Source organism: Leiobunum rupestre, chromosome 2 (genome assembly GCF_980474605.1).
Source record: "Leiobunum rupestre chromosome 2, qqLeiRupe1.1.hap1, whole genome shotgun sequence".
NCBI lineage: Eukaryota > Metazoa > Arthropoda > Arachnida > Opiliones > Sclerosomatidae > Leiobunum > Leiobunum rupestre.
In genome coordinates this window covers 67,850,942-67,923,030 of record NC_143385.1, presented here as the reverse complement: position 1 = coordinate 67,923,030, position 72,089 = coordinate 67,850,942, and the positions used below count along the sequence as shown (strand labels likewise).

Here is a 72,089-nt window from a genome sequence, read left to right as displayed (position 1 = left end):
GCTAACATCTCTCAGTGCGCCACCGCCCTTATGGGTTACAAGACAAACTAATTTAGGGCCTAGGTTTTACTCACGGTCCTTTAACCAATTATTTTTTATATTATTTAAATTCTTTTTTAATGCTTATGCCGCCGCCGAAACTAAATTGTCGGCGCGCCGCCACCGATAACTCTAAAAATCGTTTACGCCGCTGGTTATTTTTTCCTCGGCGAAATGAATTAATTATTAAGTGTTGCTGAAATATGAATGAATGAATCATATTTTATAATGTAATATAACGCTGTTAAATATATGCTAAATAAGCAATGCTTTTCATGAAGTACAATATATTTCTAAAGTTACAATTCAAAACGTTAAATAAGCAAAAAGCTACTGCTATTAATTATATGAAATTTCAAAATATCGGTTTCAATTCAAAATGTGCAAATAGTAACATAGATGTTTGAAATAGTAATAAACAGGTTCTAAATAAAAATATAAAAATAATAACTTGTTATAAATCAAAAGGTGAAATAATACAATAAAAGCTAGAAATCCAAAGGTGAAATAATAATATACAAGCTAGAAATCAAAAGGTGAAATAATAAGATTTCGGTTAATTTTAAAAATAAATTTTGACGTGCTGAGTTCTTCTTGTGTGGGGGGCGGTTGCTCCTAGTTGGTACATTGACACACGCCAGTGGCCGTGTTGCATAAAAGAATCATTTCCCGAGCGTTGAGCTGCGCAACCTTGATTATCCGGACAGAGACAACTACATTGATTATTATCACATATGACGCCATTTTCTTCGATACAATAATCTGAACCTTTACAATCGTCACTTTTATTGCAATCTAACGAGAGTAAGAAATTGGATGTAGTGGCTTAATTTAGACCGCCCGCAAGGCCCCTCCAAGTAACGCATTACTCACTGGGATCACATTTTTTTTAGTAGGTTATTAGCGGTTACTCGAAATACTAAGATAGAAAAATACGGGCATGAGTCAAGTCATTAGCGACTGTTAAATTTGACTAAGTAAACTTGAATTAGCTAGGTCAATGCATTGTCGAAGACCAGCGATCTAAAGAGGACCTTTAAAGTTCAATATCCCGAAACCAATGAGACAAATTTTGTTGTTTCTAGGATAAATTTTTAAAATCGTTTCACATTTAAACTTTTAGACCAAAATAAAATTCCCATCATTTAATGTACGCTCACCTAAAAATATTGAAAGGCGCATCCATTTACTTTCGCAGTAATAAATGATTAAATAATAGCAAATCATTTGCCAGAATTTATTTGTGGTAAATGACCATGTGTAAAATATTCAGATAGATTTTAATAAAGCAATTTTTATTTTCGACTCATAGCCGTACTTACTAAACCTGTGATTTAGTTAATATTTATCATCTTTAACTTCTTCAGAATCTTTTTTAGAAAGAATCATCGAAGACAAAGACGCTAGAAATGTGAATTTCAATGTACGCGTTCCCGATGAAATTTTGGTGTAAAAGGCAAATAAGAGTGGGCCTAAAATAAAATTACTGATATTAGTTATCGGTTTAATCTTCCGTTTAATCCACAATTGAGTACTCTCGGCATCCTTCTAACTATCCTCCCACTATTCGGCAGCCTTCTAACAAGCCTCACACCACTCGGCCGCCTTTTAACGAGCTCGACAACACTCGACCGCCTTCTAACAAGGCTCAAACTACTCGGAGGCCTACGGACTAGCCTCAAACCATTTAGCCACCTTATGCCTAGCCCCACGCCATTAATCCGCCTTCGGCCTAGCCCCACATCACTGGTCTGCCTTCTGACAAGCCCCCCCTCACTGGGGAGCCTTCTTACTAGACTCACACCACTCAGCCAGTTTCTAACTAGCCCCACACCACTCAGACGCTTTCTAACTAGCCCCACACCACTCAGCCACCTTCTGACTAGCCCTACACCCCTTCGGCCACCTTCTAAATAGCATCACACCTCTCGGCTGCCTTCTAACTATCTCGACAACACTCGAACGCCTTCTAACTAGGCTCACACTACTCATCTTACTTCTGACTCACCCCACACCACTCAGTCACCTTCTGACTAGCCCCACACCATTTAGCCGCGTTATAAATAGCCCCACCCCATTAAGCCTCCTTCAAACTAGCCCCACATCACTCGGCTGCCTTCTGACTCTACCTACACGACTCAGCCACCTTCTGACTAGCCCCACACGATTAGGCCGCCTTCGAAGTAGCCCCACATAAATCGGCTGCCTTCTGACTCACCCCACACCACTCGCTCACCTTCTAACTAACCCCACACCACTCGGACACCTTCCCCACACAACTCAGCTGCTTTCTAACTAGCCTCACACCACTCGTCTACCTTCTAACTAGCCCCACACCATTTGGCCACCTTTTAATTAGCCCCACATGACTTGGCCAAATTCTGACTAGCCCCACACGATAAGGCCGCCTTCGAACTAGCCCCAAATAAATCGGCCGCCTTCTGAATCACCCCACACCACTCGGTCACCTTCTAACTAGCCCCACACCACTCGGCCGCTTTCTGACTAAACCCGCATAACAAAGTCACTTTATAATTAACCCCACACCACTCGGCTGCCTTCTAACTAACACCACACCCTTCAGCCGCTTTCTCAATAGCCTCAGACCACTCAGCCGCTTGCTAACCCGCCTCAGACCACTCAGCCGTCTTCTAACTCGCCGCACGCCACTCGGCCACCTTCTAAGAAGCCCCACACCATTCGGCCACCATCTCTATTGCCCCACACCATTCGATCGCATTCGAACTAGTCACACACAATTCGGCCTCCTTCTGACTAGCCCTACACCACTCGGCCGCCTTCTAAATAGCCCCACACCATTAGGCCACCTTTGAACTAGCCCCCCATGACTCGGCCACCTTCTGACTCACCCCACACCACTCGGCCACCTTCCCCACACAACTCAGCTGCTTTCTAACTAGCCCCACACAACTCGGCCGCTTTCTAACTACACCCGCACCACAAAGTCACTTTATAATTAGCCACACACCACTCGGCCGCCTTCTAACTAACACCACACTCTTCAGCCACTTTCTGACTCACCCCACACCACTAGGCAGCCTTCTAACTAGCCCCACACCATTTGGCTGATTTCTAACTAACCCCAGACCACTCAGCCACTTTCTAACTAGTCTTAGACCACTCGGCCGCTTTCTAACTAGCCCCACACCACTCGTCCACCTTCTAAATGGCCTCACACCACACGGTCACCTTCTAACTAGCCCCACACCACTCGTCTACCTTCTAACTAGCCCCACACCATTTGGCTGATTTCTAACTAACCCCAGACCACTCAGCCACTTTCTAACTAGTCTTAGACCACTCGGCCGCTTTCTAACTAGCCCCACACCACTCGTCCACCTTCTAAATGGCCTCACACCACACGGTCACCTTCTAACTAGCCCCACACCACTCGTCTACCTTCTAAATAGCCTCACACCACTCGGCTGCTTTCTAACTAGCCCCACTGCACAAGGTCGCTTTCTAACTAGCCACACACCACTCGTCCACCTTCTAAATGGCCTCACACCACACGGTCACCTTCTAACTAGCCCCACACCACTCGTCTACCTTCTAAATAGCCTCACACCACTCGGCTGCTTTCTAACTAGCCCCGCTGCACAAGGTCGCTTTCTAACTAGCCCCACACCACTCGTCCACCTTCTAAATAGCCCCACACCATTAGGCCACCTTTGAACTAGCCCCCCATGACTCGGCCACCTTCTGACTCACCCCACACCACTCGGCCACCTTCCCCACACAACTCAGCTGCTTTCTAACTAGCCCCACACAACTCGGCCGCTTTCTAACTACACCCGCACCACAAAGTCACTTTATAATTAGCCACACACCACTCGGCCGCCTTCTAACTAACACCACACTCTTCAGCCACTTTCTGACTCACCCCACACCACTAGGCAGCCTTCTAACTAGCCCCACACCATTTGGCTGATTTCTAACTAACCCCAGACCACTCAGCCACTTTCTAACTAGTCTTAGACCACTCGGCCGCTTTCTAACTAGCCCCACACCACTCGTCCACCTTCTAAATGGCCTCACACCACACGGTCACCTTCTAACTAGCCCCACACCACTCGTCTACCTTCTAAATAGCCTCACACCACTCGGCTGCTTTCTAACTAGCCCCGCTGCACAAGGTCGCTTTCTTACTAGCCTCACACCACTCGTCCACCTTCTAAATGGCCTCACACCACACGGTCACCTTCTAACTAGCCCCACACCACTCGTCTACCTTCTAAATAGCCTCACACCACTCGGCTGCTTTCTAACTAGCCCCGCTGCACAAGGTCGCTTTCTTACTAGCCTCACACCACTCGTCCACCTTCTAAATGGCCTCACACCACACGGTCACCTTCTAACTAGCCCCACACCACTCGTCTACCTTCTAAATAGCCTCACACCACTCGGCTGCTTTCTAACTAGCCCCGCTGCACAAGGTCGCTTTCTTACTAGCCTCACACCACTCGTCCACCTTCTAAATGGCCTCACACCACACGGTCACCTTCTAACTAGCCCCACACCACTCGTCTACCTTCTAAATGGCCTCACACCACACGGTCACCTTCTAACTAGCCCCACACCACTCGTCTACCTTCTAAATAGCCTCACACCACTCGGCTGCTTTCTAACTAGCCCCGCTGCACAAGGTCGCTTTCTTACTAGCCTCACACCACTCGTCCACCTTCTAAATGGCCTCACACCACACGGTCACCTTCTAACTAGCCCCACACCACTCGTCTACCTTCTAAATAGCCTCACACCACTCGGCTGCTTTCTAACTAGCCCCGCTGCACAAGGTCGCTTTCTAACTAGCCCCACACCACTCGTCCACCTTCTAAATGGCCTCACACCACACGGTCACCTTCTAACTAGCCCCACACCACTCGTCTACCTTCTAAATAGCCTCACACCACTCGGCTGCTTTCTAACTAGCCCCGCTGCATAAGGTCGCTTTCTTACTAGCCTCACACCACTTGGCTGCCTTCTAATTAGCCCCACACCACTCGGCCACCTTCCTAATAGCCTCGCACTACTCGGCTGCTTTCAAAATAGCCTGAGACCACTCGGCCGCTTTCTAACTAGCCTCAGACCACTCAGCCGCTTTCTAACTAGCCCCACACCACTCGTCCACCTTCTAAATGGCCTCACACCACACGGTCACCTTCTAACTAGCCCCACACCACTCGTCTACCTTCTAAATAGCCTCACACCACTCGGCTGCTTTCTAACTAGCCCCGCTGCACAAGGTCGCTTTCTTACTAGCCTCACACCACTTGGCTGCCTTCTAATTAGCCCCACACCACTCGGCCACCTTCCTAATAGCCTCGCACTACTCGGCTGCTTTCAAAATAGCCTGAGACCACTCGGCCGCTTTCTAACTAGCCTCAGACCACTCAGCCGCTTTCTAACTAGCCTCAGACCACTCATCCACCTTCTAAATGACCTCACACCACATGGTCGCCTTCTAACTAGCCCCACACTACTCGTCCACCTTTTGAAAAGCCCAACACCACTCGGCCACCTTCTGACTATCCCGACTAGCCCCACACCACTCGTCTACCTTCTAAATAGCCACGAGGCCGCTTTCTTACTAGCCCCGCAGCACAAGGTCGCTTGCTTTCTAGCCCCACACCACTCGGTCGCCTTCCCCACACCACTCAGCCGCCTTCTAACTAGCCCAACACCACTCGGCCACCTTCTTAATAGCCTCACACCACTCGGCCGCTTTCTTACTAGCCCCGCAGCACAAGGTCGCTTGCTTTCTAGCCCCACACCACTCGGTCGCCTTCCCCACACCACTCAGCCGCCTTCTAACTAGCCCAACACCACTCGGCCACCTTCTAAATAGCCTCACACCACTTGGCTGATTTCTAATTAGGCTCAGTCCACTCGGCCGCTTTTTAAATAGCCTCATACCACTCGGCCGCTTTCTAACTAGGCTTACACCACACGGTCGCCTTCTTACTAGCCCCACACCACTTAGTCACCTCCTGAATAATTAACGAACAAATCTTGATGTACCTACTAGGTATTCTCAGCCATAAGCACGTTAGCTATTCGGGGCAAATATACCTATATTTATTTTATATTTCTTGGTTTCAGAAACAACTATAATATATTGAAGATTTCTGAGTAGGTTAGCTCCCCATTTGCGTGGTAGGAATAATACATTTGGGACAGCAATTTCTGTTGTTTGCGCATTTTTATGGTCGAATGTTAGCTTCTCAAATATTATTTTTTCTAAATAAAAATTATAACGTTTAAACAACACTATCTTTTTCCAATTTTTATATGTTATTTATGTACTTAAAAGTATTAGCATTTTTGTTAAGTTTATGTCAGAAAGATATGATATAATAATATTATATTAATTGTATTATATTTTATAGTTTTATGTAATAGTGCTTTATTGGATTGACAGATGACATAACATCAAATCATCACCTGCCCTGTGACCGGATAAACTTCATTACGGAATCATGTTATCCAGGGCGTTTAGCTTTGTATTGAAACTCCTCAATGCGCGATAACGTGGTGGATTTATTTACCAAGGAATTATCAACAAATTGGAAATTTCCTTACATCCTTTTAGAAGCACTGACCCAGGACCGATATCCGCTTGGCTGTTTCGAAAGAGGCCACCAACCATCAAAGCCGTGAGAACAATGTAAATTTCCTGGCGCATTTTCTTACCTTGACCTAAGCAAATAGATTTAAAAGAAAATAAGTATAAGAACAATTATTCCTTTATTTTAAGTAGATCTTATATAATAACAAACCGCGAATGCATTTTCCTGTTACAAAAGGTGTAACAGTCCTAGCTACCAATTTGTAAATAGGCACCGGTACGTGATCTAGTGGAAACCAGAGCGATCGGAGATACTATTTTCATATCTCCCAGTTGATAAAAATCAATCATTCATTATAATTCTAATAATTTAAATTATTTAAATAATAATACTTATAATGATACAATGTCGAAAACAATGGTTTTCAAGGAGTCTAATACATACTTAGATAGCAATAAAGGTTTGATTTCACGCGTTGAACGAATAAACATCTTCAGCGACCTTATACATTTCCATTTATCGTCTAAGAAGGGACACAAGTGCTACGGATGTGGACGGACGCGTTTAAAGTGATGCGGGAATTTTTTTTTTTTGACATCCACACATCGGTGTCGACCCAAGGCCTTAGACACCAGCACACAATAATCGATTAATCAGGGCGAGATATGTATAACAGCCACGCCAACGGGGGGATACGTAGGGACAGGGGTGGGGACACCCGTGGCGGAAGTATTCCGACCACCCGTTGGGGGATTGGTGGTCGTCCTCACACGGTCATCCACAAACTCTGCCTCCCGGAAGCCTGGGATTACAGGAGTGAGCCACTACTCCCGGCCGATGCGGGAATTTACTTGTTGCGAAGGATTTCACCACTGCTTCCGTAGCATCGCGCGGCTCACGTATTGGACAGCTCAGTCGTTTATTGGTTTTAATAATACCGGAACACTTTAGAGAATAACCAAAATTCCAACACTGTATTCACGCGTTTGAAAAAAGCCAAATCACTCTATAGTTAGAATATACGGCTTAAGTAATTTTACCTATGTAAATATATTATAGGAAAACGCTCAGCTACGCATTACATAACCGTTATGCCAACCACTATTGTTTACTACCCGTAAACCGCGTATTTGATTAATGAAAAAGACGTTGAAGTTTTATCTTTCATTACTAATATTCAAAAACGATGCGCAGAAACGGTTTTAAAACATTACAGTATTAGTTACATGTATATAGTACACAAAAGAGATCTATTTTATAATAAAGGTTTTACTGATTAGAAGGATAAACTTTCAACGATTGTCAGTACACTATAAACACTTAAATTTTTAAAGTATAATAAATTTCGCGTTCGGTCTTGGGCGAGTACGCCGCCGTTCTCAAACACTTATACAAGTGTGACTATTTTACACGTAATTATTATAAAACTTAGTCCAATTTTGAAATATGTACTAGACACTCATAGACAGTGTACTTTTCCACTTATTAACCATAAAACAAGTTTTAATAAAAATTAATATTTAATCATGAATATATTTCACCAACTTACTTCATAATGGCCGCTCAAAAGGAAAACAGCAATACATTAGATGATATTTGTACATTGGTGTTGTACTTTGTTAAAACTTCAACGTTTTGTTCATTAATGAAATACGCGGTTTACGGGTAGTAACAATTGTGGTTGCCATTACGGTTATGTAGTTTTTAGTGTGTTTTGATATATACATACAGCGTCGGTCACTAGAAGGCGATAGTCAGAAACTACACAATTTTAAAGGTATACGGTAACCTCGTAAATTACGTATGTGTGTAACCCCAAAAAATAAACTTTATTGGAATTAATTTACATTTAAAACTATTTATTATCCATTCAAATACCTGTCCCTTCTTGGCCGCAACGAATTACCCAGGTCTACCTATATATCACCTTCTTTACTCAGCGTAGCTGAGCTTTTTCCTATAATATATGTCCCTTTTTAAGAACTTTACACGCATATATTTCTTGAAATGTTTTATTTGTAATATTTTATAAATTATATAGTTATATTATATATATTATATATAATATATTATACAGTGCCGTATTTCCGCCTAGGCCAACCTAGGCCGTGGCCTAGGGGCCCATCCTTGGAAGGGGCCCTCAAGTGACCGTAATTACTGTATTCGAAGTCATATATCTATAATATCAATCGTAATTTATATTGGAGTAATTCCTAGCTAGAAGATTTGGTTTTAAAATTACCATATTTTCTGCCTGGCAGTTTACGAACGCAGCCTTAAATCGCTATGTCGCATAATTATCGCATATTTAGTCGACGATTGTTAAGAGCTTTTATTTAGTAATATAACCGTATAGCTCAGACTTCTACGCTGAATCAGGGAAATTCAGGCACAGCCTAGTTCCAGGGATAAGAGTAAATGCAGCGCGTGAAAAGGGGGCCCAGACTCCTTATCTGCCTATGGGCCCAGGATCTCTAAGTCCGGCCCTGATATTATATATAATATATGTAAATTATATTTTCGTGGGTTATAAGTGCAATTCAAATTACGAAACACTAAATACGAATTTGTTCCCAATTTGAACTTATAATTATTGTTACAAGAGTATGTATAAAATAGTTTTGATTCTGGTGTAATAAAAAAGATAGTTTAAATGGTATCGCGAAACATTTGATTGAAACGGACTTTAAACACAAAATAGATTGGGAAAATCCAGAACTAGTTTATCTGAAGCCTGACTATTTTAGGCTAAAATTTATAGAAGGCAAGGTTAATAAATAAAAGCACTAAATAAGGTTGCCTATTCCGGCAGTTTTGGAATTCGGGTCGTCTGTGTGACGTCACATGGCTTTAGCGTAGGAACGCAGAAAAGATAATGTAATTATAGTAGTACTATTCTCATTTATAAACCAAATAATAACTAAATTTTATTTTTATTTAAGAAAGAACCTTTATTATAAATCATTTTTATATTATTTTAGGTCATTACAAGGAAAGAAAAAATATATCAGCATGCCTGGAATGAGGTGTGCTATAGCTGTGTGCAAAAACAGCCGCTGTAATACACAATCGAAAGTTATCTATCACAAATTCCCTAAAAATTCTTCAATAATAAATATTTGAAAACAGCGTTGCTACAGAGCTGATTATTTAAATGAGAACACCGCGCGAATATGTTCTGATCATTTTACGGAAGGTGATTATTGTCATGACTTAAAAGCGGAGTTACTTGGAGTATAAAAACAAAAGGTTTTGAAAGAAGGTGCCTTGCCTACAAGAAATATTAAACCATCATCAAAAGAGAATATTCTCAATGAAGAACGTGCAAAACGTATCGCAAAAAGGGATTCAAAGAAAATAGTTAACAACCTTTTAAATTCATCAACACTTGCTATAAATGCAGGAAATGAAGACCCACCACAGGAATCTAGCACTATTTGCACTGAACGATCGCAATACAAAGCTACTTTAGCAAATCTCACATTAAGACAGTTACCAACTCTCAACTATAACAAGTCTAAAACAAGCGAAGTAATCTCACCAACAATAGACGACATAGAAAACTGTAGCAAAACAGTTTTAGAGAAACTTAATTCATCTAGTCACTCATGTGTGCAAAGTTTGTATTCATCAGGTTATTCAAGTTTACTATCAGAGTCGGTTGATGATGCAATATTAACTTTCAGATCCAAATGCAAAGACTATGAAACTCTACTAAAGGAAAAGGACGATTTATTGAAAACTTTAGAAAATGTGAAAAAAGACTTAGAAAATCATTATTCTAATCTGAAATACCATTCAATTATAGTCAAAAAGCAACTAGAGTCAGCTCGAACAGAAGTTACCCAAGGAACCATAATTAACACATCCTTAAAAAAACAGCTGAAGATAACCCAAACCAAAGCAACATCAAAACAAGTTGGTGAGCCAAAATATACCTCTCCTCGGAAGAATTGTTCCTAGTGGTATTAATTTCTCGAGATAACCCTTAAAGATATATATATAATTAAAATAATTGAGACGAAACGACCAATTTTAATTTATTCAGAATATCATAAGTTAAGTAGTTACAACAGTGAGTTAGACGTACTATAACAATGCACAATTGAATTAAACCCTTTTTACAGTACAAGTTTGTCAGTTGAATATAATACAAAGCAAATTTTAATGAAAGAAATAGCTAAAGATGGTATTATAACGACCGTTCGCTTTTTGGTTTATAATTTTAACGGAATAGGGCCGATTTTAATTAAACGATAGTTTATCGAAATTTTGTTAAAAGAATATTCCTCAAGGCCGCGCGATAAATTTACGAGAATAATTTCCCGTCGCCATTACATCGCAAATTTAGTTGTTTCGGGCTTGCCAGAAATGTTATGTTGTGGGCGAGTGATTAGAAATAAAATGGCAACCAGAATTATGCAAAATTATAAATGTTTATTTTTATTCAGAACAGTCTATGGAACGTTCTAGATTTAACTTTCATCAATAACCCAACAATATATATCCCTCCTACGTACATGTAATTGTGCAGAACTGGTACTCAAGTGTCCAAGACTAGATTTGTCTTAGTTCATAGTGATTGAAAAATAAACCAAAACACACTTACACTTAAGTAAATATCATAGATTATACTGAGTAATTTTAACTAAATTCAAACTACCTTACTATAAACTCTTGTCTTAATTAACAGCTGAGAGCTGTACGCTACTAATATCTTCCAATCTACTTAATTAGCCTCACAGGTTGAGTTGATAATTTCAAGGGTATAATTAGGTTATTCCAATTCAAAAAACAAAACAATCAATTTTATCTTACAGCTGACTTGAGTTAGTTCACAATTACTTTAACACTTTCAGTCTTAAACACGCACTGTTCATACACTTAAGTCCATTCGCTCACGTTCCAAACGCGAAACACAATTTAACTCTTTTCTTGACCGAAGACCGAACATACTAATTAAAACCGCAAAGTTACCTCATAACTTTTGACCGACAACAGGACCCCGTCCTGAAGTAATTCGTCTGACCGCCAAGAACTAAGAAAGACTAATCTCTAGATTGACGGCAACGGCTTTATAAACGTTTTTTTCATGTTTTTTATACCCGTCAAGATTTGACTACAGTTCGAAAAGTTGAAGAGATTATATTTTTTACCCGGTTTGATTGATAGTTCTCCACACGGTGGCGCTATATTATTACTTTTATATAGTTTCAGCGGGAGTTTTGAATAATTATCCTTTTTCTAAGCGTTATTAAAAGGTAAAAAACCCGCCTTATCATAATGGTTTCTTTACTTTTTACATTCCTAAAGGAAGTCAATGGCTTGGCGGTAAACTATCTGCATTGTAACGATGCGACCCAAGTTCAATTCCTGAACACGATCAAATAAAGTAAAATACTCAAATAATTTATAAATAGAATATTAATATAATTGATAAATATTTAATTAAATATAAGATTAATATAATTTATTAATATTTAATTAAATATAAGATAAATATAATTTATAAATATTTCATTAAATATAAGATTAATATAATTTATAAATATTTCATTAAATATAAGATTAATATAATTTATAAATATTTCATTAAATATAAGATTAATATAATTTATAAATATTTCATTAAATATAAGATTAATATAATTTATAAATATTTAAAATGATGTAGAATAAATTATAGTACCTAACATTATAACTTTGTAAATGACATTCGCCAAAGCTGTTTTTTAGAAAAAACACCGTAACTTAACAAGCGTTGGTGGCTGAGTGGTTAGAGTAAATCTCTTGCACAAGGCAGACCCGGGTTCGATTCCCGGCCGGCGCTAATAAATCGCAAATTGATACTAAGATGAATACCGTGTACAATTGGTGGAAACCCTGCATTTGGACGTTGAAAGGTAGCATTGCACTCAGCACTCGGTCCGCCCCAAAGTCATGAAGAAGTTGGAGATAAAACGCCCGTACAAACACAACAGACTCGACATCCACAACCGTCATAACACAGACCGACACCATCTCTACACCCACAACCGACATAACACGAACTCAACATACACAACCATCAATACACAAACCCAACAAACTCAACACTCACAACCGTCAGAACACGAACTCAACATTCACCTACGCATAAACATTACAAAAACGTAATACACCAAACCGTCACGACGGTGAGCGAAAAACACCATCCAAACCAAACCGCAAAAAATCCGTTAACGCTCACCGTCACACGGTGGTTTTGCCACTACGAAAAACTGCGAACGCAGAGATTTCCTTTGCACGGATAATGCGAACGCGTTCGCAGGACACACATACGGACAGACAGACGGACAGACACGGTGATTGTATAACCCCTCCTAGGGGACTTTGTCCCCTCGGAGAGGTAATTAGAACTGAAACGAAACGTTTTATTAACTCTTAAAAATGTTTTCACTCCAAATCAAATTGATATTCTACTCGGAATAAAGAAACGTGCGCAATGGAACACGAAGAATTGGCTACCGCATTTACGCTAAGATATTTCAGTAAACACGCATATATTTATCTTCGAAAGACTTTAAAATTCCCTCTTCCTGGCATTTCAACTTTGCAGAAATACGCATCGAAAATTGATCTTTCAGAAGGTACGCTATATGATGTTTTAAGGATGATGAAAGCTGTTGGTGAAAAATTAACTGAAATTGAGAAATTAACCATAATTAATTTGGACGAAGTTAAAATTAAATCCATCTATGAATATGATATTAAGAAGGACAAAGTTGTAGGCCCCCACTCACAGCTGCAAGTTGTTATGGCTCGAGGGTTGTTCGGAAAATGAAAACAGCCTGTTTATTTCCAATTTGATCAAAAAATGACCAAAGACATTTTATTTTCTCTAATAACAGACCTTAACGCTATTGGCTATAGAGTAGTTGCCTGTGTTTGCGATATGGGGGCCTCAAATCAAGGTCTGTGGAAATCACTCGGTGTCTCCCAAAACAGAATATCTATCGAATCGCCTTGCTGTCCTAAAAAATTTTTCTTTTTCTTCGCTGACGTCCCACACCTGTTAAAACTGATTAGGAACTGGCTCTTGGATAACGGATTTCAGTTGTATGATGGACAAATAATTTCCAACGCTCCACTTGATGCGCTCCTGAAAGAGGATTCACACGAGTTAAAAGTAGTTCACAGGTTGACACCATTACATTTGAGTTGTAAAAATACAGAGCGCCAGAACGTTCGTTTAGCGGCAGAATTGCTTTCACACACTACAGCAACGGCTTTAAAACAACTTAGGCTAGGAGGAAATCTAAAAGTGGCTTGCGATACAGCTGACTTCATAGAAACCACCAACAATTGGTTTGATATTATGAACAGTCACATCATTGCTGTTCCATCATTTCCTACAAAATGTGCTAATGGCTTAAAACAACATATAGTTGAACAAAATAAGTGGCTTGAGGAAATGATATTTTTGATGAACAGTATGACTTGTATCGGAAAAACAGCTATGCAAGTATTCCAGAAAGGTGTAATAATGTCAACCAGATCATTGCAATCCCTTTTTATGCACATGGAAAGATAATTTAAAATTGATTTCATTCTGAGTCACCGTTTAAATCAAGATTGCCTTGAAAATTACTTTTCACAGCTGCGAAGTCGAGGTGGATTACTGGATTAGACGACCACCCGACTCCTCTCAACGCAATTTATCGCATGAGGCTAGTGATGTTGGGCAAGAATCCAGAATTAGTTAAGAAAAACACCAATACAAAAGCGCCCGTAACAAACCGTGATGACCAGAACTTTTCCAGCTCTCCGTGTTCTATTGATGAATCTTCTTTTGTAGTTGCAAAAGTTCTTAAGCAACTAGAAGTCAATTTGGAAAGTAACGTTGAGAACAAACACGATGACATTGACAGCTCTTTAGTATTAATTGAAAAGGATTCAGAAAACACGTGTGAAGCCCCTACGGACGTTGAAATTAATTTAACCAAAACCGAAGAGGTTGTATTGGAAGTTGTAAGTGGATGGATAGCAAAAAAGTTCCAAACCAAGTATCCCCAGTTATCTAAGGATAATGCAAATTACGCGGATGACCACACCTATAACATTCCATCCTGGATCAAACACTTGTCGTTCGGAGGCATGATGGAACCATCTGAATCCTTTTTAAAAGACTGCAGACTTATAGAAACAGAATTCAGGAAGTTCCATAAAGACAACATAAACCGAGAAAATCACGTTATTGAGAGCTTAGCAATGAAAATAAGCCACGAACTTACAAGCCTCCCATATGAAGTCATCCACTCTTATATCAAAGTACGAACATTTATACGCATCAAGTATTTGAATGCTCTTCTGGTTCAGAGTCGTATTAAAGAAAAAACAGCTGAGGATACAAAAAGAAAAACTACCAAGAAAGTACAAAATTTTTTAAAATAATTATTTTCGAGTTCTTAACTGATATTTTTTTAAATATAAAACATGATTGAGTTCCTATTTTTAAACTTTATTAAATGTATTTGTGATAAGTGGACAAGTGGCACTAAAAATATTAAGTGAAAAGCTACAGTTGTGATAAATGTGTTACTAGTTTATATTCTGAATATTAACTGTATTAAGGTACAAGTGGTACTTCCCATAATAAAATATTTCTACATTTTATTTATTGTATGACAGTGTTTTGACCTAGGCTTAATTGCTTAAGCTCTTTAAACAAAATATTTTGACATTTAGATTTACTTTCAGTGATTTTTTCTTAATGCTTACTTTACTTTATTAAAATTACTATTACGAGAACCGTTTTATTTCATATTAATTAGGTATAGTTAAGGAAAATAACATAAAATAGGAACTTTTACTATTATACTCAATGGAGCTCTATGGGAGATAGGTCTCCCTCTGACGTCAGAGACTCTGGCACAGCGTCAGCCAATCACCATTTAGTTTGAAAAGTAGAAAAGTAGGCCCCCTTGTATAGAAGGTGTTTTTATCAATAGTAAGGGGGAAGGGGAGTTAAACTTAGAAGATGGGAATGGGGAGGCGAAACTGTGGGGAGTATTAACGAATGTTAAAAAATAATAGTGTCAGTTGTAAAAAAATAAAAAATAAGCATTGTCGGGACGTTTTCTGTATAGGGACTTTTGTCCAGGGCTGGTTGTTTAAGGTGGCCGCTGTAGTGCTTAAGGCGGAGCAGCGGGGTACAAATACATATACTTATGTATAGGGACTTGGCAGTGCTACGTCACAGTTTTTTTTCAATAGTTTTTATCGTGGGGAGAAAAATATTTCCACAATGGCGGCCATGGCCAAAGCTACGGAGTGCCAAGTCCCTATTATTGTAATTAGTATGCCTGACGAAGACCGCTGGGACGGTTGAAAGCTTGCAGCGACTTTTTGTTTTATTAAAAAGTTTTTGTCCATGAGATCTTTTCGTAACTGACTCCAGTTTTAATATTAATACTATTGAACTCCTAATATGCCCAAACTCAAATCTTCCGCTGAGTGTTCAAGTATTTAGCACTTTACAACATTATTCTAGGCTACCTTTTGTTAATTTATCAAAGAAATAAAATGAGATGTAGTTTAGATAAATTAGAATTACTTTTATTTTGTTGATGCACGTACATTCAGGTAGCGACAGCCTGGAGTGGAGCGACGCTACATGCCAAGAAAGTGTAAAACGGTACAATATTCATCATTGGCACCATCTACCGGAGATGCCAATTTACAATATTTTGAACATCGGATTTAAAACATGAAAACATTAAAGTCACTATACAACAAAGTCCTCTAATAATAATAATAAGTTTTGATAAATTTAAAGCCAAAACTATACTTATTTAAAGACCAATATGAATTAACTTAGAATTTAGAATTTCCGAAATCAGTTTCAAAATCTCAAAATCCGAACAAAATTTAAGAAACAAATATAAAGTAAAATTTCAGAAATCATTCTCTAAATCTGGTACTTGTAGTGAAATAAAAATCTTAATACCTCGAAATTATTTTCAAAATCTAGAAATTAATTACTAACCAAATCTCGAAATCGTTTTAAAAATGTAGAAATTACCCATCTCGAAATCACTCTCAAAATCTGGAAATACTTTCAAAATCTCGAAATTACTTTCAAATCTCGAAATTACTTTCAAATCTAGAAATTACTTTCAAATCTAGAAATTTCTTTCAAATTTAGAAATTACTTTCAAATTTAGAAATTACTTTCAAATTTAGAAATTACTTTCAAATTTAGAAATAACTTTCAAATTTAGAAATTACTTTCAAATCTAGAAATTACTTTCAAATCTAGAAATTACTTTCAAATCTAGAAATTACTTTCAAACTATAGAAAGTATATTCAAACCCCAAAACTTGTTTTCAAAATCTCGAAATTGCTTTCAAATGTAGAAATAACCCATCTAGAAATTACTTTAGAAATCTAGAAATCACCTACAAAATTCGGTTATCACCTTCAAATATCTCAAAATCACAATTTTACAAAATCAGTTAGAGATTGCAAATCCCGAACAAAAACAAAATTACCATGTCCGACACCAAGATATATTTATATTCTTTTGCCCAAAAACTTAAAAAATGTATAAAATATTTATCACAAATGATTCATCGTGTAGGTAAATCAATTTTGGATTCTTTTTACAAAGTGAGCGGAGCCAATACTTCCAGTAAACGATCAACGTCCATTTTCTCGACAATCTTCTTGTTTCCCAAATCCTTGGAGCGGGTCAACGCGTTTCGTCGGTCCACGACCATCGCTCCTCGGGTGTCCCATCCGGCCAATTCCACCCAACAAGGATTGGTAATGGTCTCCAGTACCAGTTCGGGATGCACCAGAGCGGCCATAGCCAAGAGGTCAGGGACGTGAACTCCTTGGACGGCATCGTGAGCTCGGATCCGAGGAGAAGCTTCGACGTTTTTCAAAGTGATATTCTTGATTAGTCGAGCCATCTGGGACTCGTGGGACACCCATCGATCGAACCAAGACTATTGCGAAACCATTCTCGTTATTATTCGTAAGCTAGAATGCATTTAGGTACTTAAAAATTGGTAGAACATTAGCAGGATCTTTTAATTGACAGGTCAGAGCACTCTCGGATTTTTTATAGACTCGTTCGTCAGTTTCAGGGTCCGAAAAATCTCACTATGATGTTTTGCGCCATCTATATGGGTATCCCTGAACTAATATTACAGAAATTATTTTAAACAAATAATTTAATAATATCAATAAAATTATTTGGTCTTCTTATCACTGGAGGATTATCTAATACAGCGGTTCCCAATTTCTTTTTGCTATGGAACCCTAAATTATGCAGCTAATACTGGCGGAACCCCAACTCATTTTTCTTACTTATCTTAGAAGAGTGTTGCCACGACCAAAGATGACCGCGCTGCGAATTCTCGGAACCCCTGTGACCCTTCCACGGAACCCCAGGGTTCCGCGGAACACCTTTTGGGAACCGCTTATCTAATAGGTTGAATACGTTTAATCCTAGGGGCCCCCGGTGGTAGTTAATCCTTCACTGGTTCTTAATTATTCACAATAATATCCTAACTATAGTTATGAAATATATAAGAGTGCTCAGATTCAGTAGATGGCGCATCATCATACGAGGTAAAAATAATTATTAGTACAACTATTGGCCGTGAAGTGGCGCGACAAGGCACAGGGGATATTTTATCTTTTAGGAACTACCTTCCTCCAAGGACAGTAGATACAGGGACGAGAAAGTGTATTGGCGGCCTCTGTTGGAATATATCACCTAAAACGACCTAAACGCGAGGAGAGTTAGTTGTAAACAAAAAAATGGCGGTCACCTAATTTTAGCGGTTCTTGACGAGGCTTAAGTGTTCAAAACAAATGGGCATTTTTTTATTTACGCTCGTAGTTTTATTTTTAATTTGACATCAAAATGGTAAAAACTAACTACAATAATACTGTCCATGGTGAACCACGTCTTAACAATGGCTGCGGGTTGTTTACATCTAACTCCCCGTGAATATGAAGACGTTTAAAATCGAAATTTTTTTATCTGCTTTCTCGTCCCTGAATCTACTGTCCTTGCTTCCTCCTCCCCACTACGCTTGTAACGAACGGGTTGCAATTAGTTATACGGCAGAGATATCCCCGTAATCAGTTTATAAGACTGAACGTGTTAAATACAATGACGTAGAATAAATAGAGATCCAAATCCGCCGTCCAGGACCTACCGTTTCGCGGGACAGTTTTTGTTGAGTTGGAGAGTTAGGCCTGGTAAATGAACTTAATCAAATCATGTTGGCGCCATCTATCGTGTTATTGGAAAACTAAACCGTAATATATTTTGCAAAAGTGTCTGCTTATAGAAACAGATGGCGCCAACACGATTGGATAAAGTTGAAACTTAAGCCTAACTCTCCGACTCAAATATAACGTGTCCCGCGAATCCCAGATTTGTTTGGATCTCTATTTATTCTACCTCATTGGTTAAATACGAGAGACTAGAGCGTGAATAGCAATGCCCGCCGTTAATATACTTCAAAATTTAGTCCACTTACTTAAAACTAGGAATATAATACTACGTACCTGGAACAATTCACAACGATTTTTTGCACAAGCTGAAACACGAATATTCTACCTGGATTCTACGAAACTAATTTCGGAGATGTTTATTTAATTTGAAGACAAAATTAATAAATCTTTAACACGATTTTAAAACCGGCACGCATTTCTAACCAAGTCCCAACGAACACGCTGACGAAATTTTGACTACGGTGTCCGCTAGGTGTCTCTAGTATCTTATGTCCGAATACCCCCCATTTGCCAGGCCTATGAATCCCATATTTCCCCTCCAGTATTTTCATCCTCCTAGCTTAAAAGTACTACGAAAAATACTAACGTAAGGTAATTTGACTTCGATGCAGACTTCCCAGGGGACGATAGTAATAGGACATCGGAATTCTTTGAGAACCAAGAACGCCGCTTCTGGGTCGACGTAAAAATTGAATTCGGAGGATGTGGTGACGTTTCCAACACCTGCAACCATTTTATAAAAAAAAAATAATTATTAGCGATGTTGACGTATGGGACATAAGTATATGTATTTGTACCCCGCTGCTCCGCTTTAAGCACTACAGCGGCCACCTTAAACAACCAGCCCTGGACAAAAGTGCGCTTTGCGAAACAACGTTCGGCCAGTGAGACAGCCATCTTGACTGCCTCCCATATGGCAAACAAACGCCCTCATCATGGCCCAACAAAAGGCGACACCATGGGCTGCCCGAGACCCACCCTCGCACAGCTGAGGACTAGAGTGGCTTCCTCTTCCACTGCAAACTACCCTCCTTAGTAGGTTACAGAATGACGAGTGTGGAACACCCATGAGGTTCCAGTGACCCAGCGCCCCGATCAAATGACCTTGAGAGCCGGGTATGGAGCCCCCCACAGGCTCCAGTGACCCCATCACACCACTAGATAGGGACAGTGGGACAACTCGGTTCAATCGTCCGTCTGAGTAATCAGGGGTGAGATATGTGGATGACGGAAAGATGAGGAGAGCCTTTGAGGTATGAAACGCCATTTTGGAATTACGCTTTTATTGCCACCTGGCCGCCATACGGTACAATCATTAACGTTCAGCGCCGGAAATTTAAAATTTCATGTTTAATTTATATTTATATATTATCTGACTTTTGTTGATCTTTTGGGTAGTTGAAAAAAGATTTATCTTCATTTAATTTCCCTTGAGCATTACACCAATTTAAAAAGGAACAGCTCGAACCACCGAAGAAAGGACGATTTGATTTATTTTTGTCTTCGACCATGCTTCATCACGCGGTATAAGCCTACTTCTATTTCACGAGAAAAACATGCCCGCCACCATATTTGCAGTCAGCAGGGATACCAGGCAAAACAAAGCCAAGTGGTCGTTCATCCACATTTTCTGCATCCCAATTTTATGAACATTCAGCAGCCGTATGTCCTTACAACCGGAAGTATCCGGCGTTCATGAAGAATACCATATAAGAGTATTCAACTTTGGTTTATCGACAGCGCGAGCCCAAAAGGCTAAATGAAGTCAAGAAAAGCGCAGTAATTATAAAATGCTTACAGGGTAATAATCACTCTGACTTAATTGTTGCTTATATTTATATTTATCTTAATTTTCATTTTTCGCCAAAGATTTTCCCGTGCCTATTTAGTTTCACCATTGCACGATAGGTGGCACCATGTCTAACTGGCGCAGTTTCAAATCAATTGTAGGAATTATAACAGCTGGCCCTACGAACCCATAAAATTTACAAGAAGTATTGCGTTTATAAATTGGTTCTTCTGCGACAATCCAACAGTTGAATACTCCTAGCCCATGAAACATGCACCTTGCAGGGGTACCAAAATGGGTGATCTCGACTTTCAAAATAGTTACCTTGTCATTCAAAATAGTCAGCTAGACCTACAAAATAGTCAGCTAGACATACAAAATAGTCATCTCGACCTTCAATATAGTCATCTCGACCTTCAATATAGTCATCTCGATCTTCAAAAGTCATCTCGACCTTCAAAATAGTCATATCGACCTTCAAAATAGTCATATCGACCTTCAAAATAGTCATATCGACTTTGAACCTAGTCAGCTAGACCTACAAAATAGTCATCTCGACCTTCAATATAGTCATCTCGATCATAAAATAGTCATCTCGATCATCAAAAGTCATCTCGACCTACAAAATAGTCATCTTGACTTTCACAATAATCATCTCGACTTTCACAATAGTCATCTCGACCTTCAATATAGCCATCTCGACCTACAAAATAGTCATCTCGACCTACAAAATAGTCATCTCAACCTTCAAAATAGTCATCTCGACCTACAAAAGAGTCATCTCGACCTACAAAAGAGTCATCTCGACCTACAAAAGAGTCATCTCGACCTACAAAAGAGTCATCTCGACCTACAAAAGAGTCAACTCGACCTACAAAAGAGTCATCTCGACCTACAAAAGAGTCATCTCGACCTACAAAAGAGTCATCTCGACCTACAAAAGAGTCATCTCGACCTACAAAAGAGTCATCTCGACCTACAAAAGAGTCATCTCGGCCTACAAAAGAGTCATCTCGGCCTACAAAAGAGTCATCTCGGCCTACAAAAGAGTCAGCTAGACCTACAAAATAGTCAGCTAGACCTACAAAATAGTCAGCTAGACCTACAAAATAGTCAGCTAGACCTACAAAATAGTCAGCTAGACCTACAAAATAGTCAGCTAGACATACAAAATAGTCATCTCGACCTTCAATATAGTCATCTCGACCTTCAATATAGTCATCTCGATCTTCAAAAGTCATCTCGACCTTCAAAATAGTCATATCGACTTTGAACCTAGTCAGCTAGACCTACAAAATAGTCATCTCGACCTTCAATATAGTCATCTCGATCATAAAATAGTCATCTCGATCATAAAATAGTCATCTCGATCATCAAAAGTCATCTCGACCTACAAAATAGTCATCTTGACTTTCACAATAATCATCTCGACTTTCACAATAGTCATCTCGACCTTCAATATAGTCATCTCGACCTTCAATATAGTCATCTCGACCTTCAATATAGTCATCTCAACCTTCAAAATAGTCATCTCGACCTACAAAAGAGTCATCTCGACCTACAAAAGAGTCATCTCGATCTACAAAAGAGTCATCTCGACCTACAAAAGAGTCATCTCGACCTACAAAAGAGTCATCTCGACCTACAAAAGAGTCATCTCGACCTACAAAAGAGTCATCTCGACCTACAAAAGAGTCATCTCGACCTACAAAAGAGTCATCTCGACCTACAAAAGAGTCATCTCGACCTACAAAAGAGTCATCTCGACCTACAAAAGAGTCATCTCGACCTACAAAAGAGTCATCTCGACCTACAAAACAGTCATCTCGGCCTACAAAAGAGTCATCTCGACCTTCAAAATAGTCAGCTAGACCTACAAAATAGTCAGCTAGACCTACAAAATAGTCAGCTAGACCTACAAAATAGTCAGCTAGACCTACAAAATAGTCAGCTAGACCTACAAAATAGTCAGCTAGACCTACAAAATAGTCAGCTAGACCTACAAAATAGTCAGCTAGACCATAAGTATGCAAATTTCACATTTTTCGCATGCAAAACAAATCAGTTTTATTATTAATAATAATAAGCTAGACACCACCTTAGCCCCCCTCCCCCCATCCCCCTCGTGTAAATGAAAAATTCACCCATAATGCGGCATCATGGGCGAATTTTTCCAGATGGTCTCAACGTTTTGTGTCCATTCGCTTTGGCGGCTCACCAGTGGCGTAGCAGAGAACTCAGAGGCCCCCCCGCAAAAATCTCTATGAGGCCCCCCTTTTTAATTTTTTTATGGTTAGCGGGGGCCCCACCCGAAGCTCGAGGCCCCCTTGAAGCTCGAGGCCCCCCCGCACCGCGGGCCCTGCGGACCATCAGCTACGCCACTGCGGCTCACGTAACCTTTGGCAGTGCCTCGCTAGGGGGCGTGTTTAGTTCTGCTATGACGTCACATTGTGAAGAGCTCTCAGTTAAATATTTTCTAAACAAACATACACTTTTGGTATTACTCTTTTTAAAGTGGGCATTAGAGTATTTCGAAAATACATCTGGAACTTGTAAAGGTACGTGTTTCGAGCGAATTACTTCAGCAACAAAGGGACTTCTTCCAAGCCTTACCATCCTTGTTCCCACCCATTATGTATATTTCCTTGAGGTTCAGGTCAAAGTTGGGATCTAGTCGTTGCGCCAATGCCAAATTTGTCAAAGGCCCCAAAGCGACCAACGTTATCTCTTGGGGTCTCTCGGAGGCGTAACGACACAGCACCAGAGAGGCGTGGCCATCTTGAACTTTCTGATCTCCGATTGGATACTGATCAGCCACGCCTCCAAATCCGTCATCGGAGTGGTATCTACTTTCTAATTGGACGCCTCGGTCAACCAATGGTTTCACAGCGCCAAGATACACCGGAATCTAATTTTTAGAGTGAAGACTTTTAATAAATGGATTGTGGTTTTTAAGTTAGCGCCAAGAACCCATTTACGGAGAGAAGAACGCACCAATGTGGACTCCATCTTGATTTTAAGTCTAAAGCGCTATCTTTTAAATTACATTATTTAATTATTATCAATATATTATTTTTATATGTACGGTAATTTTATAATAATAATAATAATAATAATAATAATAATAATAATAAGCCTCAGCAAGGCTAATGCCCAAGGGATATCCTCTGGGCCAAAGTCATCAAGCGACTTTTAAGGCCATTAATTCGGGTGGCCGGGTTACAACGCGTAGGAGGGCATCTGAATCTTAAAAAAAATAAGACATTTGGTCGTACTGCCTAGCGTAAATCGGTTCTGGTCAGCGTTGAGGCTGGTTTACACTAGGGCAAAAACGCCACGACGGTGAACGTCGACGCGAAAATTTCCCGTTAGGCTTAGTTCAATATTTTTGCGTCGACTGTCACTGTTGTGGCGTTTTTGCCCTAGTGTAAACCAGCCTTTAATCTTTACTTCTTGGCGGTTGCAAACATTCAGTGTTCTCAGGACGTTATTGGCGGCGTTGGTAGCCGAGGTGTTGCCCATAGAGCAGGTAATGGCTAGCTGGGTCCAGTCACTGTTTTTAAGAGCCAACAAAATGGCCAGTGCGTCGTCCACCCCAGAATCACAATCAATTATCATCGTTTTGTGGCTCATCGTGAAACCTACGAAATCGAATAAAATACGAGTGGAATAGATGCTAAAATAAATATAAAACCAACGTAACCACATTAATGAAAATATATCACACATTTAAACCGATAAGAAAACACTTAAAATAAATTACGAAGTTACGAGTAAAGTAAGCGAAACGAAACAAGTTGGCAAGCCAAAATTTACCTCTCCTCGGAAGAATTGTCCCTAGTGGTACTAATTTATCGAGTTGAACCTTAAAGATATATCTCCGCAATTCCGAGTTATTTACTAAAAACGTAATCCCGATACAATCCCGCCCGGTATAAAATTTTAATTATAATTAAAATAATTGAGACGAAACTACAGAGTTTAATTTATTCAGAATAATAAAAATTAAGTAGTTACAACAGTGAGTTAGACGTACTAAAACATTGCACAATTGAATTTAACCCTATTTACAGATCAAGTTTATCATTTAAATATAATACGAAGCCAATTTTAATGAAAGAAATATCTACGCTAAACACACAATAGTTAAAAAAAGACTGAAAAAACGAAATAAATTACAAAACACTAACGGGTTCTACCCTTTAACCATCTTATCTGCTGACTGCGCTAAAACAAGATTTGACCTTTAAATTTCCATACGTAAAAAATTTACACTTAAACAAGTTCACAAAAATTAAAAAACAAAGTTCAATAAACAATATCCAAGGATATTGTATTCATCCGTTTAGTAAAAAAACCCGCCTTATCATAATGGTTCCTTTACTTTCATATTTTCCCTAAGGAAGTCAATGGCTCGGCGGTGAGCTATCCGCATGGTAACAATGCGGCCCGAGTTCAATTCCTGATCACGATCAAATTTATCATTAAAATACTTAAATATTTAATTAAATATAAAATTAATATAATTTATAATTATTTAATTAAATATAAGATTAATATAATTTATAATTATTTAATTAAGTATAAGATTAATATAATTTATAATTATTTAATTAAATATAAGATTAATATAATTTATAATTATTTAATTAAATATAAGATTAATATAATTTATAATTATTTAATTAAATATAAGATTAATATAATTTATAATTATTTAATTAAATATAAGATTAGTTTTATAATTTATAAATATTTAATTAAATATAAGATTAGTTTCATAATTTATAAATATTTAATTAAATACAGGGTGTTAACTAAAAAACGATACAGAGCCAATTACTCAAAATGTGTTTTATGTAAGAATTTTAAATTTGCAGGTTATATAGAAGGTGCAGGGGGACAAATGTCAATGAAATTTTCAATGACCTTGAACCAGGTCTTCAAGGTCATTCAAATTTTATCTCGAGAACCATTAGGATTAGAAGAATGGTTACAATTAGAAATGTGTTCTACGTTTAATTTTAAGTCTAAATAACTTTGACCCGATCTAATTTGACCATTGGGAAGCCGAGAAATGTTAGACCAAAAACCATAAGGTTGTGTGTGGTATTCAAATAAAGACACGACATTTAAGGGCTTATAAATCGAAAACTACCAGATCTAATGGATCAAAATTGTCGTGACACTCTAAACTGAGTGGGGGAGTTTGGAATTTGTAACTTATGATGACCTTGGAACATTAGTTCAAGGTCATTCAATTTATTTCAATTACTTCTTTAGTTTCTTTTGTGTTTAAAACATTTAAACTAAAAAAGTTAATAAAAATACTTGTTACGTTTTAAATCAATTAATTAACGTTTATTTTGGAGTTTTATTGGTTTATTTACCTTGGGTAAAAGATAATTTGACTTAAAAACCTTGCGGGGCATTTTTCTAATTGGAACCATTCTCGTAATCCTAATGGTTCTCGAGATAAATTTTGAATGACCTTGATCTAATGTTTCAAGGTCATCATAAGTTACAAATTCAAAACTCCCCCACTCAGTTTAGAGTGTCACGACAATTTTGATCCATTAGATCTGGTAGTTTTCGATCTATAAGCCCTTAAATGTCGTGTCTTGATTAGAATCCCACACACGACCTTATGGTTTTTGGTCTAACATTTATCGGCCCGTACAAACACAACAGACTCAATACCCACAACAAACTCAACACCCACAACCGTCATAACACCAACACAACAAACTCAACACCCACAACCGTCATAACACCAACACAACAAACTCAACACCCACAACCGTCTTAACACAAACTCAACATTCACACCCTACACTTAAACATTACAATAACGAAATATCCAATCAAACTGAGTTAAAACTGTCCCGAGCGTTAACGAGAAAAAACATCCAAATCCAACCGCAAGTTAATCCGTTAACGCTCACCGTCGCACGGTGGTTTTGCCAACCCATCGACAGTCCTAGCAACTGCGAACGCAGAGATTTCGAGAAACTGCGTACGCAATGATTAACCTTTGCACGGAAAATGCGAACGCGTTCGCAGGACTGACAGACAGACAGACACGGTGATTGTATAACCCCTCCTAGCGCGTTTTATACCACTGGAAATTGTATTCATAAATGTGTTCAAAAGTACCGATAGACAAAAAAAACTACGTGGACCACCGACGGATTCTACCCTTTAATAATCAGCTATGCTAATACCAAAGGCACCACCTTAGGCCTAAGTCATCATGCGACTTTTGAAGCCCTTAATTCAGGTGGCCGGGTTACAATGCGTAGGAGGGTGGTGGAGAGCCCTGCATGCCACGAGATCGAGCCAACAGCTCCCTACACTAACTATTACCGTTAACCTCAACAAGTTTTTATGGAAGGGGAAACCGAAGATCTCGGGGGAAAACCCCTTAAACAAGTAGGGAGATAACTTGCAAACTCAACGCAGAAGGAGTTGTTCCGAGTTTTCACCCAGTGCCACAAGCTGGGATCGAACCCGGCTTCTCTTGCTGCGAGGCGAAAGTGCTAACCACTCCGACACCCCACCCTCTTATCTCTGCTGACTGCGCTAAAACAAGATTTGACCTTGAAAATTACATACGTAAAAAATGTAAGACTTTAGAAACTATTAATATACTCTTCCGCTTACGCTGAGCTTATAATTTTCAATGAATCATAACATGTATCGGTGGTTCTGTGGTAGAACACTCGCCTATAATGCAGGAGGGCTCGGGTTCAAATCCAGCCCGATACGATTGGTGGAAACCCTGCCATTTGGACCAACGTTTACCGTTACCCTCAGCACTCGGTCCGTCCCAAAAGTCAATTAGAAGAAGTTGGAGATAAAACACCCACAACCGTCATAACGCTAACACAACCAACTCAACACCCAGGGCCGGACTGGCCCGACCGGCTAACCGGCGATCGCCGGTCAAATCGGGGCCAAATGAGATGGGGGCCAAAGTTTTCCGAGCGAAATTAAACCGAACCAAACGGCGAAATTGAAAGCAGACGAGTTTATCGTTAATAAAATTTGAATAATTAAACAAAAATATTACTTGCGCTATACGAAACCCACCGCTCCTGGGGCAGGTAGGCCCGGCCCAGTGGCGGCCTAAGAGGGAGGGCCACCGGTCCGTGTACCATGGTAGCTAGGGCTGCAATTTACCTTAGGCAAAAGCTTCGGTAAATTACCTCTCCCCTCAAGATTATTCTATACCCCCTCACTCATTTTAGTTTGAACCAGGCCCAACAAGAGAAGAGGGAATCCTGTACAAATTACCGAGACCTCTACAACCTTGGGGGCCCGACTCCCCCGAGTGTAAACCGTTTTACTACGCCTCTTTAACGAAACTTCGATATTTACAGGAATAATAATAAAGGTATCGTTTGGGGCCTAGAAGTAATGTTTTAACGAGGCACAGGCCCGCTATCGGCGGCCCTGACTTTGCATCAAGTATCCCTTTATGTTCGTCAAACTTATATCTTCCACTTGACTTGTAGAATACAGCTGATTTGTATTTGTCTCAGATTTAGACCGTTTGGATTTGCTTTTTTCTATCCCGAGTATATTTGTGTTTGGATAAGAATACAATAGATTTAAATGCTTATTACGAAATTTAAGTTTATTAAAATAATATTTTCATAAATATTAATAGATGTTTCTATAAATTAACGTGGCCTTCTTGTTGAAATGTATCTACTACGTCACAGCTTTAACTTTGGTAATATTACGAGCGCGCGCTTAGAGCGAGAGAAACGTCGTATTTTCGCGCGCGCGCGTGCGAAGCGCTCGTGTCAAACTAATAAACTATTCTAATAAAGATATGACATCGTGACGTAAGAGAAACATAAAAACAAGTTCGGCAAGCGTAGCTGACTTTATAGAAAGTTTAAAGACTCGGGTCGTGTTATACTCCATATTTCTATGTTGATTAACTTGACTTCGGACACAGCAGTGCTCAAGAGTTAATGCATTCCGCGCTTCTGGTATGGTTATTTGTGCCTTGGACGAATTACCACAGGGACGTTTCGGTCCCACTTATATTTCTCAGCAAGCGAGTTAAGCGGTTACTCTCACCTCCCTAACTGAAAACCAGAAAATACGCGAAACAGCCAGTGCAATAGTGCAAATATTTAAGGAAATTAAGGTTACAAGAGATTTCTACCTATTTAGTCTAGCAGCCAACGACCGCTTTATGAGTTCTACTGTAGCTTTATTATTTAAAAAGTAGTTTCAACCTACTTGTTTATAAGACAATGGCAAGTCATAATAAGGCTGTTAGTTATTATCAATCCAGCCACAGTGTATTATTTTAAATTTTTAATCAACTAACTTGACCAACATTACGAACAACAAAGAACGATCGTACATAAAAAACACAAGAGATGCTTTCCAACGATACAATTGCACGCGGAGCTTGCTCAAGTAAGTCTTATCAACTTTATTATTTTGCTAGTATCCAAACGAGATATCATTTACGTTTTTAATCATGGAATGCTTGATTTAGAATATTTACGAAAGAATATAACTAAATTTGGAATGTTGTGACTGAACGACATTATTAGAAAATGAATAAACCTATTGGAAGAGATGAAAAGCCAGGAAGGAAACGAATTTACAAATCAGGAACTGAAAAACGTAATGAAATAAATAAACGTGAATTTGAGCGAATTGGAGCAGATCCAAAGCAACGGAAGCTATTCAACTTTGAACTTCAACCTCAACCGTCAACAAGTACATGTAGTACAAAACAAACCGAAGACGTCGGCATTAATATACAGTGTGATCCTGCTGATTGTGAATCAGGTGAAGTCACTAATTGCGAAGCAAGTGAAATTTCGGATTGTGAAACTAGTGAAGTCGCTGATTGCGAATCTAGTGAAGTCGCTAATTTTGAAGCTAGTGAAGTCGCTAATTGTGAAGCTAGTGAAGTCGTTAATTGTGAATCTAGTGAAGTCGCTAATTGTGAAGCTAGTGAAGTCGCTAATTGTGAAGCTAGTGAAGTCGCTGAATTTGAAACTAGTGAAATTTCGGATTTTTAAAACAGTGAAGCAGATTAATTTTCTGATTGTAGCGTGGATACCGACCTTTGGAAATTTGTTGTACCAGGTTTCTATGCATCAGTTACAGAAAAAATAGTGTTTATGAGGCACCATCCAGTTCAACCAAGTGATGTCGATACCCTTCTTCCATTTAAGGCAAGAAAAACTTACAAACGAATTCTGCCCGATGGCACCACAGTTCCCCGTAAATGGTTGTCATACTGCCTGGAGAAAACAAAGGTATTCTGTAGTGTGTGTATGGCATATTCCCCTGATAAAGCCAGCCCATTCGTCCACGGAGTCCAGGTTGATATTAAACATTTCTATCAGCAGATGGAAACTCATGAACATTCTCTCGCCCATGACACGGCTGTGAAAGTCTATCTTCAAATCTGTAAAAACATGGATATTGAAACTCTAATTGCCAAAGACTTAATAAAAAAGTGAAATTGAAATAAGAAGGCAGGTGATTCACAGGCTAATTGACATAACCTTGTTCATAGGAAGACAAGGATTAGCGTATAGAGGATCGAATGAAGTTGCTGCTGATCTGAACAACCGATATATAAATCATGGCAATTTCCTAGAACTAGTATTGCTGGTTTCTAAATATGACCAAATATTGAAGACGCATGTAGATATGGCAATTCAGAATAGCAAAGAGCGTAAGGAAAGAAATCCTTAATCGCAAGGAAGAGGAAGCCTCCTTACATTTCTTTCCAAATCATTCATCAATAAAATAGTTCAATATTTAGCCGTTCAAATTCAACATGATATCGCTAGTGAAATTCGGCAAGCGGGCTACTTCAGCATAGAAGTGGATTCCACACAGAATGTGTCCGTCCTAGATCAGTTAGCGATTTGTGTGCGATACGTGCTAAATGGTAGAGTCCATGTTAGATTATTAAAGTTGGTTGTTGCAGAGAAAACAACTGGAGAGGCGCTATACCGTCAGATAAAGGTAAAACTTGAAAAGCTTCGCATAAACACGAAACAAATAATTGGATGTTCATTTGATGGGGCAGCGAACATGAGTGGCCAATACAATGGGCTTCAAGCTCACCTTAAAAAGGATAATGAATCTTTGCTATATGTGCATTGTTGCGCGCATGCTCTGAACTTGGTTATGACGAATTCGACTGAAAGCTGTAAACCGGCTAAGGATTTTCTTGGTCTTTGCAAAGTACAGCAGTTTTCGTCTCAGAATCGCACAAGCGTATGCTTGTATGGACCAAAGTGAATAAAGAGTCTAATGAGGGTCGTGAACTTTTGCGTCGGCTTCAGAAGGTGAATTCTACACGTTGGTGGAGCAAAGACAAGGCATTGAAAAGTGTTTTCGATGACTTAAATGTTCCTTTTGAACAATGCAATAGGTTTTTCACTCTTTTACTCTGCCTTTTCACAATTGCAAATAGTAACGATTTTGCATCTGATGTGGCTTTTAAAGCCAAGTCATTGCTTGATAACTGGTGCAAATTTGAAAACATTATGGTTGCCTTTATATATCGTGATTTATTCAATATATCGACTCCAGCCTACTTGTATCTCCAAACAAGCGGTCTCAGTTACCTAGCAGCAAATCAAATGATAAATACCTTCTATAAGCAACTCCGTACCAAAAGGCATAATTTTGAGGTATTGTAAACATTGCCACTGATTTCGTGGCTGATTTGAATATACGTTTAACTGACAAGGAAGTGCATGTTGAAATTGAACCAACTTTTCCAAAAAAGCGAATTCCGATTGCTCAGCGAAGATCAGGAGAATTGGCTATGGACGAGGCGAGACAAATTAAGGCATCACAATCCAAGATATTCGAACGAGAAGTGTTCTACGTGATCATTGATACGGCTATACAACAAATAAAACAGCGTTTTATATTTAATGACGAACTTTTGAAAGACATTGCGGAGTTGGATCCAAAAATTTTTTAAAATATTTCAGGTTTCGGAACTTCTTGCGATAACCTTAAGCTTCAAAAATTGGCTGAACTTTCGGGAACAAACCGGACTGAGCTGTGCAGAGACCTAATACAATTTGCGATTCATTATGATGATTATAGTGCGGCTCAGAAACTGAAAGAGACCACGAAGTTTCTTATCAGCATCAAAACCACAAAGACGAACAGCATACTATGGAAATCGAAGATATCTTTAGTGAATCGCTTAAGTGCGAAGAAAAAGCAAAATGTAAAAAATGTCTGGTTTGTGCTTTACAATTATTGCACGAGTTGAATGGTCACGGATCATTTTATACATCTCTTTATTTAGCTTATAAGTATGTTCTAACGTTATCGTGCACACAAGTTTCCTGTGAAAAAGTTTTTTCAGTTGTGAAAATCATTAAAAATCGATTGCGTTCATCTTTGGGTCAAGACTTATTAGAAGATTTCGTCTTATTCTACGTTGAGAAAGGTTTTAACTTTGATTGCAATAAGGTTGTTGACGATATTGCCGCCAGTTCAAGCGAATTGTCTAAAATACTCAAGCTGTAATATACCAGTGTATCTTATGGAATATATGGTAATCTTTTAGTCCAAAAATAAATAATAATAAATATAAGTAATAAATTGGTCTTCAATTCTTTATTCATTGAGATTTACTTTTAGTACAAAACTGCCGTACTGCAATATATTGAGGTTGAGGACAGGGTAATGTTTTTGGAAATAGGGCCAACACGATTTCATAGCCGGCCAACTACTAGCCAGTCCGGCCCTGACACCCACAACATATTACAAATAAACATTACAATAACAAACTTTCCAATAAAACTGAGTTGCAACCGTAGCTACGGTGAGCGTTAACGAAAAAACCAACCGCACCCAACCCAACCGCAAATTTATCCGTTAACGCTCACCGTCACACGGTGGTTTTGCCTCCCTTTAAACTGCAAACACGGTTTTTCGACTTTGCCCCGGTAACGCGTTTTGGACTTTGTCCCGGTAATGCATTCGCAGCACACACACAGACACATACAGACAGACAGACAGACACGGTGATTGTAAAACCCCTCCTAAAAAGCGGCGTTCACTGCCTGGGCGATAAGTTGGCATGTGAACCAGTGGCGTAGCCATGACTTTGGTTCGGGAAGGCCCCGGGAAGGAGGCACACCATTGAAAAAATAAAATGATTTGTACGTACGAGCATACGTTTGGGGGGCACGTTCCCCCTGGCTACGCCACTGATACTAACATATAGACTTTGTCGGTTTCATCGAAAATGACACGCTGCGTCTCTCGTGGCGAGCTCGCGCGTAACTTGATTAAAAGTTTTTTCCCGCCCCATGGAAATTAATGTAAAGTTGGCGAATTTAGGGAAATACCCGGGCATGCATGTGTCCCCTCCAGATCGGATACAAGGTCAGTAGGGGGTTCAGTAAACGCGGCGTGAGCCGCAACAATAAAACGACCTTGCTCTCCTCGCTTCCTGGAAAATTTTGGGTTTTTTCGATTTCATCACTTTTGCGAAATATGGTCAATCCAAGGTTCCCGCTTAGGGCCACAAAATAATTAGCCCACCTGTGAAAAAAACCTTAGCGCCGCTACTGCTGCCTTCTCGACGACGCGTCTTTGGGGTCGTGTCCCGATTCGCCGATCGGTATGTCACAAAAATGTATTGTCTTTTAAAATAAGCGTCTAAGTCGGTCTAAGTATTCTAGCCACGAAATTGTACTAGTTTCTACAATTTTTTTTCTACAAGTCTTTAGCTTAGTTAACATTTTATCTAGTTTCTCATATGTAGGCTGCCGCTTTCTGACAGTCCGTCCGTTCCTGAATAATTTACCACCTTTCCATGTTCTTCTACCCCAATTATTCCTCTGATTCCAGATGGATCTATGTCGTCGAGCCAAGTCTCCCCAAAGTAATTAAGTAGAATGTCAATTTTTGTATTCACCGGTTCTTTGGGTTTTACTAGACGCGTAGCAGACAGGCCCGTCTTAAGACCTTTTGAGGCCCTGGGCTAAATTATTTTTTAAGGCCTTTGCGATCCCCAACGGTCAGCCTTTGTATGTCCGTGGTCTAAATTCAGCTACACAATAATCAAACCAAAACTTTCCAAAGTATAAGATATAATACTACTGAAAATAAGATTTTTACTGACAGTGACTCGCTGTTAGGTTTTAGAAATTGTAGGTACCGTATGATACGCGATGTGGCGATGAGTCAAATTACTTTAGACGTAACTAAAATATACATAATATTAAATGAGCATAAATAATATTTAACCAACTAAACCCTTATCCCTAAAGTAAAGGCTGTATGGCTGGCCTTTCCGGGGCCCCAAAACTGGTCTGGGGGCCCTGGGCTGTAGCCCATTTAGCCCATGCCTTAAGACGGCCCTGGTAGCAGATACAGTGCCGGATTTACTGGAGGTGGGGGACCGAGGCACTAACAAGGAGACATCTCGAGGTGTTTCTCCCTGATTTGTTTTCGAACTCGGGGCTTAATAAGACCTTCGTGTACCTTGAAAGCTCCGAAAGGGAAAAGTTCAATCGCTATTCGTTTTGTCATGGCAACCAAAAATGTTTTTCACAACTCAAGTTTTAACTTTATCTGTGTAAAATAGCATGGGTAAATCACGGATTGCAAACCCTCACGATTTTAACGATTCTACCCAATTTTATCAATTTTACCCAATTGTTTGCCAAAATTTTAATTTTCAACAATTTCTCTAAAATTTAAACTTATTTTTTACAAATTTTTTGATAAATTTAACTCTGAGCTATCCAGAAGGTTAACAAACCACGCAAGTTTATATAAGTAGCTCTCGACATCTGATCCCCAAAATGACAATTTTATAGATTCCGAAGATGTCAATACATTTTGCAATGCTTTTCAAAGATTTGAATTTGATTTACCTTCTCTAAAATCGCAACTTAATTTGGCTGAACATTATATTAAGAAGCGTAAAATGTTGTAAGTCGGAAAATGTTCTGCTCGCAAAAAGAACGAGACCTTTTTTCCGGAAAACTCATAGGTTAAGTAACTAGAATGCTGCCGTGTAACTGGCAAATGAACCAAACGCCGTGGCAGACGATAGCTAGATCTCAGCCAATCAGAGCTCAAAGAGTGGTTCTGCCAAGAGTTTAACGTCATCAGAGATAATGACGTCACCTAGTTCATTATTGTTAATTACGTTACCAAAACCGAATTTGATCATAATTCTTCAAATACGGAGCTCTCGGCGAACGACAAGTTTTCTGCAGACATAACTTGTTTAATTATTTTTAATATTTTATTTACAAAAATGCCTTTGCGGTGTTTTATTCCGTCGTGTAAAAAGCGTCGATATTCCGGTCGCGAAAATAAGTAATTTTCAGGTAATAAACATTAGGCCTCGGCTAATAAATGGCGGGAAATTTAGATGTTTAGGCTTAATGTTTACGAAGCGCACCTGCAAATGAAACGGAGCTATCTTCTTCCAAATAGGTTTACAGACAGTAGCGGCGCTAAGGGTGGGCTGAAGTGGGCTTTAGCCCCCCTGCATTTCTGAGAGGGGTCACATATTTATATTAAAAGGGCCACCTATTTATAATTAAGAGGCCACATATTTGAATTTATTAATTTTCTTTATCTCTAGAAATTTGTTTTATTGCCAAGAAACGTTTTTCTGAAAAACAAATCTTTGAAAATCAATTCGTTTACTCAAGAAGATAGTAGACCATAAACTAACAGATTGGGGAGGAAAGGAGCAGAAATTGAGAGAAGGTTGAATGGACAATAGAAAGAAATGAAAAGGGCTGAAGGGAATTAGGGAAATAACCCGGGCACGCACAGGTCCCCTCCAAGTCGGATACAAGGTCAGTACTCAGTAGGGGTCCAGTAAACGCGACGAGAGCCGCAACAATAAAACGACCTTGCTCTTCTCGCTTCCTAGAAAATTTATATGGGGTCACTAATGTTGTAAGGGCCACAAAATTCTTAGGGGCCACAAAATAATTAGCCCACCTGTGAAAAAACCTTAGCGCCGCTACTGTTTACAGATTCCTTATTAAAAATATATTTAAGAAAACAAATATTAAATTTAATACTTTTACGATTATATTTAAGTTATTACCCGCAAGCTGCTACGATTTCGAAATCTTAAAAAACCCAGCGAAATCCTACGGGAATTTCCCGAGCTTGGCTGTCGATTGCATCGTCTGCAACTGACTCCCGCGAGAGTAGCGGAACCACTTTACGGCCTCTCATTGGCTGAAGCACAGCCAACTTTGATCACGCGCTGTTCGCGCTACAGCGGCCAACACATTCGTGGAAATTCCGCGAGCAAGGATTTCCCCCCTATAAACTGTACTATAATGTGTAGGAGGTCAGCGCCACACTCGGTTGTTATTTTGTCCTCAATGTAAAAACTATACTAAAAATAATAATCCGCTAAATTTTTTATTTTTCCGATTTGCGGAAATTTTTCCGCAAAATTAACAACTCTAGTAAAATGTCTCCTCTGGTATACAGTTACAGCTATTTTCTTGAAATGAAAGTACAGTTTTTTTTTCTATTATAATTCTTAAATCTAGTGCTATGTATTCAAGTGCCTTTAGCGAAAGAAGTTTTAGTGCATTAAAAATAAAAAATTAATACTACTCGCGCACTACAATGACGGAAATTAGGCTGTCAAACCTCCGTCTACTTTCAATGAATCTTTGTAAAAGCTTAATAAAAAATCCAGTTACCGACGTTGTAGACGAATTTTCAAAACTCATAATAGAAGAATGACCTTTCTGTATTAAACTTGATTAAAACAAATTAAGGGTTAAACAGTTACTTACGTTACTTTTAATAACGTCAACGCTGAGAAATAATTTTGAAATTGATGGTTTTAACCAATGAGGTAGAATAAATAGAGATCCAAATCCGCCTTCCAAGACCTACCGTTTCGCGGCACAGTATTTGTTGAGTTGGAGAGTTCAGTTTCCTTGGTTAGGCCTAGTATATGAACTTAATCGTGTTGGCGCCATCTATCGTGTTATTGGAAAACTAAACCCTAATATTTTGCTGCTTATAGAAACAGATGGCGCCAACACGAACTTTAATACGATTGGATAAAGTTGAAACTTAAACCTAATTCTCCTACTCAAATAAAACGTGTCCCGCGAATCCCAGATTTGTTAGGATCTCTATTTATTCTGCTTCATTGGTTTTCACACACTAAATATTTCTCGCGCCGCCGCTGACGACAGCGCCATCTAGGTAACTTATTTATTGACTTTGACAATATTACCATGATTTTAAATGAATATTTACTAAAAATCAAAATTTTAAAAGTAATTAAATTTCATGAAATTATTTTCATAATTAAGCTACCCCACTATTTATCCCATATTTTTTTCTACTGATGGTTAATCAACATAAAATCTCCTTCGTTTAAGGGAGGGGAGAAAGTCTGACTTACTTTAGGACCTGCTTTTCTATTCAACCTCACAAAAGTTGAATAATAGTATCAATAGTATTGCTAGACTTACGATAACTAATTAATTATAGTACAAAAGTATAAAATTATAATAATTATGAAAACAAACCCGCCCAAAAATATTGAACTAATCAAGGACGTATCAACTCCCACAATAACCACGCCCATATCTGGCACACTTAAAAATGAAAACGCGTAAAAAATACAAGTTCAACGCCACACAAACTGTACTAGTTCGTAAATAATATATTCCGTTTTAAGGCGGAGCTTAGTTCAGACATTTGCCTATAGCGCTGAGAGCAAGCTCCGAATTTAGCGGCTAGGCTTAGATTTAGATGGGTACTACTTCCCACAAAAATCGATAGGAGAAGACTGACCGTTCGATTTGAAGCGTCCTATCCTCGGTCCTCTGCCAGATAACTCGTCCTTTATAATTTTAGCAGGTTGCTTTTTTAGGCTTAAGGTTGAATAAGATACGTTTAAAACGAGTTTTAATACGTTTCTAAAATGAACGAACGACCGTCTATGACTCGTACTCGCGAAACGCGATAGAAAAAACATCTCTTAAAGATTAAAAAGACTATAAAATATTTTTTATAGATATGTGATCGAAGTGATATTATAAGGATTAACTTATACCGTAGTTTCTTATAAAGCCCCACAGGTGGCGCTACTAGCTAGTTAAAAAACCATATCAGGAGAGAAAGATGTAAATCATACTCAAAATATTTTTGGTTAAAAAAAAGACATTTTACCCACAATTCAAATCCTAAGCTTTTAATTTAGTTTTAAATATATGTGGTTTTTATATCATAAAAACATAAATATAATTAATTTTTTGTCACTTATGGCTCGTGATTTTTTTATTTTTGTTATACATGTATTTTTTTTTTTTGATGATTACATGATATCACATGAAAACTTTTAAATATGAAAAATGCCATACATTACGTACAATTTTTCCCCCTATTTTTTAATTTTGATGTAAAACATTGCGATAATAACTTTCGTAGTAAAAACCTTGCGAATAATAACTCTTAGTACAGCCAATTTTTTATTTTTTTGTACTCACGTAGGATCATAATATCACAAACAGTCTTTCATTTATATAGGATTATTTTTTCATATATAGGCCCAAAATTGTCATCACAAAACGTCACATTAAAAACAACTATTTTAACAATGGTTGGCTAATATAATTTGGCCCCATTGAGCATTATATGATGCTATTGACTAAGTTATTAGAGATATGATCAGTGTTTTCTGTATCGGAAGAGTACTTGGTAATTTCAATGCAAACAAACTTAAAAGCTGTTTTTTGAATGCTCAAAATATGGACAGAAAAATGAACAGCACGATTAATTTAACAAGTACGCAATAAAAGGGGTAAAAACTTCATAAATTGCTATATATAAGTGCAAAAACGTTCACTTCTTTTTGCCCTTTTTCCCCACTCCCGAACCTCCAGCTTTCCCAGTTTCAAGTGATTTACCATCCGACGTGGCTTTGGCTCGTGCCTGGCCTTCGATATCTTCACGAATTGCTTTTTCCAATGCCTATTAAAACATCAATAAAGTTTGTTATACAATTGAATTACTGGTGAAAATATTTTAAATTTTAATTACCTGGTGGATACTTTCACGATGAGATGTGACTTTAGTTTTTTTAGGTTTATTGTGTTTTTCTAAATAATTTCAAAGGTTTAGATTCAAAATAAGCCTTAATCCTGCTAAAATTAACTATATTTTACTCCTGTATATCTCTTGGGTTATACCAAGCATCTAGCAGAAAAATAATCAGAAAAATGCCCAAGCTAATTTTCAAAATTCGTAAACTTTCTAAGCCTTGACCTGCATCTCTACTTAGGGGAATATACGATTGCTCATTTTACATTTTCTTACGTTTTTTGGTAATCCTTCCAGATTTTTTCTTGGCCCCAGCTGGTATTTGCGCTTTAACTTTCAATTTTCCTTGCGGCATTTTTATTCTTATATGAATAAATTATTACAATGCGTAGTTAAAGTACCTAAGGCTTAAGAGTACTAACGCAAAGGCTACGGCAAAAACGTTTATTTACAAAATTTTGAAAATTAAGTAGCAGACGCGAATTTTTTAGTCATAATGCTTATGTATAGGCCCGATCTTCCCCGCCCACTCAATATTTAGGCCAATCACAAACCAGGATTATTAAACCTCTCCAAAGAATATTTGCATTTTTAATGCTGGCCCTTGCTAGGTGTACAATCATTATCTTTTAATAAAGTAGAGAAAAGGATTTAATTACAATTGTTTTATTATAAATTTAAGTGTCAGCGAATCACTGTTATCGGAGACTAATTTTAGATTAGATATGTACTAAGTTCACTAAAAGGGCGTGCAAATTTTTTCCCATTCCGACTTACCTTAGATTAAAACTTAAAACCATTAATTTAAAGCTCCCTCCTTAGTACAGAATCGCCTATAGATTAATTTGGAAAATAATGGCTTCAGCACTACATTTATTGAAACTTTGTATTGTCTTATTTCCAGCCAGAAACTTATTAAATTACTTCATTTATGATTGGCTGATTAGAGTATAGCCTAGTTTGAAACACCAATCAGAAACGTTGGGCATTACAATTGCCATTAAACATAATAAAGTCGTCTGCTACGAACGATTCACTTAACGCTCAAGCAATACACGTCACGCTAACGCCGACTTGACTAAATCAAAATTCAGTTAAGACTTATATCTCTCCCATTTGAACTATGTCGGATTCAGACGAGCAAATAGAACCCCTATCCAAATCACTACCTCAAGATGACGAAGAAAGTAAAGAACAGTTTAATAAAACGGTGAAAACAGTAAAAATACTGTCAGCTTTAAAAGATAACTACGTGAAAGGCCTTAAAAAATGCGCGATTGGCAAATATGGTCTACTAGAGGATGATATTCGTCGAAAAGTGTGGCCCAAATTAATTAAAGCGGATATCTTTGCTACATCGCCTAAACCATCGCAAAGTGAAATCGAAAGTCACCCCTACTACACCCAAGTTGTCCTGGATGTCAACAGATCTCTGAAGAGATTCCCCCCTAGTATACAAGAGCAACAACGTCTCGCAATGCAAGACCAATTAATAGCTTTAATTATGCGTATATTGATAAAACACCCTAAATTGCATTATTACCAAGGATATCATGATATTTGCGTGACAATCTTACTAGTTTTAGGGGAGGAAATAGGGTTTAATATTATTGAAAAACTATCCACAAAACATCTTAGTGTTTTCATGGAAGAGACTATGGAAAATACGTCTAAAATGATTGAACATATTTATCCGCTAATCGGTAGAGTTACAGGGGCATTACAAGATTTCTTAGAAAAGTCGGAAGTGGGAGTTATGTTCTGTTTAAGCTGGGTCATAACCTGGTTTGGTCATGTATTAGTGAAGTACGATGATGTAGTTAGATTATTTGATTTCTTTCTTGCAAGTGACCCATGGATGCCTTTATACTTATCAGCGGCAATTGTATTACATTTTGAGGATGAGATTTTACAGCTTGACTGTGAAATGCCATGTGTGCACAGTTTCCTCTCAAAATTACCTGATCGAGATCTGCCTTTTGAAGATTTACTATTAAAAGCTCAAGATATGTTTAAGAAATATTCTCCGCAAGATTTGAAGGATGAAATGAAGAGATGGGAGGTTGCAAGGATTAGATATAACCCCGCTACATCGTTAGCTAAAAGAATCACCCGCCATTTTCCCTTGTGGACCATTCCTTTGGTTAAAGTTGCAGCTTTGGTGGTCACGTTCGCAGTTTTGTACCAAATTTATACATGCAGTAAACGCTTTTAAGCACCTTAACTAAATTGTGATAGTTTAAATTCTACATTATATAAAAGATTTCTTTGAGAGCTTTACTGCAATATCAAATGAAACACAAATGTATATAAAAAACAATGTTTTAGCTTATACCGTGAAAAACTGAAAATTAAGTTATTGTAATTTGCAACTTTAGATTTTCAACAAGTTAACCGCAAACCAAACTTCAACTTTGTGTTCCGACTTCTGTTTCAAACAAATGTCAAGAATATGAGGTTTTTGGGGTTCGCTTTACGAAAAACAATGTCCCACGCGATACAACCTTGTTAAAAAATTGTTAAAACTTATAATTTAGAAAAATAAATGTAATGATTATAGCTTGAAATATTTTACCCACTTTTCAAACTATTTTACTATTTTGCTATTAACTCAAAACGTTGTACCTTTTGTATAAACGGCACAAATGTTTTCTACCAAATTTTTAAAATATTAGGCCATTTTCAGTAGTTAATATGATAACAGCTACCATCATTAAAATTCAACCTGTACCTTAACTAATCCATTAATTTTATAGTCTCAATAGTGCTAAAATACGGTGGCTATGCTAAAACCTGTTGGATTAATCATAAAATTTAATTTGAAATGATTCATTTAAACCTAGTCTTTGTTAATACACTTATTAGTTGAAAAATGGAACTTTGTTAAAACTTGTTTTTTACGGGGAAATGTGAAATTTTTGCATATGCACGAATACAGATAAAATTTATATATAAAATTGCATTGTTTCAAAAGTTCTGCTGTTTTTTAATTTGTTAACAGGCCTATTTTATTAACACAATATTAGTTTTTAAATACAGTTTCTTTATAAAAAAATAGGCAAATTTATAAGTATTCTGTCAAGAGTCATTGCTCGACCCAGTCTGGCTTAAATGCTTGACAATATCAACCCAGTTCCAACCACGAGCCATTTCACCCTTGGCATCAGTTTTATCAGCCAATTTGCGCTTCTGACGTTTGGTAAGTTGTTGTTTGGGTTGTTTTAATTTTACACTAGCTTGAGGTTGCTGATTAAAAAAATACATTAATTATATTTTAATATCTTGATAATTACGTTTGTTCTATATGTATATATTGAATACCTCTATCTCAGTTTCCATAATTTCATTTTTCATTGAATCTAAATTTAGTTCAGGTTCTGTAATTTCATTAGTTAACTCGTCAAGTTTCTCTCTAATCCACTCTATTATCGTATAAGTCATGGACATGCCAATTAGCTGGTTAGCCTTTAAGAAGTTTATAGTTTTCAAATAAATACAATACATTTAAAACTATAAATATAGTTACTTCTTCCAATATTTGATCTTTAATTTGGTTTTTAATATTTTGACCTCTGAAAACAATATGTGTTAGTTTCTTCGTCTGTTCTTTAAATAGATAATTAAAATATCTTACATGTGTTTATTATAAAATGCATCCATATTGATAGAAGGTAACACGTTGGGATAGTCATCAACCCACAGTATTTCTATTAAAAACGATTTAGGGGTTCCCTTTTCACCAAACTGATATTAATAGCCATTGTTAATAGTTTTCGCAGCGTAAAAAATTATTGTAATAATACCATATATTGCACAGAATTGGATGACAATTCTTTGAAATTATCATCTCCATCGTAAATCGACCTTAGTACCTCTAATTCCTCCTAAACATTAAATTGAATTTTCAAGCAATATAGCCAAGGCCTAAAGTAAATTATAATCTGAAGCCTTACCGTCTGTAATTCAGTAGAGCTCATTTTGTACTAATATATTAAAACTTTTAAATGCAGTTAAATTTAATATAATTAAATAGTTATAATTTTTATTAAATTTAAATTAAATAAAAGTGCAGTATATGGAGATGACAAACCAAGCATGTGGCCATTTCGTTTCCTAGCAGACGACAGATATTTTCCAGATATTTTCGTCTGCTAATTAAAAAAAATAGTTACCAAATCCTAACCCTAATTAACAAAATTTAAATTACCTCAAAATATGTAATATTTTATCAGTCCAAGACATATTATATTATTAAAATTAATTATTAAATCAAAACATAAACAATTAAACCTTTTCCGTCTAAGAATAAATTAGCGCGGGAAATACACTGTCAAAGCGTGACAAGTATCGGAGTTATAGCAGTAACAGTACGCGGTGTCTGGAGTATTCATAAAATTTATTATATGAAAATAGTAGTTTCATCGAAAAGACGTCCAAGATATAGTTATAAGCATTGTAAGTAAATATATTTATGTTTTTATACATAATGTCTAGTTATTAGAATAAATAATTCAAAACAATGCTATCCCTTTGCCATATCACAAAGGAAAAAAGTTATATTTACTTCTATGCCGGTGGTGGCATCTGGTATCCTAATCTAATTTTTGTAAGGTACTAATTTAGGTTATATTTAGTTAGATTTTTAAAATAAACGATAAATGTGTTAACGTGTATAGTAAAGTAAGCTATTGTAATTTAATTTATAAATTATGAATCCATTTTTCATTCTTTTAAAATTTCCAAAGAGATGGCGATACTCTTTCTATAGTGAAATACAAATATTTCGGCGGGAAATTCAAACCGACAAAACTGAGTGTTTATTATTTTATTTATTAGATGGTAGCCGATTCCAATACTAAAAGTTCCCCAAATTTGCCATGGTCAGTATATAAAATATTTCACGTCATATAAAGTAAATAAGCTTAAATTAATCATTAAAATTAAATTTAGGGTTGAAAAATATCGGCCCACAAACTTAGACGAGTTGATCGCTCATGAAGATATCATTAGCACGAGTAAATATATAACTTAATTCCACTTTTTTTTATAAATCTAATAATATTAATTAAATTTAAGTTGGGAAGTTTATGAGAGAAGACCAACTACCCCATTTACTATTTTACGGACCCCCAGGCACTGGTAAAACTTCAACAATCTTGGCTTGTGCTAGGCAGATTTATTCGCCCAAAGAATTTAGTTCTATGGTTTTGGAGGTAAGGTCGCCATTTCATAATATAAACGTCACGATAAACATTGGGAAGTGTTATAGTAGGTTTATTCTTTAACAGTTAAATGCATCCGATGATCGTGGTATTGGCATCGTACGAGGACAAATACTTAGTTTCGCAAGCACCAGATCCATTTTTAAGTAAAGTTCTAATGTTCCCAGTTGACATTTATTAACAAGAATGAATTCAGGTAGCTAGGAATGTGGGGTAATAGCATTAACTTCTGTCACGAAGCTCAGAATTCTCAACTGCAATGTGGGAATTCTCACTGTGATGGTTAAAGTTTCGGTTACTTTTAATTTTCAGTTATAGCAAACAAATTTTTGGATAAATTTATTAATGGTATGTACATTAATTTTCAAAGATATTAATTTCATATATTTATGTATATTATAGTTTAAATATTATAAAAAAAATATATACTTAAGCATCAAAGGCTTAGCCATTGAAGAAACTTACAGTCTGTTAGTTTAAAGCGGGAAAATTCTTGTTCATGGAATTTCGGCGAATTCGTTGGCCGCTCTTGTGCGAGTGTTAAAGTTGGCCGTGGCTTGGATTAAGAAATTGCTAATTAGCAAATTCTTAATCCAAGCTGTTAGCCGCCATCTTGAGAATAAATCTTTTCACTTGACACTTTGTTTTAAGCGAGTGCTCAAGGGGAGAAAAATTGCCGAAGACCTCTTCCCAGCTTCTTGACGTAACCCTAGCAACCACCCTGGATTTCTTCATTGCGAGACTTCGTCTGCTTTTTAATGACAAAAATTAAACATAGATGGCGATAGTCCGCCTGAAAGGATGTTGCGTTAAATGGAAAGCAGACGAACTTTCGCCACAAAGTATGAAAGTGTGGTTTTTTAGGGTTGCCACACGTCAGGGAAATTAGGGAAAAGTCAGGGAATCTAAAAATGGTCGGAAAAAGTCAGGGGAAGGTCAGGGAAATTTTATGAATTTGTAAAAAGTCAGGGAATTCAGTCTAATCTTGACACTTTTTAAGGTAATTTTGCTCTAGATCTAAGGCAAATTCTGTTATTATTATTTAGATCCTTGTAAGGTTTTTTAACGTTGAAATAACTTTTGTACTGAAATATAAGTTGATAACATTTATTAACTTCTGATAAATGTAAAAGTTAAAAACTATCTAATTTTGACCTTAAAAAGTCAGGGAAAATAATAATAATAATCAGGGAATTTGAATCTGAGAATATTGTGGCAAACCGTTTTTTAAATTTTCCAATTATAATGTACCTGAATGCATTTTTGGTATTTAAACTTGATAACTAAAGTTAATCCCCGCAGATCTGGATTTAAATTGGTCATATTAGATGAAGCAGACGCAATGACCAATGACGCCCAAAATGCTCTGAGGAGAGGTCAGATCAATTGGTCAAAGCATAAATATAATTTCGAGCGAAAGATCCGACTAACAATTTAAACAATTTTGTTCAACAGTTATCGAGAAATTCACCGAAAACACGAGATTTTGTCTAATTTGCAATTACCTGTCTAAAATAATCCCAGCTTTGCAATCAAGATGCACCCGTTTCCGGTTCGGACCGCTAAGCCTTGAACAAATGATGCCGAGATTGGAGCACGTTATCAAAGAAGAAAAGTTAGTTCACTTTTTTCCCACTTTTATCCTCTCGAATACACGTACAAATCTTCTGCACAACGTAACATTCACCTTAGACTGGAATAGACGCTTAAATAAAACGTGTTCAGCGATTTGCCTAGGAGTAAAGTAATACAGAGAGCCAGGACATACTTGTAAAAGCGTTACATTTTAAAGCGCGCGCTGCTTAATGTTTCAATGTAGAAGGGCTCGTTCAATCTCGCACGCGCGTTATCAACTTTAACCTTTTACGAATAAAACTGACATAAACACGTGACTATTTTATTCAGTGACTCGCGCATGCGCGTAGGAGAGGAAATAAAAAGAGCGGTATTTATTGAAGCGCCTATTTAGATTGCGCGTTTGGTTCCGCTTGTAGCGAAAATATTTATATCCAAATGGAGGTCTGTGCCTTATTAAAAAGTACAATCTATTCGTCTCAAGTGTAGTCTGCTCTTGGTGCGGGGTGGGGGAATTATATCTCATCGCGCCATCTATTGGCCGCTTGTGGAATTAATGTGGTTTTTAGTGTAAAAATTCTGGTATACTAAATGAAAGCTGTGCACTACGATGTGTCATCTGTTAAATTTCAATATTTTAGTATATTAGTTTAAATATTAGGATATTACTAGAAATAGTTAAGGGATAAAAATGGTTATATTTTCGCACCATAAAATAATTTGTTGAATATAAATTATTTGTAGTTTGAGGTGCAAGTATAGATGGCGCAAAGCAGCAAAGGTATATTTTTCATACCTGAAAGTGGCGAACGAGTTGCACCAAAAACTCCGGAGTGCCCCGACCTGTTTATTAAAAGAAATTGGAAATATTTCACGCTTGCAATATAACCAAACCTTGTTAGCTCAAGAATATATTTCTCTAGACTTAAACTATTTATACTAAGTATAAATAAATATATTATTGATTAGGCCTAGTACCTTTAGCCCGTCCAAAAAAAAACTCAACGCATTAATGGTCTCAAGGTACTTTAGACCCAATTACGCTCACGACGTCAGTAATGTTATGATTTAAAACCCTGAAAAGCAATTTTTTTTATATAAACAAGAGCAGACGACGTAATGGGTGGAATAGTTTCGTGATTGTCTCACTAGGAGCGTTGGCGAACAAAGGTTTTTTTCATATGATTCCAGGCCAATAGCTTATTTTTTATGATTAAACCTAAACCGGCAAGTGTACTGAAAATTTATTTATCAACTATTGTTGTAAAACCTGCACAGCGTTCTGAAACAAGGATTTCCCAATTTTCATTAGTCAAAAATCCTTTCGCAACCCAAAGTAATTTTTCAAGCAAAAGACCCTAGAATTCATATAATAATTTCATTTACCATAAGCTAACATTACTTTACCTTAATCTAACTTTACCCTAAACTAGTGTAACTTAACCCTTCCTTAACCTACCTTACCCTAACCAACCCTATAGCATAGCCTAAACTTAACCCAACCAAACCTTAGCATGGCCTAACCTAATATAACCTTACCTTACGCTAACATAACCTTAACCTACATTAACATAGCCCCAACCTAGCCTTACAATCAAAGTACCAGAGGTGTTTATCTCCGATTTGGTTCAAACTCGGGGGGGGGCTGGTAGACCTTCATATAATTTGAAAATCGCTGAAGGGCAGGGCCGTGCTTAGGGGGTGGTGAGTCGGGCGGTCGCCCAGGGCCGCAAAAATTTTACCATAAGGATGTATATACCAGAGGGCCGCTACACTCACAATTTGTCAGTTTCGCCCATGCATTTCGCCCGGGGCCGCGAGACCTCTAAGCATGACCCTGCTGAAGGGAAAAGGAAAAGTTACAATGGGCTTTCGTTTTGCCATGCCAACCGGATAAATGTAAGTCAAGTTGGATAAATGTAAGTCAAGTTGGATAAATGTAAGGAATGTAAGTCAAGTTGGATAAATGTGAGTCAAGTTGGATAAATGTGAGTCAAGTTGGATAAATGTAAGTCAAGTTGGATAAATGTAAGTCAAGTTGGATAAATGTAAGTCAAGTTGGATAAATGTAAGTCAAGTTGGATAAATGTAAGTCAAGTTGGATAAATGTAAGTCAAGTTGGATAAATGTAAGTCAAGTTGGATAAATGTAAGTCAAGTTGGATAAATGTAAGTCAAGTTGGATAAATGTAAGTCAAGTTGGATAAATGTAAGTCAAGTTGGATAAATGTAAGTCAAGTTGGATAAATGTAAGTCAAGTTGCATAAATGTAAGTCAAGTTGGATAAATGTAAGTCAAGTTGGATAAATGTAAGTCAAGTTGGATAAATGTAAGTCAAGTTGGATAAATGTAAGTCAAGTTGGATAAATGTAAGTCAAGTTGGATAAATGTAAGTCAAGTTGGATAAATGTAAGTCAAGTTGGATAAATGTATTCAAGTTGGATAAATTTAAGTAATTTAAGGAAAATCTCGCTAATGTCTGATAAATAAAATAATAGGTTAATTAGAAATATTTATATATTTTGGATACATTGGATGAAATTAGGTAAATTGTATGAAATTTGGAAAAGTTAACCATTTCTGTTTTTTTTTTCGGATTAAATTAAATCAAGATGAATTTGGGATATTTCAAGCATATTGGGTAAAATGGAATAAAATTATGAAAACTGACAAAATTGGACAAACTTTTGAAATTTTGATTTTTACTAGGAAAATTAAACAAATTGAAAATGAGTATATTTCAATCATTTTGGGTAAAATTAAGCGAAGTTGCGTTAAATCCATCAAAGTTTAGGAAATACGTCTTAAATTGAATAAAATTGGGAAAAAATTTATAAATTAGAAATATTAAAGTAAAAATGTTTTTTATTTATATTGGAGGTATATTTTAAAAATGAAAAAAATTTCCCAAAGTGTATTTAAATTTAACTTGAAATAAAGTAATTTTCAAACGATTGACTGTACACTATTTAAATTTAACTACTTATACTGGATAAACCTAAAGTATGAGTTTACCCAATTTCCTCCGAATTTTCCGAACTTTGAGCGATTTTAGCCAATTGTTTTTAATTTTATACAATTTCCATGATATTTCCCAATTTTTGTTGGGTTTTAGGCAACTCTTCTTAATTTTAACCCAAATGCTTGAAATATTTAATATTACTTATATAAACCCAAATTTAAAAAAATTACCCAATTAAATACATTTTTTTCAGCGATTTTACCTAACATAATTAAATTTAACCTACAGTGCTTGAAATTTCTCAACTTGGTTTAAAAGATAAATAATCAAACGTGAATAAACCAAAATTATGAGTTTACCTAATTTTCTCAAAACGCTTTAAATTTATTCTAATTTCTTTAATAATCATCTTAATTTCAAAAGTTTGTCTAATTTCGTTTATTTTTCGTAATATTATTCGATTTTACCCAATATGCTTGAAATTTCCCAAAATGATCTTAATTTAACTAATTTAACCTGAAAAATAAAACAAATTGTTAACTTTTCCCAATTTCATACAATTTACCCAATTTCCTCAGTTTTACTTAATTTTATCCAATGTCTCCAAAATATATAAATATTCCTCATTAATCTATTTTTGTATTAACATTTATCAGACATTGTCGAAATTTTCCTTAAATTACTCATATCTACACAATTGTATTCAGTTTTACCCAATTTTATTCGTGATTACCCAATTTTATTCGTATTTACCCAATTTTATTCGTGTTTACCCAATTTAATTCCTTTTTACCCAATTTTATTCCGTTTTACACAATTTTATTCATGTTTAACAAATTTTATTCATTTTTACCCAATTTTATTCATGTTTAACAAATTTTATTCATTTTTTACAAATTTTATTCCTGTTTACCTAATTTTATTGACATTTATCCAATTTTACTTAAATTTAAACTATATAAATAGTAACTTATGAGTCCTGGCTCTCGGAAATATTACTTCTTGGCAATTTCTGGGAAGATGTTTTATTTAAGCGCCTATAGAATCGTTTATTTATTGAAATTATCAACAGGAACATCCATTTGGTTCATTTTGAACTGATGTTTTATGTTAGGCCTAAAACATTACTAAAAACCCGCGCGAGTTGTTTTCAGCGTTTTAAAATTTTTGCGCTAAAGTGAGAACCGCTTCCCCAGCGACCGAAAAAACGCGTCTTTTTTCGTTGCGCGTAAATTTTATTCGTCTCGAAAATTCGCCATGAGTGGGAACTAGCCTTTATACTTTTTAATAATTGACGGCTTATTAATTCAGGCCTATTTCATTATATTTTCCCATTTAGTAAACGCGTTTTAAGGAGCGTAATTTCACGAAACCTTTTTAATTATTCACGAAAGCATCAACGCAACGGAGGATGGGCGAGACTCGATCGTCGAACTGGCTCAAGGCGATATGAGGAAAACACTCAATATATTACAGGTACTGAAACGCGAGTTGGATAATTCACCAGGCGGAAGCTAGGACGTCCAATAAACTCTCTTCTCATCAAAGTTAAACAACTCAATCCCTTCGCGTCTTGCACGTGACAGCCGGAAACGTGGCGCCATCTCTAGATTAAACGCTGAACTTGCGATAGGCGAGTTTCAATAACGGCACCACCATCCATCGGCTTTAAAAATAACTATTCGGATTAAAAACAATTTCATGGCCCCCAGAGGTCTTATAATACCTATAAAATCCTATATTTACAAAAATGTCCTATAACATCCTATATTTTAGGCAAAATTCCCAAAAAGTCCTATAAAAGCCTATAACATCCTATATTTTAAGCAAAATTCCCAAAAAGTCCTATTTTGATATTTTGCTCATTTCAAATTCCGCCACTCACTCATAATGTCAGTGAAATTGTTAGATTTAGCTATAGGATAAATTCCTATTCAAAGTCATTCTAGTCTCTACTTTGGTTATTGTTAACATGGCTAGCTACTAGTATATTTTTGTGATAAAATAGTTAAATTTTTACTATTTTTTTTAAGTGAAAATCAAAGAATTATTTAACTAAATATAGATTTTGTTTTTAAATGCATGAAGCTAGTAAATATAATACCATATATAGTCCTATAAAATCTTATAATTTTGAAAAAAGTCCTATAAAGTCCTATATTTTTAGAAATACCATCCTATTTTTCCTATAAAAAAATTGAAAATTTAAGTGGGATAATGTTTAAGTATAATATTGTTACATAAGTGTGACACTTCCTAATTCAAAAGTCAAAATTTAGGCCAGAGATTCCAACAGTAGACCGGTTTCGCCCTTTTGGGGCTCATCAGTACTGTGTAGGAACTCTGGCTATCCTCGGAAATCTGCCGATATCAGTAAAACTAATAAACAAAAATATTCCCCAAAGTGACAAACTTATGGAACACTATTATAGACTTATGGTATGACTATATATAGTACTTATTTTAATTTTTCTACGGGTCGAAAGCTCAATTTTAAAATCTTTAAATTGTTTTTAATTATATATTTTCATGGATCAAAATAAAAAATTTAATGTTTAACTATTAGAATGGTACTTTTCATAACAAAGAGAACCTTAACTGACGTCATAAGTCACCGAGGTCACGCTGAGGAATTACGTCCGCTTTTTCGTCTAACTGCGCATGTGTCAGATATTATTGAAACTAGCTTATTAGCAATTGTAGAAACTCGTCTGCTAAGTAGTGGTTCGGCATAACTAATCTAGAGATGGCGGTGATGTAATTACAAACAATTTCGTCTGCATTACAGGGTGACCACAGTTCCTATATTTCCTATTTTTTCCTATAATTTAAGGTCCTTCCTTTTTTCTCCTATAATTTCATTAAATTTCCTAATATATCCTATATTGTGACCCAAAAGTCTGGTGAAATTAAAATATTTTCCTTTTTTTTTCCACAAATGTTCTTCCTATATTTTCCTTTTTTCCACCAATTTTCTTCCTATATTTTCTTTTTTTTTCACCAATTTTCTTCCTATATTTTCCTTTTTACCACCACATTTCTTCCTATATTTTCCTTTTTACCACCGCATTTCTTCCTATATTTTCCTTTTTTTCACCAAATTTCTTCCTATATTTCCTTTTTTTTCCACAAATTTTCTTCCTATATTTTTTTTCACCAAATTTCTTCCTATATTTCCTTTTTTTTCCACAAATTTTCTTCCTATAGTTTCCTTTTTTTCCACCAATTTTCTTCCTATATTTTATTTTATTTTATTTTTACCAATTTTCTTCCTATATTTTATTTTTTTTACTAATTTTCTTCCTATATTTTCTTTTTTTTACCAATTTTCTTCCTATATTTTATTTTCATTTTTCCACCAATTTTCTTCCTATATTTTATTTTTTTTACCAATTTTCTTCCTATATTTTATTTTTTTTACCAATTTTCTTCCTATATTTTATTTTTTTTTACCAATTTTCTTGCTATATTTTATTTTTTTTCACCAATTTTCTTCCTATATTTTCCTTTTTCTCCACAAATGTTCTTCCTATATTTTCCTTTTTTTCCACAAATGTTCTTCCTATATTTTCCTTTTTTTTCCACAAATGTTCTTCCTATATTTTCCTTTTTTTCCACAAATGTTCTTCCTATATTTCCCTTTTTTTTTCATAAATGTTCTTCCTATATGTTCCTTTTTTTCCACAAATGTTCTTCCTATATTTCCTTTTCTTTTCACACATTTTCTTCCTATATTTTCCCTTTTCCACCAATTTTCTTCCTATATTTTATTTTCATTTTTCCACCAATTTTCTTCCTATATTTTATTTTTTTTACCAATTTTCTTCCTATATTTTATTTATTTTTTCACCAATGTTCTTCCTATATTTTCCTTTTTTCCGCCAATAGCTTAAATCTAAGTATTTAGTGGCGCCATCTAATGGCTGATAACATTTGGTTCTATTTTATTCTATTTAAAAAAATGTTGCGTCCTATATAATTATATAAATTTAAAAATATAATTCCTAATTATCCTATGGAATTTATAAACGTTAAATGATCATAACCATAAATATTATTACCATTATTTTGTTTACTGTTTTGTTTCGCTTCTACAATGCTTCCCCACCTTTCCCACTAAAGAGAGCTAGATAGTTCGTCCAAAGGCTTGACTGCACTATTTCAAGAACAAGTTGGCCAGTCGTAGTGAATTTATTCTCGTTTTATTTAATAGAGCACTTCAATGGCATTTGGTGAAGTGAATGAAATCAACGTGTACACCTGCGTTGGTCACCCACTCAAGTCGGACATTCGGGATATTGTCCAAATATTATTGAATGAAACATTCACCGATGCGTATAATCGTAAGTGTTAACTGAAAATTACTTTGACAGGAATTTGAAAATGGTCTTAAAAAGTCAATGTATTTGAATATGGTTTCAAAAAGTCAGGGAATTTGAAAATGGTCCCCAAAAAGTCAGGGGAAAGTCGGGAATTTTAAAATAACCCCAAAAAGTCCGGGGAAAGTCAGGAATTTCAAAATAACCCCAAAAAGTCCGGGGAAAGTCGGGAATTTCAAAATAACCCCAAAAAGTCCGGGGAAAGTCGGGAATTTTAAAATAACTCCAAAAAGTCCGGGGAAAGTCGGGAATTTTAAAATAACCCCAAAAAGTCCGGGGAAAGTCGGGAATTTTAAAATAACCCCAAAAAGTCCGGGGAAAGTCGGGAATTTTAAAATAACCCCAAAAAGTCCGGGGAAAGTCGGGAATTTTAAAATAACCCCAAAAAGTCCGGGGAAAGTCGGGAATTTTAAAATAACCCCAAAAAGTCCGGGGAAAGTCGGGAATTTTAAAATAACCCCAAAAAGTCCGGGGAAAGTCGGGAATTTTAAAATAACCCCAAAAAGTCCGGGGAAAGTCGGGAATTTTAAAATAACTCCAAAAAGTCCGGGGAAAGTCGGGAATTTTAAAATAACCCCAAAAAGTCCGGGGAAAGTCGGGAATTTTAAAATAACCCCAAAAAGTCCGGGGATAGTCGGGAATTTTAAAATAACCCCAAAAAGTCCGGGGATAGTCGGGAATTTTAAAATAACCCCAAAAAGTCCGGGGAAAGTCGGGAATTTTAAAATAACTCCAAAAAGTCCGGGGAAAGTCGGGAATTTTAAAATAACCCCAAAAAGTCCGGGGAAAGTCGGGAATTTTAAAATAACCCCAAAAAGTCCGGGGAAAGTCGGGAATTTTAAAATAACCCCAAAAAGTCCGGGGAAAGTCGGGAATTTTAAAATAACCCCAAAAAGTCCGGGGAAAGTCGGGAATTTTAAAATAACCCCAAAAAGTCCGGGGAAAGTCGGGAATTTTAAAATAACCCCAAAAAGTCCGGGGAAAGTCGGGAATTTTAAAATAACCCCAAAAAGTCCGGGGAAAGTCGGGAATTTTAAAATAACCCTAAAAAGTCCGGGGAAAGTCGGGAATTTTAAAATAACTCCAAAAAGTCCGGGGAAAGTCGGGAATTTTAAAATAACCCCAAAAAGTCCGGGGAAAGTCGGGAATTTTGAAATAACCCCAAAAAGTCCGGGGATAGTCGGGAATTTTAAAATAACCCCAAAAAGTGCGGGGTAAGTCGGGAATTTTAAAATAACCCCAAAAAGTCCGGGGAAAGTCGGGAATTTTAAAATAACCCCAAAAAGTCAGGGGAAAGTCAGGTGGCAATGCGAATTAAATTACAGAATATTCAGAAATATCCAAGGCAACAAAAAACTATTGGATATAATAATAATTAAACGAACAATGTAATCGGTAATATATTTAATTATTCACGACCGAAATGAGTCTAGGTGGCGTAACGGTGCTATCTTCTACTAGATAGCCCCTATGATCTAGCGTCTGCTACAGACAAATTAAAAGACATAAGAACTTTTTTTCTTAAATAAAGTCAAATTTAAGAATAACGATAGGGAAATATTAATGAGGAAAATCCAATAGCGTCTGCTACCTATCTAGGTTTCAATGGTGAACCCAAGGGGGCGTAGCGATAGTTTTTGGTCGCGAATTGTTAGTGAACATGACTATGTTGAGACGATGTTTAGCGTTGCTGGCAAACCCTCTTACGCTCTGCCAGTAAACTCCTCCCCCTAAAATATATATCAGCCTTGTATATCATTGGTTCCCTTGGTATAAATACATTTATTTAAAAGTTACTGCAACAAGGGCACTAATTTCATTTGCGATTTCCTAGTCTATTACAGTACCTTGGATTAAGCGCGAGGCTTGCTTCAATTAAGACGGATTGTGCAAGTCTTATAATTAATCCCAGCTGTAAATTCTGTATCTCAAGGCTTAAAGGGGTTTTACACGTAGTTTACCTACTTTGAATTATCGAGCTGCCAAATGCGAAGGAACAAAAACATATTTATTTATACTCAAGGAGAGTAACTTTTAGGGATGCACCGATATGGGTACAGCCGAAAGAGGGTTGCCACGGTACCTGGAATTCCTGGAAAAGTCAGGGAATTTGAATATGGGTATAAAAATCAGGGAATTTTAAAAATTAGTCTAAAAATCAGGGAATTGTCAAGGAATTTAATTTCCGGTTGCAAATAGGAAACTTTTACTAAAATATAGGAACAAAATCTTGGGACCAAATAAGTCAGGGAAAACCTGGAAAAGTCAGGGAATTTCATTGTGAAAAAACTATGGCAACCCTGCGATATATCGGCTATTCGTAGCTGATATATCGACCGATATTAACAAAGTTATCTATCATAACAGTAATGTATATGATAAAATCATTGTAACAGACGGTTCAGTACACTTTCGTACCATTTTATTCTCATTTTTCACGAAAAAAAGTTTGCAAGAGCATATCCGAATATGTTTCTTTTCATTTTACGTGATACATATTTGCTATCACAAATCGAATATCGTTGTTTCTTATTTGTTTTCACTCTTCTATAAAAAGGTATGATCTAGTTTCTGAAGTCTGGCGTACGTGGCGCGGCCAATCAAATCAAATATTATCAATAGTTAGTTAATCGATAATTTTCTTAATTTTAAGTTTTTCCTGATAAAAAATTTCTAATACCGGTATCGGCCAATATCGGCTTCGCTTGAGCCGATATTGGCCAATACCGATATTAGAAAAATAGGCCGATATATATATATACTTTTTTGATACGATCCTAATAGGCCTTTCTATAAAGTAACATTGGATTTCTTGTATTGGTGACGTTTTACCACGAAAAGCCCCGGACATACAGGGTGTTTTTAAAGGTGATGCAAAATGTTAAGGATTTTCAGAGGGTGCAATTTCCCAAAGAGCCCCTGAATTATTTAAGCCGAGCTTCCGGGCAAAGCATCTTAGAGTAAACTTAAGGTCGGCTTCTTCTCTTGGCTGTCGCGTAGCTATCTAGATATACAGGGTGTTTCGAAAGGGTATGCATAAATTTGAAGGAGTTGTAGGGGTGAGTTGAGAAGTATGCCTGTTTTTCCCCGTTTTCCTACGATGAGTTAAAAGAGCGGCAGAGAGCTTCAAAGTGTGGCCTACTAGCCCCTGGAAGTAGGCTGCAACAAGCACCAAACCAAGCAGCAGGGACTTTAAATACTGTTTAAGTTTACTTTTGTACGCGGGTTACCTCGATTTGTTTACAAAGTCCTTTTTCACCTATCACACGAACCCAAACCTTAATGATCTCATTTCCCTGCTGCTTGGTTTCGAGCTTGTTGCAGTCTACTTCCAGGGGCTAGTAGGCCACACTTTGAAGCTCTCTGGCGCTCTTTTCACTCATCGTAGGAAAAAGGGGGGAAACAGGCATACTTCTCAACTCACCCCCTACAACTCCTTAACATTTTTGCATCACCTTTTGAAACACCCTGTATAAGAATAAATTCGACAAGGTACCCAGTTTTTAAGCTTAGACTGAACTGAACTTCTACGTATTTCGTGACGAATGAGCTACATAAAAACAAGTTTGGCAAGCGTAGCTTATTTTAATGGTCGAATTTTGCTCCGGCACGAAAGGGGGAAGGAAATGCGTCACCGTGGTGCGCTTCCATCGCGTCGGAAGACGTCAGTTTAAGGGAACCAATAAGATACGAAGCTGATTTGATTTTCTATTATTTATCACTTTTTTTGTACTTTTTTTCTTGCCTTTCTTTTAACTAATTTACATAAATAGGCGCTTAAATAAACCCCTCCTTGACTGACCCCCGTTAAAAAATGCTGCCAGATCTATGCGTAGAAAATTCTCAGCTTTGGCACAAACTCTATTAATCGACTATGAACGATATTTTATTCAGAGTCGTTTGGACATAAAATGTGATGACGTACACTTTTCTAATTGGATCAGACGGTTCTCGATAAAGATTTTTAATGACCTTGAGTACATGGTTCAAGGTCATTGAGTTTTGTATCATCTAAGGACCCCCTACGCGTGGTATAAATTCTGAAAATATAAAATTCCCAGCAAAAATAGCTTTTCCATTATTAGCACTGGATCAAGGAAATTTATGAGGGTTCAGAAAGTTTGCCCTAATGAATACAAATTAACATCAATAAGTTTTCTTATTAAAGATTTTTTCTTTTATATGATAATATTGAACCAATAGTTCTTTTTATGAAATAACCTTGGCCATATTGTTGAAATGTTGCCTCCCCGCTTCAGCTGTGGATCCGTTTTCTCTCCCACTAAAGAGTTTATGAACTCATTCTTAGGCATTGGCTGAACTATTCCAGGGCAACATTTCAACAAGTTGGGCAAGCGTAAAGACATTTTATGAAATCAACTATTTAACTTAAATGACAATTATGAAATGAGTCACTCTGTAAATCTTAGTTTTATTTTATCTTGTACCTGGAAAAATCAGGGAAATATTCGAGGATAAACCTGGAAATATCAGGGAAATATTCGTGGGGAAACCTGGAAATATCAGTGAAACAGATTTTTTCCAAAAAAATCAGGGAGATATTAGGGAAATTTTAAATATTTAACCAAAACCTGGATATATCAGGGAAATTCGTTTGAGTCTGGAAGCGCCTCAATAATTATATATAATTTTTTTCGATTAAACGAAAACATATGGTGCTTTAGCACCTGGAAATATCAGGGAAATTTCCAGGAGAAAACCTGGAAATATCAGGGAAATTAATTTTCCAAATGTTGTATGAACCCTGAAATATTTATTAATTTTTTTATTATTATTATATTACATTATTAATAAATAATATTTCTATTATACCACAGGCATAAACAACTTAAAAACGCTCAAGGGCTTAGCGTTGCAAGACGTCCTGACGCAAGTTCATAATTTCATTCACAAAAGTATAATTAATTTTCCCTTGTTGATTGTTTTAGTAATTAATTTGAGTCGCCTAATATTTCAGTCGAATTACCCACCAAAGTGAAATTGGAAATTCTGATCAAAATGTCGGAGATTGAGTACGTGTTACCACGAATTTGTTTAAAAAAATTTCGTTTTCACGATTTCTCATAAAATTTCCTATAAAATGGGTTAATGTTTTTCCTCTAGATTTCGCCTGGCGTCTGGTACGAGCGAAAAAATTCAACTTTCTTCGTTGATTGCCGCTTTTCAAATTGCCAGGGAAGCCGTTACGTCAGATACTTAGGCCACGCCCCCTTTTCGTTACGTCATCGAAACGCATTTTTCTTACTTTCAACTTTTTCTTATATAAAACTGTAACTTATCTGTTTTTCATTGTTCTGTATAGATTTAAAAATAAACGTATTTTTATCTTATAAGCTTTAGTCTTGTGTTGGCTGATATATTTTTAAACTATACCAATTTTAAGGCTTAACTGATTTTTTGGCGATATGGTAAATCGATACCGATAACCATTTTCCCACAAAACTCTTTTAATTCTCTTAATTTCAGAAAATTGTATTCTTAAAAATGGGCTAAAATCAGTATCGGTAGTTTTCTTGGTTAACCGTTTAATTAGAAGCTAACCTATTCTGTAAATTAGGCGCGTATCGATTAATCGGTAAATTTGGTTAATTCAGACGCTAACCGAGTAATCAGTTAGTATCTGTAATTCTGACGCTAATAGCAGGGCCCCCAGAGGTCCTATAATTCCTATAAAATCCTTTATTTTCAAAAATGTCCTATAACATCCTATATTTTTAGCAAAATCCCTAAAAAGTCCTATTAAATCCTATAATTTTGATATTTTGCCCATTTTAAACCCCGCCAAGTGCTCTGTTAAATTGCTAGATTTAGCTATAGGATAAATTTCTATACAAAGTCACTCTAGTCTATACTTTGTTATTGTTAACATGGTTAGCTACTTATATATTTTTGTGATGAAATGGTTCAATAGTTTCTATTTTTCAAGTGAAAATCAAAGATATATTTCTCTAAATATAGATTTTGTTTTTTAAATGCATAAAGTCAGTAAATGAAATAGCAAATATTGTCCTATAAAATCCTATAATTTAAAAAAATAGTCCTATAAAGTCCTATATTTTTAGAAATATAATCCTATTTTTCCTATAAACAATTTGATGATTTGAGTGGGGGCCCTGTAATAGGTAAATATCGGTAATTTAGAACTAACCGAGTAATCTGTAATGAAGACGTGAACCGTATAATTGGTTGATATCGGTAATTTATATGCTAAACGTATACTCGTTGATATCGGTAATTTAGATGTTAACCGTATAACCGGTTGATATCAATAATTTAGATGCGAACCGATTAATTGGTAATCAAGACTTGAACCGTTTAATCGGTTGATATCGGTAATTTAGATGCAAACCGCTTAATCGGTTAATATCGGTAATTTCGACGCTAATCGGTTAATAACGGTAATTTAGTAGCCAACTGATTAATCGGCAATCAAGACGTGAACCATATAATCGGTTAATATCATTAATTTAGATGCGAATCGGTAAATCGGTTATATCGACGGTAATCGGGAATTTAGAAGCTAACCGATTTATCGGTAATTCAGACGTGAACTGTATATTTGGGTAATATCAGTAATTTCGACGCTAGTCGGTAAATATCGGTAATTCAGATGTGATCTGTATAATTGGGTAATATCAGTAATTTCGACGTTAGTCGGTAAATATCGGTAATTTAGATACGAACCGTTCAATCAGGTTAATATCGGAAAAAATGCGATTTCGATAACCGATACCGTCATCATATCGGTTTGCATCCATCACGAATTGTAACATGGTTGCCTATTAACACCAAACTCAGGGTGATTTCCCATATAAAATAGTACTAAATCCTATTACGTCATAAGATGGAAAATCCCCATTGGCTATTTTATCATTTTTAGATTTTGGGACGATTTCAAATAATTGCCATGGCCAAATTCTTATTATTCATTATTATTATTGTTAATTAATATTATTCATTATTATTATTTTTAATTTTATTATTCGTTATTATTATTGTTAATTAATATTATTCATTATTATTATTGTTAATTAATATTATTCATTATTATTATTGTTAATTAATATTATTCATTATTATTATTTTTAATTAATATTATTCGTTATTAATATTGTTAATTAATATTATTCATTATTATTATTCATTATTATTGTTAATTATTATTATTCATTATTATTGTTAATTAATATTATTCATTATTATTGTTAATTATTATTATTGTTAATTATTATTATTATTATTAATTATTGTTAATTATTTTTAATATTAATTGTTTATTATTATTATGGTTTATTATTATTATTATTATTATTATTATTATTATTATTCATTATTATGGTTAATTATTATTATTAATATTAATTAATTAATGTTAATTATTATTATGGTTATTATTATTCATAATTCATAATTATTATGCATTATTATGGTTAATTATTGTTAATTATTATTATTTATTATTGTTAATTATTATTTATTGTTAATTATTATTATTTATTATTGTTAATTATTATTTATTGTTGTTGATTATTATTATTTATTATTTATTAATTATTATTTATTATTGTTAATTATTTATATTATTTTTATTTTTATTATAGTTAATTATTATTATTTATTATAGTTTATTATTATTATTATTTGTTATAGTTAATTATCATTAATATTTGTTATAGTTAATTATTATTATTATTTATTATTGTTAATTATTATTATTTTATTTTTATTTATTTTTATTTTTATTATAATTTTTATTTTATTTTATTTTTATTTATTTTTATTTTTATTATAATTTTTATTTTATTTTATTTTATTTTATTTTTATTTATTTTTATTTTTATTATAATTTTTATTTTATTTTATTTTTATTTTAGTTTTTATTATTAAGCCTACCTGTCAAGCAGGTAAGCATTTATTTAAATAATATTTTGTTTTACAAATTTTTCTTTTATTGTTAATTATTATTTTTAATTATTATTATTAGTGTCTACGATGATTTTTTTCCATTAATTTAATTATAAAATGTATCTACAATTTGTCAGTAACCGTATATTTTTAGGAAACTACGGCGTTAAAATTTCACTTTCCTAACGAGAGATGACGCAACCTGCTCCGTAAATTAGATTTTGCAAACAGACACATCTGTACAGCGTTCTTTCATAGTTAACTCACCGACCCGAAGATAAATACATTTTCACGCGAATAATTAAATAAAATAAAACTATGGGTATACATTTTCTGAATCAGAAAATATAATTAAAAAAGTTTGACCATAAGTATATAATATATTGCTTAGAGAGAAGTATCAAATCCCCGCTAATCTTATTTAGTGGAAATTGGATAGTTATATTATTTTGAGACTACCAAATGTGGATTCCGATGGGCTCAAAAAACGCTTAAAGACGTAAAATGAAAATCTATTCCATCACAAAACAATAGTTTATAAATAAATAAATATCATAAAGAGTATAATATTTACATTTTGCATCGATAGGTGGAGCAATGCAAGTGGTCGTGATCAATGTGACCATTTCCAGTGGTCAATTTCCTCTGGCTTCCTTAGTGAAATCCTCCATCAAATTTAAGGTAATTAAATAAAGGAATGTGTTTATTTCGCTTTGATCCCATTCGACCGAATGCGTTTTTTTTTGTGCAATTTTTAATTAAATATATTTTTGGTCCCATTTGACCGAAAATAGCCCAAATGTGCGATTTTTAATTAAAAATATTTTTGGTCCCATTTGACCGAAAATAGCCCAAATGTGCGATTTTTAATTACATTTATTTTTTATCACATTTGACCGAAAATAGCCCAAATGTGCAATTTTTAATTACATATATTTTTTTATCCCATCTCACCGAAAATAGCCCAAATGTGCAATTTTTAATTACATATTTTTTATCCCATTTGACCGAAAATAGCCCAAATGTGCAATTTTTAATTACATATTTTTTATCCCATTTGACCGAAAATAGCCCAAATGTGCAATTTTTAATTACATATATTTTTGATCCCATTTGACCGAAAATAGCCCAAATGTGCAATTTTTAATTACATATATTTTTGGTCCCATTTGACCGAAAATAGCCCAAATGTGCAATTTTGAATTACATATTTTTGGTCCCATTTGACCGAAAATAGCCCAAATGTGCAATTTGTAATTACATATATTTTTGGTCCCATTTGACCGAAAATAGCCCAAATGTGCAATTTCTAATTACATATATTTTTGGTCCCATTTGACAGAAATTAAATTTCATTTCACTACCGTCTACGGAGGCCCTGAACCTAACACTAACCCTAACCCCAACGGTAATAGTGAGTGTAGGGAGCTGTTGGCTCGTGTTGCATGAAAGACTTGCCACCACCCTCCTACGCATTGTAACCCAGCCACCTGAATTAATGTCATTGAAAGTGGCTATATCAGTTGGGCCTATGGTGGTGCCTAGCTGATTATTATTATTAATTACTCTCTCGTAAGACAAACATTTTATTTACTTCTGGTACCATTAAAGTAGTTCGACATCTGGAACTATCCCTTTAATTTAAATACCGCAGCCGGCCCTTTAAATTCCTCGTTCGCGTCGGTATCATGTGATGTCTTTTGCGGTAGACGTTTACCGATTACAACGCCTGGCTGGCACGCGCCGACCAAAATTTAAGTTCAGATTTTGGGTCGCGATAACCGATATGAACGTAGGAAATTTAAACCCGCCGACATTTCAACTCCTTTTAAGTAGACCTACTCGAGAGTTCTAAGTACTCTGAAGCGTCATTAGAAAGCCGAAACATTTAAATTTCGCGTCCCCAAACAAATTGTATAAATTCCGATAGATGTCGCTTTCGGAAAGAGAAAAAGACGTCTAATGGGAGCTGTGCGTAAATGAACTGCACGTGAGGAAGAACATTGAGTTGGGAGTAAACAGAGGTACAACTAAATTGGCTAATTAGGAGACTTTATCAACTTTATCGTTCTACCGTGGCGGCATCTGTCTCTAGTGGTGGCAACTACATTGCAATGGAATTTTTTCGCGAATCTGATGCGAAATTGAAAAGTATGATTTCTCGTAACAAACAAACCTTTGAAGTTGTTTAAAAATAATTTTATTCTGTCAACACGATCCTTTTTAAGTCAAGTTACGGTGAGTTAGCTAATAATTATTTATTTTTAGCCATATGACTTTACAAAATATAGATGGCGCTACCGCCTAATTATAAAGATGAATTTCGTAGTCTTATTAGAACAGGTCCCGCGTAACCATGGCAACCGAAATCTCAATTGTAATTCTAGCAGTATTATTCCCAATTCAATGAGGGAGAAGGTACGTACGCCATAAGATTGTGGAAAAGAACGTATTATAGTTACGCGAAAGCTTACTAGATGGCGCCACCATTTTAAATCGTCGACTGGTTTTAAGACCGTGGAAGAAAAAAATACTTTTAAATGGTTCTTCTTATATATTTTTTTGTTTAGTATTTACATAAGCAAATTAATTTTAGGCGGCTAGTAAAAACGTGTTTATTCACTTCCCACCTAGTTTAAACAAGGAATAAATTATCTTTTTTCATTGAAAATTAAATTCATAAATTGAAATATAAAATGTTACTTTATTTCTAAAAATTTAGTGACATTTTCTGTTTTATAAGAAATAATTGGAATAAATTGCAATATATGTTCATTTTGTTAGCGTAGCATTTACAACTGGTAAATTTCCTAATTCCTAAAAAAAGCGATTGTGTTAAAAGTTTTAGAAATTTTATGTTTTTATGCAAAATAATAAATTTAAATGTGAAATGTTTGGTTATATAGTATTAAAAATTGATAAAATTTATAAATTCCAAATAAAACGAATTGTTTAAAATTCCAATACATTTTCTGTTTTTATAGAAAATAAATTGAATAACTTGAAATTTATGTTGTTTTTCTAATTAATTTTTAATAATTTCTATTATTTAATATTTAAAGTGAAATTTATAATGTTGTTTATTTTTTGGATAGAAAAGTACCAATTTATTAATTTTCTAACTTGAAAATAAAACTTATTGTTATAAAACTATAACATTATCTCTTTTTATAGAAACTTAAATTAATAAATTGAAGTTTATGTTGTTTTATTGTTAGCGTAGTATTAACAACTTAAAAATAACACTTATTGTATAAAAATTAGAGACATTCTTTTTTAAGAAAATTAATTTATAAACATAGTGTCAACAACATCCAAATAAAACTGATTGCAATTTTCAGTTTTATAGAAAATAAAATAAATGAATTGCAATAGAAAATGTTGCTTTATAAGCCAAGTATTAATGATTTGTAAATTTACCAACTTCTGAATAAAACTGATTGTGTAAAAATTAATAGAAATGTAACCTTTTAGGAAGCGAGAAACTTTCTCAATAATATTTACAAACTGTCATGAAAATTTCGCGTCAAAACATTAACACAATATTTGTAGAAATTCTACAATACGCATCCTAGTAAAACCACACCCGCTATTACTCTACATCTACAGTGTCAATTCAAGTATGTCAACAATACACTGACACTTCTAATAACAAGTCAGCATATGCAATATTTAGTCCGACGCTTATTACATTCGTGAAACCGAGAAAAGCACTAATAAAATTTGTATATTTTTTTTTTTAATTTAATATAAATCTAATGGTTTTTAATATAAATAATAATCTAATTGTTTTTAATCTAATATTAATCTAATGGTTTTTAATTTAATATTAATCTAATGGTTTTTAATTTAATATTAATCTAATTGTTTTTAATTTAGTATAATAATTTAATTTAATTTTTTAGTGGAATTGTAATTTTTAATCTATTTATAATTTATAAGTTAATTATATTTTTTAATTTAATTATAATTTTTAATTTAATTATAATTTTTAATTTAATTATAATTTTTAATTTAATTATAATTTTAAATGTAATTGTAATTTTTGATTTAATTTTTAATTGAATATTAATTTAAGTGTTATCTTTAATTGAATATTAATTTAAGTGTTATCTTTAATTGAATAGTAATTTAAGTGTTATCTTTAATTGAATATTAATTTAAGTGTTATCTTTAATTGAATATTAATTTAAGTGTTATCTTTAATTGAATATTAATTTAAGTGTTATATTTAATTGAATATTAATTTAAGTGTTATCTTTAATTGAATATTAATTTAAGTGTTATCTTTAATTGAATATTAATTTAAGTGTTATCTTTAATTGAATATTAATTTAAGTGTTATCTTTAATTGAATATTAATTTAAGTGTTATCTTTAATTGAATATTAATTTAAGTGTTATCTTTAATTGAATATTAATTTAAGTGTTATCTTTAATTGAATATTAATTTAAGTGTTAACTTTAATTTAATTGTAATTTTTTATTTAATTGTAATTTTTTATTTAATTGTAATTTTTTATTTAATTGTAATTTTTATTTAATTGTAATTTTTTTTATTTAATTTCATTGTAATTTTAATTTTTTATTTAATTGTAATTTTTTATTTAATTTTTATTTTTTATTTAATTGTAATTTTTTTTATTTAATTTCATTGTAATTTTTTTTATTTAATTTCATTGTAATTTTAATTTTTTATTTAATTGTAATTTTTTATTTAATTGTAATTTTTTATTTAATTGTTATTTTTTATTTAATTGTAATTTTTATTTAATTGTAATTTTTTATTTAATTGTAATTTTTAGTGGAATTGTAATTTTTAATCTATTTATAATTTATAAGTTAATTATATTTTTTAATTTAATTATAATTTTTAATTTAATTATAATTTTTAATTTAATTATAATTTTTAATTTAATTATAATTTTTAATTTAATTATAATTTTTAATTTAATTATAATTTTAAATGTAATTGTAATTTTTGATTTAATTTTTAATTGAATATTAATTTAAGTGTTATCTTTAATTGAATATTAATTTAAGTGTTATCTTTAATTGAATAGTAATTTAAGTGTTATCTTTAATTGAATATTAATTTAAGTGTTATATTTAATTGAATATTAATTTAAGTGTTATCTTTAATTGAATATTAATTTAAGTGTTATCTTTAATTGAATATTAATTTAAGTGTTATCTTTAATTGAATATTAATTTAAGTGTTATCTTTAATTGAATATTAATTTAAGTGTTATCTTTAATTGAATATTAATTTAAGTGTTATCTTTAATTGAATATTAATTTAAGTGTTATCTTTAATTGAATATTAATTTAAGTGTTATCTTTAATTGAATATTAATTTAAGTGTTATCTTTAATTGAATATTAATTTAAGTGTTATCTTTAATTGAATATTAATTTAAGTGTTATCTTTAATTGAATATTAATTTAAGTGTTATCTTTAATTGAATATTAATTTAAGTGTTAACTTTAATTTAATTGTAATTTTTTATTTAATTGTAATTTTTTATTTAATTTTTATTTTTTATTTAATTGTAATTTTTATTTAATTGTAATTTTTTTTATTTAATTTCATTGTAATTTTAATTTTTTATTTAATTGTAATTTTTTATTTAATTGTAATTTTTTATTTAATTTTTATTTTTTATTTAATTGTAATTTTTATTTAATTGTAATTTTTTTTATTTAATTTCATTGTAATTTTTTTTATTTAATTTCATTGTAATTTTAATTTTTTATTTAATTGTAATTTTTTATTTAATTGTAATTTTTTATTTAATTGTAATTTTTTATTTAATTGTTATTTTTTATTTAATTGTAATTTTTATTTAATTGTAATTTTTTATTTAATTGTAATTTTTTATTTAATTGTTATTTTTTATTTAATTGTAATTTTTATTTAATTGTAATTTTTTTTATTTAATTTCATTGTAATTTTAATTTTTTATTTAATTGTAATTTTTTATTTAATTGTAATTTTTTATTTAATTGTAATTTTTTATTTAATTTTAATTTTTTATTTAATTTTAATTTTTTATTTAATTGTAATTTTTTATTTAATTGTAATTTTTTACTTAATTGTAATTTTTTATTTAATTGTAATTTTTTATTTAATTGTAATTTTTTTATTTAATTTCATTGTAATTTTAATTATAATTTAATTGTATGGTTTTAATACCTTACTAGATTGAGGACTCCTCTTTCCTAGAACAGACAGCGACGAAGCGCTCTATATACTCTCCGTATGTACCCTGAGAGCCATTTTGCAGATACCCAAGGGCCGCTTGACATTCAGCAACGGTGTCAAATTATAAATTTATGAAATTTGTCCGTTTATCAGAGTATAATTCTTACGCCATCTTTGAGGCCACGGACTAAAGATGGCGGGATCAAAAACCCTTTGTCCTGGTGCGCACCGCCCTCTGACGGAAGCGGACCCTAATCCTCCCCCCGCATCTTCTAAGGAACTATGTATACCTAATTTCCGTCGTAGTAATATTTTTCACTGGCGTCGAGATAAACAGGAGGCGCTTCCGTGGTTTTGCCGTATTTCCTCTCGAAACTAGAGTTCACGGACACGAACTGGGGACGGATATTTTAAAGTTAAATTCATTGCGTAGCGCCATCTAGTTTTTCCAAAATTTGAACTAGTGGCTCTTACTTTACGTTTGGGATTAAGTTTTTATCAATAATGTATTTATTTCGTTGTTTGTCTTGAAATGAAATATTTATTCCATTGGTAATTTTTCAAACAAATATTTATTCCATTGGTAATATATTTAAAACAAATATTTATTCCATTGGTAATATTTAAAACAAATATTTATTCCATTGGTAATATTTAAATCCAATATTTATGCCATTGGTAATATTTAAAACAAATATTTATTCCATTGGTAATATTTAAAACAAATATTTATTCCATTAGTAATATTTCAAACTAATATTTATTCCATTGTTAATATTTAAAACAAATATGTATTCCATTGCTAATATTTAAAACAAATATTTATTCCATTGGTAATATTTAAAACTAATATTTATTCCATTGGTAATATTTAAAACTAATATTTATTCTATTGGTAATATTTAAAACAAATATTTATTCCATTGGTAAAATATAAAAGAAATATTTATTCCATTGGTAATATTTAAAACTAATATTTATTCTATTGGTAATATTTAAAACAAATATTTATTCTATTGGTAATATTTAAAACAAATATTTATTCCATTGCTAATATTTAAAACAAATATTTATTCCATTGGTAATATATAAAACAAATATTTATTCCATTAGTAATCTTGACCACCAATATTTATTCCATTAGTAATCTTGACCACCAATATTTATTCCATTAGTAATCTTGACCACCAATATTTATTCCATTAGTAATCTTGACCACCAATATTTATTCCATTAGTAATCTTGACCACCAATATTTATTCCATTAGTAATCTTGACCACCAATATTTATTCCATTAGTAATCTTGACCACCAATATTTATTCCATTAGTAATCTTGACCACCAATATTTATTCCATTAGTAATCTTGACCACCAATATTTATTCCATTAGTAATCTTGACCACCAATATTTATTCCATTAGTAATCTTGACCACCAATATTTATTCCATTAGTAATCTTGACCACCAATATTTATTCCATGGGTAGATTTGACACTATGGGCTAAAATTCCTCCTGACATTCTTAATTCTACGTTACTCCGCACTTAGCTATCAGATAACTGTCACACTTACATCCTTAATTATAGATTTTGACTCCACATGAGCAGGCCCCCACAAGTCGCTATAGCCTGTCTCGCCTACCCCTAACGCCGCCCCTGCGCCTAACCCCTAACGCCGCCCCTGCGCCTAACTAACGATGAATTCTGGATACTGCCTTTCGTTTTTAATCGAATTCCAACAGGTAAGCGGACGATGAAGTGCACTTGTTATATTTTTTACCACTGGGCGTCTCTACTTTCGACTAAAGCTCAAACTAGGCACGAGCAGCCCCAAGCAAGAAGATTTAGAATGAGCAGAATTTTCAATGTTTCACCTTTGAAAGTAGAAAGTTAAAAAGAAAAAATTCAGAGGGTGCAATTTCCCAAAGAGCCCCTGAATTATTTAAGCCGAGCTTCCGGGCAAAGCATCTTAGAGTAAACTTAAGGTCGGCTTCTTCTCTTGGCTGTCGCGTAGCTATCTAGATATACAGGGTGTTTAGAAAGGTTATGCATAAATTTGAAGGAATTGTAGGGGTGAGTTGAGAAGTATGCCTGTTTTCCCCATTTTCCTACGATGAGTGAAAAGAGCGCCAGAGAGCTTCAAAGTGTGGCCTACTAATCCCTGGAAGTAGGCTGCAGCAAGCGCAAAACCAAAATTGGGCTTAGGATCGGGGAGTGCGAAATGGCAATACCTGGTCGTGACGAAACTAATTCTGGGGCGTTGGGGACAATTGAGAATTAAACATTTTTCTACGTAGTGCCAAATTTAAAATTGTATTCCCTCTTTTAAATTCATTCACATATGAGCTGTACCTATTGTAAATAGCTCTATAATTTGTCATATCCATCTTTTTGTTTTATTTTTCCAAATTCTATAGTTTTTTTGCCAAACTTATTCAAACGAAATTATATAATATGTTTTTGACGATGGATAATATAATAGTTCTTTTTATAAAGTAACGTGGCCTTCTTGTTGAAATGTTGCTCTTACGTCACAAGTCTCTTACTTTGACAAGCCTACGAGCGCGCGCTACAGTCGCGAGGAATATAGCTTTTTCTAGAGCGCGTGCAAATCGCTCGTGCGAGGAATACACAAATAAAGCTGGGTCTTGTGACGTAAGAGCAACATTTTAACAAGTTGGGCAAGACCACTTTTTATTTTATAAAATCAACTATTGAAAGTGCAACTTGTTAATCCATATCTATGGTTTCCTCCCTGTTATAAAAGGGATTTGTTCTTTAACAAAGAGTAAATAAATATTAATTCATTCATGCAGCAGGGAAATGCGAACATTCAGGGCCGTTTGGGTTCGTGTGATAAGTAAAAAAGGACTTTGTAAACAAATCGTGGTAACCAGCTTAAACAGTATTTAAAGTCCCTGCTGCTTGGTTTGGCGCTTGTTGCAGTCTACTTCCAGGGGCTAGTAGGCCACACTTTGAAGCGTTCTGGCGCTCTTTTCACTCATAGTAAATGGGAACCCAACAGGCATACTTCTCAACTCACCCCTACAACTCCTTCAAATTTTTGCATCACCTTTTGAAACACCCTGTATATTCCTTTATTGAGAAATCAATAAAGCAAAACTTTCACCACAGAAGTAGCGAGCGTCTATTTTGAACTCAAAAGACAAAACTATCTCGAAAAGAATACGTCATAAAAGATACCCTAGTCATTGTGGTTTAAGGACAATTTTACAATAGTAAGTGTAATAGCCACCTGGGGCATTGTGGGTGCAAAGGGACCTTTAGTAACGTCTTTGCAATAAGAATAAAAACAAGTTAGTGAAAGGCAAAATATATTCCGGCGCTTGAGTCGCCATATTCGAAGTCCAAATTTCATTTGTCTAGATGGTGTTGCAAATGTTCGAAATTCATGTGGCATAATTTAGTTAATTAATAATCAGCTAGGCTAATACCAATAATCTATTTATTTAAACTAACTGACTCAGGGAGAATGAATAAGTCGAGATTATTTTTAGCGTTTCTCCAATTCCCCAGGTATGCTCCTCCACTTTAATAAAATCCAATAATACTGCAATCTCATTGGTTCTCAAAAACTACGTTTTTCGACGCGATTAACGCTGCTGCGAGGACGCAAAAAAATAAGACCGCCTCCTCCCCCCCTTAGCGTGACGGGGTTAGGGCCTCAACGTGTCCGTCGATAGTCTCGACATATTCATTCTCCCTGAGTATAAATAAATACATTCTTGCTAATACCCAAGGCACCACCCTAGGAGACTTTTATTGCCTTTAATTCGGGTGGCCGAGTTGCAATGCGTAGGAGGGTGGTGGCAAGCCTTTCAATCCACGCGAGCCAACACTACTACTACCTCGGTTCGGTTAGGTTTGGTTAGGCTAGGTTCAAATATATTAGGTTGCAATAGGTTTAGTTTAGGTTTTAATAAAATTATGCTATTTTGGTATTTGAAAAATAATTAGATTTAATATTCTTGGCGATCATTTTCAAGATTAAATACACTTGAAAAATTAACCTAATGTTAATTAATTCTTTATTTTAATTTAATACTCACCTAATATTAATTTAATTCTTCATTTTAATTTAATACTAACCTAATATTAATTTAATTCTTCATTTTAATTTAATTCTTCATTTTAATTTAATACTAACCTAATATTAATTTAATTCTTCATTTTAATTTAATACTAACCTAATATTAATTTAATTCTTCATTTTAATTTAATACTAACCGAATATTAATTTTTTTCTTCATTTTAATTTAAGTACTAATTCAATTCTAAATGGCGCTTTTAAGTCTAACCTCCAGCTCCACAACAAAGAGGGCGCCATATGCTTAGAACAAAAAGTGACGAAGCCAGTTTGCGCATAGCCAACAGCCAACCACTCTAACGTTTAGAATGTCTGAAAATTTTCGACCTTTTATCAGAGTATAGCTTCAGCGCCGTGTGTGATGCACCGGACTAAAAAAGAAATGGACCTACCCAGCTTTTTACATTGTTTAATTTGAAAGGAGAAAAAAACGTTTAAAAGTGAACCCAGCGCACCCTTTTGTCGGTACGATACCCCCCCTCCAAAACACGCCTATTTTAAAATCCCTTTAAAAATGGAAAGTGATTCAGCGGAAGCTTATGGAAACTTGTTTCGTAGGCTGTCGGTTTCCGTGTGATCAGGATATCCGCCAAATGAAACCAAGATCATATTTAGGTCACGAAGAACATTGAACCAAAATGTTTTCAGGATCAGCGTCAACTAGCACAAGCCTCTGTTAAACCTGGTGTCAAAATCCGCAATTAGTCGATACACCATAAATATATTTGAAAATCCTTCAGAGCATGGACCAAGAATCTCAGGGGACTCTGTTTAGGCTTTAAAAAGCACGCGTTAATACTGGGAATAGGAAAATCATGGGTAATTTTAGTTCAATTTCAAGTCGATTTCCGGCGTAGTTTCGAAGAGAAGCTGGAGCGTTCACGTTCAATTTGACCAAATGGTGT

At 34.9% G+C, this 72,089-nt stretch overlaps 6 protein-coding genes across 8 annotated transcripts; 3 read left to right on the top strand and 3 right to left on the bottom strand.

Moving 5' to 3' along the window:
* Positions 1-16,988: 16,988 nt before the first annotated feature.
* LOC149958857 (uncharacterized) lies at positions 16,989-37,723 on the bottom strand. The gene is made up of 5 exons (XM_090165065.1): positions 37,562-37,723; positions 24,167-24,357; positions 23,330-23,624; positions 19,514-19,650; positions 16,989-17,621 (listed from the first exon to the last, which is right to left on the bottom strand). The coding sequence occupies exons 2-5, from the start codon at positions 24,347-24,349 to the stop codon at positions 17,274-17,276; spliced, it is 963 nt and encodes a 320-aa protein (XP_090021191.1). The 5' UTR covers positions 24,350-24,357; positions 37,562-37,723; the 3' UTR covers positions 16,989-17,273.
* On the top strand, positions 29,878-32,269 carry LOC149958858 (zinc finger MYM-type protein 1-like). The gene is made up of 6 exons (XM_090167261.1): positions 29,878-30,218; positions 30,283-30,440; positions 30,519-30,991; positions 31,060-31,410; positions 31,470-31,556; positions 31,838-32,269. Exons 1-6 carry the CDS (start codon positions 29,878-29,880, stop codon positions 32,267-32,269), a joined length of 1,842 nt encoding a protein of 613 aa, XP_090023387.1.
* A 418-nt stretch (positions 37,724-38,141) lies between the features above and the next one.
* LOC149958856 (uncharacterized) lies at positions 38,142-39,318 on the bottom strand. The gene is made up of 3 exons (XM_090165064.1): positions 39,086-39,318; positions 38,810-38,868; positions 38,142-38,740 (listed from the first exon to the last, which is right to left on the bottom strand). The coding sequence occupies exons 1-3, from the start codon at positions 39,162-39,164 to the stop codon at positions 38,612-38,614; spliced, it is 267 nt and encodes an 88-aa protein (XP_090021190.1). The 5' UTR covers positions 39,165-39,318; the 3' UTR covers positions 38,142-38,611.
* A 501-nt stretch (positions 39,319-39,819) lies between these two features.
* On the top strand, positions 39,820-41,742 carry LOC149958855 (TBC1 domain family member 20). Its single transcript, XM_090166252.1, has one exon. The coding sequence runs from the start codon at positions 39,933-39,935 to the stop codon at positions 41,022-41,024; it is 1,092 nt and encodes a 363-aa protein (XP_090022378.1). The 5' UTR covers positions 39,820-39,932; the 3' UTR covers positions 41,025-41,742.
* Positions 41,743-41,763: 21 nt separating this feature from the next.
* On the bottom strand, positions 41,764-45,619 carry LOC149958854 (RWD domain-containing protein 4). Of its 3 annotated transcripts, none has more exons than XM_090166256.1 (7): positions 45,537-45,619; positions 42,763-42,957; positions 42,613-42,693; positions 42,444-42,553; positions 42,336-42,381; positions 42,131-42,274; positions 41,764-42,055 (listed from the first exon to the last, which is right to left on the bottom strand). In XM_090166256.1, exons 2-7 carry the CDS (start codon positions 42,784-42,786, stop codon positions 41,888-41,890), a joined length of 573 nt encoding a protein of 190 aa, XP_090022382.1. In that variant the 5' UTR covers positions 42,787-42,957; positions 45,537-45,619; the 3' UTR covers positions 41,764-41,887. The 3 variants fall into 3 exon arrangements, with proteins under 3 accessions (XP_090022382.1, XP_090022381.1, XP_090022383.1); XM_090166255.1 differs by having other exon boundaries at positions 42,763-42,960; positions 45,537-45,612; XM_090166257.1 differs by lacking the exon at positions 45,537-45,619 and adding an exon at positions 43,017-43,119 and having other exon boundaries at positions 42,763-42,960.
* RfC3 (replication factor C subunit RfC3) lies at positions 43,128-58,276 on the top strand. The gene is made up of 12 exons (XM_090166253.1): positions 43,128-43,264; positions 43,646-43,689; positions 43,760-43,824; positions 43,886-44,022; positions 44,098-44,177; positions 45,334-45,407; positions 45,487-45,646; positions 49,962-50,043; positions 52,781-52,910; positions 57,785-57,862; positions 57,925-57,979; positions 58,071-58,276. Exons 2-12 carry the CDS (start codon positions 43,646-43,648, stop codon positions 58,165-58,167), a joined length of 1,002 nt encoding a protein of 333 aa, XP_090022379.1. The 5' UTR covers positions 43,128-43,264; the 3' UTR covers positions 58,168-58,276.
* The last annotated feature ends 13,813 nt before the right edge of the window (positions 58,277-72,089 follow it).

Coding starts and splice junctions, on each gene's coding strand:
- LOC149958857 (XM_090165065.1), bottom strand. CDS start 24,349: ATGAGCCACAAAACGATGATAATTGATTGTGATTCTGGGGTGGACGAC. Junction 23,625..24,166: donor ATGTTTGCAACCGCCAAGAA/GTAAAGATTAAA, acceptor TCTAAAAATTAG/ATTCCGGTGTATCTTGGCGC. Junction 17,622..19,513: donor TCGAAGTCAAATTACCTTAC/GTTAGTATTTTT, acceptor GTTTCGCAATAG/TCTTGGTTCGATCGATGGGT.
- LOC149958858 (XM_090167261.1), top strand. CDS start 29,878: ATGAGGCACCATCCAGTTCAACCAAGTGATGTCGATACCCTTCTTCCA. Junction 30,992..31,059: donor CGTCTCAGAATCGCACAAGC/GTATGCTTGTAT, acceptor CGTCGGCTTCAG/AAGGTGAATTCTACACGTTG. Junction 31,411..31,469: donor CCAAAAGGCATAATTTTGAG/GTATTGTAAACA, acceptor TTAACTGACAAG/GAAGTGCATGTTGAAATTGA.
- LOC149958856 (XM_090165064.1), bottom strand. CDS start 39,164: ATGCCGCAAGGAAAATTGAAAGTTAAAGCGCAAATACCAGCTGGGGCC. Junction 38,869..39,085: donor TGGAAGGATTACCAAAAAAC/GTAAGAAAATGT, acceptor GAAATTATTTAG/AAAAACACAATAAACCTAAA. Junction 38,741..38,809: donor ATCGTGAAAGTATCCACCAG/GTAATTAAAATT, acceptor ATGTTTTAATAG/GCATTGGAAAAAGCAATTCG.
- LOC149958855 (XM_090166252.1), top strand. CDS start 39,933: ATGTCGGATTCAGACGAGCAAATAGAACCCCTATCCAAATCACTACCT.
- LOC149958854 (XM_090166256.1), bottom strand. CDS start 42,786: ATGAGCTCTACTGAATTACAGACG. Junction 42,382..42,443: donor GCATTTTATAATAAACACAT/GTAAGATATTTT, acceptor TATTGTTTTCAG/AGGTCAAAATATTAAAAACC. Junction 42,275..42,335: donor AAGATCAAATATTGGAAGAA/GTAACTATATTT, acceptor AACTTCTTAAAG/GCTAACCAGCTAATTGGCAT.
- RfC3 (XM_090166253.1), top strand. CDS start 43,646: ATGGTAGCCGATTCCAATACTAAAAGTTCCCCAAATTTGCCATG. Junction 43,690..43,759: donor AGTTCCCCAAATTTGCCATG/GTCAGTATATAA, acceptor AATTAAATTTAG/GGTTGAAAAATATCGGCCCA. Junction 45,408..45,486: donor CCAAAATGCTCTGAGGAGAG/GTCAGATCAATT, acceptor TTTGTTCAACAG/TTATCGAGAAATTCACCGAA.